The 68,341-nt window shown below is 45.9% G+C and overlaps 6 protein-coding genes across 9 annotated transcripts in view; all 6 read left to right on the forward strand.

Moving 5' to 3' along the window:
• The first annotated feature begins 2,010 nt into the window (after positions 1-2,010).
• ARHGDIB (Rho GDP dissociation inhibitor beta) lies at positions 2,011-10,900 on the forward strand. Of its 3 annotated transcripts, none has more exons than XM_042027030.1 (6): positions 2,011-2,392; positions 5,895-6,083; positions 6,673-6,756; positions 7,584-7,660; positions 9,129-9,192; positions 10,110-10,900. In XM_042027030.1, exons 2-6 carry the CDS (start codon positions 5,906-5,908, stop codon positions 10,307-10,309), a joined length of 603 nt encoding a protein of 200 aa, XP_041882964.1. In that variant the 5' UTR covers positions 2,011-2,392; positions 5,895-5,905; the 3' UTR covers positions 10,310-10,900. The 3 variants fall into 3 exon arrangements, with proteins under 3 accessions (XP_041882964.1, XP_041882972.1, XP_041882981.1); XM_042027038.1 differs by lacking the exon at positions 2,011-2,392 and adding an exon at positions 5,271-5,364; XM_042027047.1 differs by lacking the exon at positions 2,011-2,392 and adding an exon at positions 5,760-5,779.
• Positions 10,901-10,992: 92 nt separating this feature from the next.
• ERP27 (endoplasmic reticulum protein 27) lies at positions 10,993-29,752 on the forward strand. The gene is made up of 7 exons (XM_042027017.1): positions 10,993-11,718; positions 11,918-12,018; positions 14,769-14,906; positions 18,235-18,348; positions 21,328-21,453; positions 28,370-28,567; positions 29,237-29,752. Exons 1-7 carry the CDS (start codon positions 11,373-11,375, stop codon positions 29,279-29,281), a joined length of 1,068 nt encoding a protein of 355 aa, XP_041882951.1. The 5' UTR covers positions 10,993-11,372; the 3' UTR covers positions 29,282-29,752.
• Positions 29,753-46,091: 16,339 nt separating this feature from the next.
• On the forward strand, positions 46,092-52,336 carry LOC121664115 (matrix Gla protein). The gene is made up of 5 exons (XM_042027144.1): positions 46,092-46,201; positions 48,852-49,002; positions 49,789-49,824; positions 51,011-51,086; positions 51,961-52,336. The coding sequence occupies exons 2-5, from the start codon at positions 48,942-48,944 to the stop codon at positions 52,097-52,099; spliced, it is 312 nt and encodes a 103-aa protein (XP_041883078.1). The 5' UTR covers positions 46,092-46,201; positions 48,852-48,941; the 3' UTR covers positions 52,100-52,336.
• A 2,997-nt stretch (positions 52,337-55,333) lies between these two features.
• LOC121664123 (osteocalcin-like) lies at positions 55,334-60,749 on the forward strand. Its single transcript, XM_042027154.1, has 4 exons — positions 55,334-55,641; positions 56,142-56,177; positions 58,063-58,132; positions 59,330-60,749. Exons 1-4 carry the CDS (start codon positions 55,575-55,577, stop codon positions 59,457-59,459), a joined length of 303 nt encoding a protein of 100 aa, XP_041883088.1. The 5' UTR covers positions 55,334-55,574; the 3' UTR covers positions 59,460-60,749.
• Positions 60,750-62,643: 1,894 nt separating this feature from the next.
• Positions 62,644-66,274, forward strand: ART4 (ADP-ribosyltransferase 4 (inactive) (Dombrock blood group)). The gene is made up of 3 exons (XM_042027163.1): positions 62,644-63,146; positions 64,436-65,153; positions 66,027-66,274. The coding sequence occupies exons 1-3, from the start codon at positions 63,054-63,056 to the stop codon at positions 66,119-66,121; spliced, it is 906 nt and encodes a 301-aa protein (XP_041883097.1). The 5' UTR covers positions 62,644-63,053; the 3' UTR covers positions 66,122-66,274.
• The window catches only part of SMCO3 (single-pass membrane protein with coiled-coil domains 3), a 6,891-nt gene continuing 4,790 nt past the window's right edge, over positions 66,241-68,341 (forward strand). The window contains exon 1 of one of the 2 annotated variants that reach the window (XM_042027177.1): positions 66,241-66,291. The gene's annotated coding sequence lies outside the window, so the exon portion shown is untranslated. The remainder of the gene's footprint in view (positions 66,292-68,341) is intronic. The other variant, XM_042027205.1, reaches the window with a different exon arrangement.

A 68,341-nucleotide genomic window follows, 5' to 3' on the forward strand; every position in this document is an offset into this window, starting at 1 on the left:
CATCAGTTTGTCAGAGATTACATACTTGGTGGTAGAGATTTGCTTTCAGTGATGTTCTGCTCCATCATGGTTCAAATCTTTCCTTTCTTCCAGCAGAGCAGTGACCTGGTTCCCCAGCAGGATGTCGGATATTCTGACCCAAGGGATCATGCCTGGTTTCTAAGTTCCCATCTGCTTGGCATACTGTGATTCCAACATCTCCAGCTCCTTCTCACACTGCTTACCATAGGAACATGAAGCACAGAGCAATTACATGATGTCCCCGTGATTAATAATGACTAATTTCTAATCTAGGAGTAAAATCTGTTTCCCCTGCATGCTAGGCAGATGAACCCATGTAGGCCGAATGTGCATACATATGGTGGCACAGAGCTATAGATCCCTATACCTTTATGCATATTTGTGGATAGACTGATCTTAACTTATACTCACATGCGTTTAGAAACAGTGTGCAAATAGCTGCGCAAAGGCACACACAGTCTGATGTTTAACTAAAAAGAAACCCACAAAAGAGACCAAGCTAATCTCAACTATTCCTCAGCAAGAATGGTTGCAATAACACTAGCTCGAATTGCACTGTTCACAGTCGCTAAAGCCAAGGAAATTTCAAACCAAGCCATGAGTGAACAGTAACCTCAACCCACATGTCCTCCCAGCTAAACTGTGCTCTGATCTCTCCATATAAACTGGGAAACTGAAACCAAAGAGTTGGTGCAGACAGCAAAGAAACCAAGACAAGAAGCTGATGTACAAGACACAGGCTTCCTCAAAGCCTCCCATACTTAACACATCCAACTCTTCACAGCTTTCCCAGGCCAGGACTGCTTACGTAAGCAGTATGGGTTGCCATAAAGTGGCACTGTAGTTGAAAGAATTTGCTCTGTCCTTTCCTCATCCCTGTCCCACTAAGTCACTGGTGCTGGCATAAATATTTAGCCACATTTGTCCATTATGAACAAGTATGGGGAAACCTATCTGGGTTGAAAACTCACCAATATATACTTATGCATTTGCTTGCATATTTTTTTCCCTGCTACAATTTAAACTCATCTCAGTACTGTATTCAAGTCAAGTACCTTGTGCTGGCCCAAGGGGTGGGTTAGTATAGCAGTGAAAAAGAGGGGTAGAGAATAAAATAATTTTTCTTGATGGTGAAGGTAATTCATGGAAGCTTGAAATGTTTCTGAGGCTATAGCCCCTGATAAATGAGAATCCATTGCCAGACAGACATATGCTCTGTTATTCCCTTGAAATGCATGAGGTAAGAATCATTGTGCCACCCATAGCCTAAATGAAAGCAACATCTGGCTGGAAAAATCAGTCCCCCTCTTCTGAGATCTGCTCATCCCTGAAGAAGAGCCCTTTTCCTCAGCTGTCTACAAACTTTAAAAATTTGTGTACAACAAACATTTTTTTAATGGACATGTGGATCCGGGACAGTGAATGTGAGCCCATTGGCAATAGATAAGCTTTGCTTATTTTGCTTCTGTAAATGCATTAAGAGCAGTCTACCAGTCATTACAGGCCCAGACTGTTGTTTGCAAACCAATGATCTAATTTGTTGTGCACTGAGGACTACGTACATGAAGGATTTATGTGACTGATGAACTAAGTGGGCACTCCATGAGTGGCAAAGAAAGAGGAAATCTGCTGATATTTCAGAAAGTAAGCAGTGTAAAATCCTTCAGATCAATGAAACAACCCTGGGAAACGAGAGCTTTTTCTTCCGGAGGTAACTGATCTTTGAAACTGCTTGTGTGAGAACGGCTGGGAGTTGGGAACAATAAGCTGATTAAGTGCAGCAGGTTGCAGGAAAAATAAGGTTCATAATGACCTCCATTTGCAATACCCCTTATCTTCCCACGTACGCGGGAATACACAATCTGATCCTCCGCATATTTTAATCGGTATAAATCAGCGCCAGTTTTTGAAATCGACCTTAATTACACCAGAAAAATAAACAAAATAAAAGCCTGCGGAGAAAAACAAAGACATCACCCCCCTCGCTCCCAGGCACAGCAGCCCTCACCGAGAGCCCGAAGCCGCGCACGGCGAGTACTCCCGCGTCCCTGGCCGGGCTCAGCTTCGCAGACAAAGCCCTGTGCACCTCTGCGCAAAAAGAGCGCAGCGCGGCGCCGGGCGGGCGGCAGCGCAGACAAAGCGGGGCAGGCGGCGGAGCGCCGCAGCATGCGGGGCCGCGCAGGGCTTCCTCTGCGGGTGGGCTGCTGCTGCTGCCGCGGCTCCTTCTTTTTTTTTTTTTTTTTTTTCGCTGCGTGTGAGTGTTATTTTTTTTTTCCTCTCTTCACCAACTTCCTTCCTGCTCCAACTGCCAAAGCTCGAGGCTGAGCGCTGACAGCAGAGGAGGACCCCGGCCGCAGGCGCCGCGCAGCCGGTGAGTGCGCGGGGCGGGTGGGGGCAGCCGGGCAGGGACAGCGGAGCGGGCGCACCCCCGGCCCGCTCCCCGCTGGCGCCGCGCAACTTTGCGCCTTTGTTCCCGCGGGCTGGCGGCGCTGCCCAGTCTTGCCCGGGGAGACGGGCAGTGCCCTGCCTGCAGCCGAGGGGGAAGTCAGGCTCCGCGCTGCGACGGGGCGGAGGGGCAGGAGAAGGGAAGAGACCCGCGGTCCCGGGCTGGCGGCGGGTGTATCCGTGCGGCGTGGTACCCGGCTCTCCCCGGGCAATGGGCTACCCTTCTGTCCCCGCACCCCGGGGCTTGGGATGGGGAGGCCAGGGCTGGGGGCGCTGCTGAGTCCGGTGTGTTTCTCCCCCATCACGGAAAATTACTTCCTCCCTGCTAAACCCGCTTCCTGGAGATAAGCCCTCGGCCAGGGGTTGGTTTGGAGAAGTGATGAGCAGACGGAGGGCAAGTAAAATGCTGCCCCTCTGACACCCCTTTGTGTAACCCGTGGAGGCATGGGGGGGCGAGGAGGTGCCTACTCTCCACCTTGTCACTGCCCCCTCCTGCTGCAGGTGCGAGGGCAGCTGTCCACCCACGGCACAGGCAGAGCTCAGCTGCAAAACCCTCGCACCTCTCGCTAAGGCGTGATTCCTTCTTTGCCTCCTGCAGCCATCTCTCTCTAACAGGGGTCCCTAACCCTGCCCTTGCCCTCTGCCTGCTGTTTCAGGGGTGCTGCCAGGCCTCATAGGTGCATGTGATGCAGGACTGTGGGCTGTGGCTACAGGAACGCAAGAAAAATGTGGCAGGGCAAGACACAAGCCACACAGATTTCTCCTTGCCTAGAGCAATACAGGGTTAATTCTCTCATTTTAGTGAGGCTGTTGGTCTCGGTGGGGGGCTCTATATTGGCCCTTCGCCTGGGCAGTGGCACAGAAGCTCAGGAACCCGACAGCAGCATGGTATCTCTGGGGAAGCAGTGGTGCCTGAGCTCAGGAATGTGTCTCAGCTTGCAAAGGAGACCAGCTCCAAAGCTGGAGCAAGCAGGGGCAGGAGCCGCTGAGATGGGAGCTTTCCTCTTGGTCACCGCCTGCCTTGGAATTTGGCAGGAAGGCAATGTCAGGTCCACGGCTTGGGGAAAAATGCCAGAACTTGGTCTGATCGGTGCCATCCTGAGACGCCTGTGAGTCAGGGGTTGTTCATCCCAGACAGCCTGGCTGGTCCTGTTCCCTGCAGGCTCTTGCTGTTGGCACAGCAGGTTGTCTTTCCACCTTACAGGGAGGTTTTCGGAACCTAAAAGCATTCCCCCTCAAGTGAACCCCCCCCTTTGGGCTGGCAGGGACAGTTTCTGCGGCATGTGTGATGCAAAGGGCAGGGCTGAGGGATGAGGAGCAACCAGCTGGTCCAGTCCTCACTCTGCCTTTTCTGTGCTTGTGGACAGAGATGTCTCTTTCCATCTCCTGTGTCTGACCCTCTCCTGTGATAAACCACAAGAGGTGGACACAGGAGGATGGAGGCAGGCAGGCACCTCTGGTATGTGCTTGTATTGGTGGTAGATGCAGCCTGGTATTGTGAGAGAGCTTGGGACAGTGCTCAGACCTGCAGCTGGAGCCCAAGTGGAAGGCAAGACTTGGCAGTCGCTGTCATGGCTAATCACAGCCTCTTCCTGTGCCAAATGTGGCACTGAGGGGATTGTGAGGATTTCTAAGGTGACTGTGCTGGGGCCACAGAGTGGTGGGGCATGTGTAATTGTTGCTTTCAGGAGGGAGCTTTTGGTTTCCTTTCTCGTGAGGACAAGCTCAAGGGCCTGTCCTACAGGCCTTTCCTATGGTATTTGGGTACTTCACACTCCTAGAGCTGGGGCATGAACTGAGCCAGGGTTATTCAGCTGCTAGGACCTGCTTTTTTTCCTGCTTATTTGGATTGAAATTCCCTTTTATTTCCCAGTTGCCCACTCTGTACTAGTTCCTCACTCACCACAAAATTGCAAAGTCGTCTTGAGATGACCATTTCCAATTAGAATACCTGACTGAATCTTGTTGTTTGTAGCACGCCAATGTACCATTCGTTGATTATTTTTCTTCCCAGCACTGGAATTGCTCTGAGAAGTCTGCATACTACTCAGCGTTGCCTGATACCACTTGCTGATTCATCTTGAGCAATTGTTTTTTCTTTTTCTTTCTTTTTTTTTTTTTTTGTATTTCCTTTCTGTTTTAATGAATGAAAAAACTATCCCATTAGCTCCCGGTTTAACTTTTGGGACCAGGGGCAAATGTTAAGGCCACAGCTGCAGAGAAGGACAAATGATTTGTTTGGAAAATTGCAAATAAGCAAGCAAAAGGGGACTTTTTAGTAGGGACACTCTCAAAGAAGCATAAGAGGAAGTGAACTGAATAATCTGTGTAGCTTGACCAAATCCTCTTGCTGCCAAAGAACAAGGAATGGCTTGGCCATTTGTGGCAACTGCCACTGTACCAGGACACTGCTCTGTTTTTCAGCCTTCCTCTGAAGAGTAGGAAGGTGGCTGGGACCATGTGGCTGGCTCTGTGAGGCAGGCAGCTGACTAGAGGGGACCTGGTGCAGCACTGCTTACCTCTCCTGCCTGTCTCCTGTTCCCCCACCCCATGCTCTGGCTGCCCACTGGTTGATATTTCCCTGCTCTGGCTCCCATTTGGGTTGCCACCCAAGCAGTTTTGCTGCCCTTCTGCCGTTCAGCGGTGCATGTCCCAGCCGTGCTGACTGCGGCTCCCACTGTCCTGCCTCTCCACTCCCAGAAGCCCCACTGGAGCAGCACGGTTATGCGTGGCTGTTCTGTGGTCACCACCATGCTTCTTTCCTCAGTGGGAAGGAGTCCTGATCAGTGCCTGAAGTGAGCTGTTAGTGGGAGCACACGGAATGCCAGCAGATAGACTATCCTGCCCACTTCCTTGAGAACTTCAGCTGACGTGCTAATCTAAGGAAGTGGCTGTCAGGTATTCCATCTTTCTATGAAATGTGGCTTTTAACCCATTATGAGAGGGCGAATGAAACATCTGTCCTTGGCTTTATTCGTGTTTCTCTGTGCTCCAGTGTGTAGCAGTGGCTCTTTGTGCGAGATAGCAGGCAGCACTGAAGCCTTGTACAATGGCTTGTAATTGCAGGGTTGCTGGCCACAACTGTGCTGCAGAGTGGCTGTAAATCACTCTGGTTTCAGCCTCTGCTCCTGCACCTCCTCCCTGGGAGGGAAGAATGGTGTAGGTCTGCGTGTGCGCGTGGTGCCTGCAGGGAGAGAGGAGTGGGGGTAGAGGGGGATTGTGTTTGAGCCAGAATATCAGCACAGCAGTGTCGGGATTGCAGCCGATCACCGTCGCCATTTGCCTGTAGGAATCCTGCTGCCTTTGGCACTGGGTGGGTGCCTGCCTGTCAGGGGGACTGAGACACACTGTGCCTGGAGTGAGAGCCCCCAGGGACACTACCCCCATCCAGAGTAATCTCATTGACCGTCCCTTCCTCTGTTACCCAGACCAAGTCACCATGACTGAGAAGACCCAAGAACCTCATGTGGAGGATGATGATGATGAGCTGGATGGGAAACTCAATTACAAACCTCCTCCCCAGAAAACACTGCAGGAGCTGCAAGAGTTGGACAAAGATGATGAAAGCCTCGCTAAGTACAAGAAATCCCTGCTGGGAGATGGACCTGTGGTAGTAGGTAGGCTGGGGTACACTGATGGGGAGGGACTGGGGAGATGTACTGCGACGGAGTGCTGTGGGGATGAGGTAAGGTAGGTAGCTTCAAAGAAGAGGGATCTTGTTTGACCAGGGACATGCACTGCTTGTGCTGGAGGACTGGGGATGGGCAGGTGGAAAGATGGATGTAAAGTAAGCATGAAAGATGCTCTGAGTGCTAGGAGTTAGGAACATTACTGGGGAGTGCTGGCATCAGAAAAGGACTTGTGGTGGGAGATGTGTGCGTCTCGGAGGACTTTTGAGGGGTGAGGAACATGAAGGGATCAGCCTATGCTGAAAGGTGGTCTTGTTGCTCAGAATGATCTTAAGAAGAAAGTTTTCTGTAGCGGAAAGACCACCTCTAGGTATTGTGATGGAGGCCAGAGGGATCCATGTGGAAGGACTGGGTAGACGTGTGGTCCTATTGTGCTAATGAAGCCTGGCATTACTGGGTGTTTCATGAAATGCAGTTTCTGTGTAGGAAGGCATCCCTGTTTCTTCAGAGTAATTCCCCTCCGATTGCATTTAATTTTGTGAGCTGACAGCTTCCTCCTGACTTTTCCTACCTGCAGACCCAACAGCTCCCAATGTGGTGGTCACCCGACTCACTCTGGTATGTGACTCTGCTCCAGGACCGATCACTATGGACCTTACAGGTAGGCACAGGCTCTGCCCTTGATCACAAAGGGGAACAAGCAAAGGCCCTGGCATGCTCCAAGAGGGTTTGTCCTTGGGGTGCTAGAGTGGGTTTTAGAGGAACTCTGAAGGCATCTTAGCCTTGTTTCTTATTTTAAGGTATACACATATGAATACAAAAGGAGATGTAACAGAGAAAAATGTTAAGGGTCTTTTTCTTCATCTAGACTGCTCCAGGAGCTCCTGGCTTTCTCCTGCCATCTCTGCTTACTTCCTTTCAATGAGACTTCATGAGCACAGGGGATGTGCATGCATTTGGGTAACAGGCTGAATTGAAACTTCAGAATCAAGCAATACTGCAGTTCCGCTCCTGGGGACATGGGGAGAAAACCTTATATGGGCTTTTCTGCAGAGAGAGGAAGCTGGGCCTGGAGAGGCAGAGAAGCTTCCTGTTCACCCAAAACCACACAGAACCCTGCACGGCCCAGGCAGCCTTCCAAGCTGGGCAGGAGCTGTGAAACATGCTCCTTTCACCCAAGCCAGGGCTGGGCATGGATGGAGCATACACACACTCCTGCATATGCTCAACCAGTCTGTGCATAAACATCTTTATGTGTATGTGCCCAGACCTGTGTCTGTTTAGGCATTATCTTCTGTGGGCACAGATAGATGTGTACATCCAGGCATTTCTGTGTATTTTGTACAGATGTCTGTGTACTCCTTTTACAGGTGTCATCCTTCAAAGGGATGCTCACCTCTGACAGCAGCCCCACCCCCATCTTCCCCCTGTGCATGGTGTCTCCCCACTGTGACATCTCTAGCTGACAGCTTGATCCTCTCCTTGCAGGTGACCTCGAAGCACTCAAGAAAGAGACCTTCGTATTAAAGGAAGGTGTGGAATACAGAGTTAAGATCCACTTCAGAGTGAGTTATTTTCCTCCCAGTTGCTTCTTGTCAGTTACTGAGGCCAGTCAGTGGCAGTCTATCAGATAACTAGAGCCAGGCAGCATGCTTGCCCAAAAGCTGAGCACTTGTAAAGTTCCTCTGGCTTCAGGTGTTGTTCTACCCAACAAGGGATGAGGTATTTCCAGGAAATTACTTCTGCTTGCTCACCCCTTGGAGGAAGTTGACTTCTGTTTGCTCACACTGATAAACAGCAAGTGGTTTAAAAGCCAGATGGGTAGTTTTGGCTGAGTTGGGTTTTGCTTTTTAGCCACTGGAAAATCTTTACTTCACACTAAGTGGAAATGAACAGGGAGAAGAGAGAATGGCTATTCATGAAGTACTGATTCAATCAGTATTACTGGGCTTCATGTACACATAAAAAAGATGTAATATTGCAGCATTTGGCTGAAGATACCTGAATTCTTCAAGTTGTGATACAACCAAATGGGCTCATTTCTCCCTCACTCCCATGAACCTGTGGGTCAGCCATTTATTCTGTTTACAGCTGAAAATGAAGCTTGGCCATGCTGCAGTGTGGCATCCAGCACTGAACTGATGATCTCCACAAGTGCTTGCTTCAAAGCTGGGCTTGGAAGAGAAGGCAGGAAGGAAAGGAAGATAATTCTCCTGAGACAGATGAGGGAGGATGTTAATATTGTGGGTTCTGTAGGGCAGATTTCCCTTTTTCTCTGAGGCTTGCTGTCTCAGAGATGATTGTCCCCCAGTGCTCTCCCCAAGACACCAGCTCTCTTTTGTGCTGTGAAACATTTCCACCTGTATCTGCGCCCTGTTGACAGGAGATACCTGAAGCCAGACAGGTTTTTCTAACTCCCTCCCTCAGTTCCATGGCTGGTAAGGGCTCATACTGTGTGAATTCTACCCTGGGATGTAAGAGCATCTGTCCATCTTGTTTTCAGATTGAGTAGTGTACACTGCAGGAAGGCAGTGTATGCTGGAGGGGAGCAGCAGTGGAGACATCCAAGCTATCCATGGGAGATTTGAGAAAAGATTATGAAAACTGTCCCTCTGTCTTTTGAGAAGAGACTTGCCAGCTCCCCATGGAGGCTAGAGGGCAGCTGGAAGTGTTCAGCTGATCTTGCCTACCCATTTAGGCTGAAGGGATGACTAGTTACCCATGTATGGTTTTCAATATGAAAATTATTAAACAGGAACTCCCTGCTTCACTTTTCTTTGTCCTCATCAGCATGTCTTGAGAACCTGACTGATGTGCTCCAGTCAGCTTCAAAGTTGGGCAAAGGATGGGGAAGTGCAGGAGATGCACAGAGGCTGCTGTAGGTCTCCAGGTACCTGTGGAGAAATTGTTTTAGGGACTTGAGGCTCCCTGGTGTAGGGAGCCAAGATGGGTATGTCCCTAAGGAGGAGGAAAATCATCAGATACAGAACCAACACTCTCCTCTTAACACTTACTTCTGGTTACTTCTTGCAGGTAAACAGGGACATTGTGTCGGGACTGAAATATGTGCAGCACACCTACCGGACAGGGGTGAAGGGTAAGAGCCCTGCATGCCCTGCACCCCTCTGCTCCTACCTGTGTGATCCCTCTTCTCAAAGAAGTGTTCCTGCAGCTCTGGACTGGGACAGAGGCTCCCTTGGTCCCAAGTCCCACCCTGTGCTAGCATGCGGGAGGTGACTTCTCAGCAGAGTGCATAAGCCTGCTTCACCCAAGACAGCTATTTCTTGTTTTGTGCAAACTCAGTATGAGCCAGCTTTGGGATCTGTATGCTGCACCGCTGTCTGCAGCAAAGTCCACAGAGACTCTGCTTAGACAGTGCTTGCCAGGAATTGCCTCTCCATACAGAGCTCTTTTCCTCTTCTCCATCACCTGTGCAGTGGTTTAACTTGTGTGGAGCTTCCCACCCTCTGAAAGCTCTTCAGAAGCACTTGGTGAAATTCAGACCTGCTCTTTGAAGCTTCTCGTTGTGTGCAGGGCCCTGTATTTGCCCATGGGTTCTCCTCAGTGCTGCTCTGCTTGGACAAGGCAGAGGAAAGCCCCATTTTGCACACACACATCCCACAGGCATTTTCATGCAACCACCTCTAGGGCTTCAGCATCCTGTTCAGCACACATAACTGGTGTCTTTATACCAGGAAAGAGAAGTAGTGGGAAATCTACCTTGATTTTCTACCTTGAGCCATATGCTGGATGTACTCACACCCTTCTAGCAGCACATGCATGTGAGAGTGTATGGGCTGAGTTGCCTGTTCACCAGCCCATCCATCCATGTTATCCTTCTAGCCGTCCTTATGCTTCACTAACCCACTTTTTCCACTGATTCTGCTCTCCTTTGCTGACATGGACTGTCCCTTTCTCCCCCATCTCCTTTCTGCTCTTTTGCTCATGGCTTCCTCTCTCCCTTATCATTCCCCACCTAAGGGGCTTTATTCCCTGTGGATTGTTTTCTCCTAGTGGACAAAGCCACATTCATGGTTGGCAGCTACGGACCACGGCCAGAGGAGTACGAGTTCCTGACACCTATTGAAGAGGCTCCTAAGGGTATGCTGGCTCGAGGCACCTATCACAACAAATCCTTCTTCACAGATGATGACAAGCATGACCATCTCACCTGGGAGTGGAACCTGTCCATCAAGAAGGAATGGACAGAATGAGTTTACCCAGTTTGCCTTCCCCCTTCCCATCCCCTTGCCTCCTGCACCAGTCTCCAGGTGGGCCATGCCCACCACTGCTCCTTCCTGCCAGCATCACTGGCCACAGCCCTGGCAGCCCTTCCCGGAGGTGCTGGGGCTCTGTGCCAGCCTTGCTCGATGCCCAGCCCTGCAGGTGGCCTTTGCTGCTTCTTCTGATACACTGAAAATGACCCAACCGTTCTCACCACCGCCCCATCATGACACCATAACGGGTTAAATTGGGAAGCATCTCTCTCCCTCTGCCCCAGTACTTCCTTCTGTTGTCCCCATCTCTCCTGTACCAACTCGGGTCCCGGAAGTGCCTTTTCGAGGAAACAAGATCACCTGGCAGGGCGGACTGGTCCCTGGAAAATCCCAATCTTGAGTTACACTTGCCATATGCTCTGACTCATTGTAAATGGTTACTTACCTCCCGTGATGGTCTCCTGGTCTGTATCTGGTGCCCTACCCTGTTAAAATCCATCCTTGTGCAGGCAAAGCCAGTCAGGGGGAATGCAGCTAGATGCCGTAACAAGACTTCAGTGTCCAAGAATAAAACCAGTTTCTTTCTTCTTTTCTGCATGAGTGTCACATTCTTTTCTAGAGCATGTTTTTCAGTGATGTGTATGTGAAGAATGCATTATAGGAAGGCTTAAGAGCATATTTCAGCAGGGAAATAGCCCTCCTCCTTCAAAACATCAGCCTTACTCTGTAAGCAAATTATTTCAGAACTGTTTCCTTCAGGAATTTCATGAATCCTTTGAAGCTCAAAGTCTGGGCTGTGATGGGGATAGACTCCAGGGGTAGACAGCCCCCACCTCTCATCCCAGATGGCAGCTGAATGAGCCAGGGAGCTATAACATACCCTTCTGATGTTTTAACACCGTAGCAGCTGTTCCTCAGAGCTAATGGCAGACCTGCATGTCCCCGTGGCTAGCCTGCTGGCCAAGCACAGTGGAACATCAGCCTCTGGGATCCAGCACCTGGAGAGGGATGTTTTTAACCTAGCTGGGGTGCCTGGTCAGAAAGGTGCAGGGCAGCTGAGATGTCCAGTACTGTGGGTGAGGACACACCAAGGGCAGTGTTGGTGCAGCTCTCCAAGGCTGTTTCTGCACAGCAGGGAGGGGCTTTCTCCAGCCAGGCAGTTATCTCAGGAGCTGAAGGTTTTGGCCTGGGCCAGCTGCTCCCTTCCCACCACCTCAGGAGAGGTTGTGAGTCCTCACGGCAGCTGACGTGTCTCTTGCCAAGGAGAGGACCGGAGCAGGGTGGCATGGCGAGGAAAAGGCAAGCTGGTACCGTGGCCACATTTGTCTTCCCATTCCTCCTTGTTATCCTGCTTACCAGATGCTCCCGAGCGGGGTGTGCTGGAGGTGATGACTCTGCATCCCACAGTAAGTGAGCTTTCTTCCTGCTTCAGGGAAAGGCTGGGTCTGCTGCAGGGAGTCCTCCTTATCCAAGGTATGCTGCACAGACATTGTGTTGAGCTTGCAGGAGAGGTGTGTGGGTGAGGTGGGGATGCTTGTGTTGGGGGCATCCTCTTTGAGCTGCTCTGTGTGTACACTCTGCCCAACCCTGACCTTTGCTCTGCAGGCACAGCCAGCACCACAGAGAAACCTGTCCTGTTAAACAACATTGAAGATGCTGAAGCCTTCGTCAGCAGTGCAGAGGTGGCAGTCATTGGATTCTTCCAGGTGTGTTCACAGCACCTCCCCTCTGCCAGTCGTGAGCCCTATCCCACCCTGATGAGAGCATGAGGCTGGATGTGATGCAAACATCTGCCGAAGGCAGCTGTTGTCCCAAAAGGTGCTGAGGCTGTGACAGGCACGTGGAGGGATTAGGTGATGGGTCACAGAGAGAGTACAGGGAATTTGGTCTGGGAATGGAAAAGGAGATGGAGACAGAGAGGAAGATGAAAGAGACTCTAGGAGCCCTGGTGCAGGAGAAAGGGAAATGCTGCAGGGGAAGCAAAACAGAAATGTGCATGGTAGAGAAACAATGTTGGTGAGGGGTGAGTGGGAACATCAGTTATGTGCTGTAGTCAGCAAAGACAGTACGGCACTGCCTGTGTGATAGGGCTGAGGAAGCGAAGTCTCAGGGAGAAGTGATAGCACAGGTCTGCTGAAATCCAAGAGAGTTTGGGCTCAGGCTGCAGCCTCCTCGTAGGGAGGGTGTAGGCATGGGCTGTGTCTCACTGCTTTGTTCCCCAGAGTAGATATCCTTGAGATCTCTGTCTCTTTTTGTCTAAATTCCATTGAATTCAACGGTGAGTGACAGGTACAAGTCCCTTGGCCCCAAAATGGCATGAGTATTTTTCCTTGCACCTTTTTCCATGTTTTTTTGAGCTCCATTCTCCTCCCTGCTGCCCACACACTGCCTCATGTCAGAGAAGGCTTAAGACTTTCAAAAACACGTCCTTCTGCAAGCACCTTCCTCCTTCTGCCCTGTGCCTGGGGCTGGAGGGCAGTCTAGGGAGGGCATCATGCTCTTGGTACAGGGCAGTGGCGTCTCACAGCCCACCACAAAGTGAGGATCGATGGTGCTGCCTGTGCAGTGCAGGCAGCAACAAGTCTGGGAGTGAAGGAGGCTTATGCCCCAGGAGTTTTGTAAGCACTGATCACAGAGCACCAGCCGCCTCCACTTCGGTGCCTGCAGGCAATTGGAGCTCCTTGGGGGTTGCTCTTGCAGCGCTAAAGCTGTACAAACCAGCCAGGCAATCTGCACACGCAGAATGAAAGTGCTGAGACGCCTCCTTCCCCGAGGGTAGCTGGCAGAGCTATACCCAGAGCCTCTTCCTGAGCTGCAGCAGGCACATGGCTCCTTTTCTCTTGTGCCACAGTGATCTCCTGCTGCAGGATTTCATTCTTCAGAGCCAGACAGGAGGCTGCTGCCGTGCAGCCCCAGCTGCCAGGGCACGAGGCAGCAGCCAGAGACATGTCGGGCATTCAGTGCCTGAAGCATGGCAGGGCTGCGTTTGAATAAGATAAAGTAGATAAAGACGTATGTGTGCCATGAAGGCTTGGCTCTCTGCCTGAAAGTATATTCATCCAAATAAAGTCCATGTTCTCTGCTCACCATGAATTATTTCTCTGCTGCAGCCTTTCAATTCACTGCTGTACGCGGCTCAGCAAGCTTCCCGTATAATGAGCACGGCCTCCCTGACTGGGAACAGCATGCCGTGATGGAAACACAGCACACTGCTCCAGAAACCCCGTGTGTCTGTGAGAAAGGGCCACGCTTGGCCTGATTAAACCCCAGGTTTCTCAGGAATGCTCCAAAACTCAGTGAGATTGTTCCCATCCTAGGCTTTAGTGCTCTCACCAGAGCAATGTTGATGCACTGGCATTTCCAAAACGGGTCATGAGAGATGTTTTTCTTTGGAAAAAGAATTTTCTTTGAACAAAGAATTCTGTTTTCCATTCTCTCTGGGCTCACAAACAGCTGAGCTGACAGTTCAAACTAAAAAGAAAAACAAACCAATTTCCAAGCAGACGCTATGTCTATGTCCATTAAATAGAAGTATCAAAAATACATCACTGAAAAGTTGGGAATCAGAATAGCAAGGGAGGCTTTAATACAGGCAAAGGCTAGTAGTAGTTAATGCTCTCTCTGCAGGAAAGAGAATGGACCTCAAATTGCTGAGAAATTGCACATTTCTATCCTTTGATACACCTGAATTAGCTACTTTTTACAGGATGTAGCTAAGATATTCTTTTAAAAGGAGCCGGGGTACTGATAATGCAGGGTGTTCAAAATTGTAACCTCCTGGCTCTAGAATAAAGATTAGTTTAAAAATTGTGACGTTTATATATTTATTTTATATACACACACATATATACATAAACACACACGCCTGTGTGTGTGTGTGTGTGTTTAAACGTGCTAATCTATATTCTGGGTTTGTCCCCTTCTTTCTGAGAGCCCAAGGGCTCAGCACCATCCTGGCGTGCTCCCCCTGGGCATGTGGGTAAGCAGGGCAGGGTGCCCACCCTGCCATAACTGAGTGGCGACTGTGGCTCAGAAGCGGAGCGGTGCTTGTCGCCGGCAGCGGGCGGGTAGGGGTGTGTGTAGGGCGGGGTGTGTGGGGCGGGGTGTGTGTGGGGCGGGTAGGGGTGTGTGTAGGGCGGGGTGTGTGGGGCGGGGTGTGTGTGGGGCGGGTAGGGGTGTGTGTAGGGCGGGGTGTGTGTGAGGCGGGTAGGGGCGTGTGGGGCGGGGTGTGTGGGGCGGGGTGTGTGTGGGGCGGGGTGTGTGTGGGGCGGGTAGGGGTGTGTGGGTCCCGGAGCACCCCGCCCGCGCTGCCCCGGGCGGCCGGCAGGTGTCGCGCCCGCGCCGCCCACGGCCGGTGCCGGTGCCGGTGCCGGTGCCGGTGCCGGTGCCGGTGCCGGTGCGACCCTGGAGCCCCGCTCGGGCTCGGCCCTTCACCCGCTCTCCTCTGCCTCCGCAGGAGCCGCAGAGCCCCGAAGCGGAGCAGTTTCGCCTGGCGGCCGGACAGATCCCGGAGGTGCCCTTCGGCCTCAGCAGCAGCGCCGCCGTCCTGTCTCACTACGGCGCCTCGGCGAACACTGTCGCGCTGTTCCGCACGGTGCGTGGGCCCGCGGCGCGGCGTGGGGGGCATCACGAGCAGCTCCCTGCCCGGGAATACGCTGCCAGGCAAAAACCTGCATCTCCAGCATAAGCGTCTGGTTCCGGGTCCCCCAGCCCGCTGGTGTGGGTGGGAGAGGCTCTAGGACGAGTGCTTACAACGGTAAAAAGCGTAAAACTCATCTCTCCTTAGGGCAAGCCAAAAACAGGGTTGTCATTGGCAGTCAGGCTGCCTGCCCACCTCGAAGTACACCCCCCTTCCTGCCCCAAAGAGGGCTTTTGCTTTCCAGTTGCAGAGTGCCTGTCACCGAGACATGGAGCGTTAATTACACCTGGTAAGAGTCTCCTGTTCAGGTGTTTGCCCTGTGGATCTGGTTCAGCACCCAGTGCTCTGCAAGGAGCAATGCCTGTGTTTCTACATGACCTGCCCGGAGCCTGGCATTAGCTTGGATTGAGCTTCTGTGGTTTTGGAAAGGGTCCTGAGACACGTGAAAAGCATCTAGGTCCATGTTACCATGGATCAACACAGCAGGCTTGATATCAGAACTTGGCAAGTGTCACTTCAGGCAGGCAAAGCTGTCTCCTAGGGTACAAAACTTTTCCATCATGACAGAAAACAAATCCAGACTAGGTCTGTGCAGGTAAGAGATGCTGTGCCACCCTACACTTTGGTCTGCAGACTCATTTCCTAAATATCCTTTAGGCATTAGAAATCTTGCTTTGGAGTTTCTTAGGGATGGATGCTGTGCAAGATCAAATCTCTGTTGACTCCAGCTCTAAGTGCTGGTGCCTCAGTGTAGCTACATTTGCTGAAATTTAAGCGGATGATACTGGGGAGAACCATGTATTTGCTGCAAGAGTACCAAGAAAAGCTAAGAGCAAGTGTTTTACTAGTTACATCAATTTCCTCATGTTGCCCCTTCTCACACAAGCATGGCAGTTGAAAACTGCAGAGATAGGTGTGTCTGAAGAGGAAAGGGGCCCCAGACAGCACAAGATGTCCTAAAAACCACTGAAGTGTTGTGACACCAAACCTCTAAGTGCTCGAGGTGGGGAGAAATGTTCTGGGGAAACTAAATATGGCAGCTTGGCCAAGTTCTAGATCCAGGCTGTACAAAGATTGGATAAAGACAGTTTGTTCTCTTTTTTTCCCCCTCATCATTTCCTGCACCATGTTTACCACTAATATTATCCAAATAATTAAAAAAAGAATGATCTAAGAGTGAGCAATAAGTAGGCAGGTCCTTTTATTTAACCTTTTATTTGCTAGATGTTGCAATTTCAAGCAACACCCATTTCAATTTTGGTTCTTAGTCATTGTGGTTTTCTTCCAAAAATATTGAAAAGATCCTTTGTTTTTGAACTGTGGCAGATAGTGAGGATGACTGCACTGGGAGAGAGTTTGATAAAAGATAGTGTTTGGATTGTTGGAATTTGTATTATATTGAATATTCTTTGTTCGGAGTCCAGTTTTTGCAACTGAACTCTTGTTCAATAGGGAAGAAAACAGTCAAGAAAATAATACACCAGTCAGGTTCAAATGTGGTTGACAATTCACTTGTCTGATTGTCAGTTTTTCTTAAATTGCCAGACACATTATTTTTCCTTTTATCCTGTGCTGAATAATGTGTAGGAGTAAGGGGTCAGAGATAAAAAGGAATTTTAAAAGAATGGATACAGGAACTTGGAATCAAATACTCATTTGAAGGATACAAAGATGCGTCACCAGGATAGAAGTGAATCAGAGGCATAAATTAATTTTTTCTTTGCCTTTGCAGTGTATGAAACATATATAATGCTTAGAAGTTTAAACCATAATTACAGTAGTAGGAGGGACTGTGTCAACCGGTGAGACTTTTTTGTATATAGTGGAAAGACACTGATTTATTCTAGTAAGAATTCCTGATAGACCTAAAAAGAACATAATTAACAGATGCTAACAACCTAATTATATGGACTGATAAAGACATTTTGACTAGAGCTTCAATTATTAAATGCAGGCTATTTTCCAGCCTTATTTTCTTAAAAACGTAAATGTTGAGTGCAGATTCAAGATGTTATTATCCCCAAATGGAAATCAGATGTTTTCAGAGGCCCATGAAAGTCAAGAGAAGACTTTCTGTAGAGTCCAGGCTGCTTTAGATCGGTTCCCAAGGCCTATCTGATCTCACCTACCCAGGTGTTGCACTGTCCTCATCTTCTTTACTTAGGCAGAACTGCCCTTTCATGTTATGGAGGAGGAAAATCTGTGAGAGGAGTTGGGCCATACAGTCTGAAAAGCACCAGCTTGTGTTGTCAGACAGGGTGGGTGGCTGGTATCAAACACCTTGCCAATGACCACAGAACAGCAAAAATGACTTTAGATGTTTGCACACCACTGGAAAAACTAACACAAGCACTTTCAGAGGTTGTCCAGATGCAGAGAATAAAATCTGGGATGTGCATGTGAACCGCTCCTCAGCCCCAAGAACCTCATTCAACATGTGTATCAATGGCCTTCAAATCCCAAACTTCGATCCTACTTCATGTCAGAGACCACTGTTCCTGTGGCTTAACTCAGTCACATCCTGTGGTGGTACTGCACAGGAACTCTGCCCTTAAACTCTGGTGTGTTGCTATCATTCAATGGTTGCCTGCTTTTTTTCTATTTACCAGGTCATGAACATCTCAATAAAATCACATCACTTTGAGGGGATGAAGTGTGGGAAGATGTGTGGCAGGATGGATTTTCCTCTAAAGCTGAAATATGCTGGGCTTTATTTTTTTCTTTTTTTCTTTCTTTTTTTTCCCTGCTGTGCTGGAAGAAAAATCCTCCTTTTATTGGAGAGATTTCCTGCTTGCACAATGTTTCCAGGAATTCCATACCAGATGATGCCAATGTTTATTACTTGTAGAAGAAACAGAATAAGCAGATGAAGATTTTTAAAAGGGACATAAAGCCAATATTGATGTGAGGAGTTAGACTATTTAATGACCTCTCTGCACAATGCCTAGAATAGTTTGTCAGCTAATTCTCCCTGTCTCCAGTGCATTGAGAGCTGATAGTGTAGGGATGTCTGGAGTCCTAAGAGACTTCTGTTATACCATGAGTTTGCCTTGTCCATGGGAGGCTGGAGAATGCTGGGAGATTCTTATCTCAGGCTGGCCCCTGTAGGTTCTAGACCTCCAGAAGTGGTGATGGGAAGAGGTGGGGATTACATAGTGGGGGAGAGAGGGTGGTGGTGCCCCAGGGGGTGGGTATGTCTGTGAGGGAGTGCAACCAGTGCCTCTGGAGGAGGTGCTGAGATGAGAGGACAGCTGTCACTGTAGGTGTCTTTGCATGTCTTCAGGTAGACAATGACCGGAGGGATCTGGATATGAACAACAGAGATGTTGATGCCAAGAAGCTGACTCGTTTCGTTCGGATGAACGAGCTCCGCCTGGTGACTGAGTACAACCCTGTGGTAATTACCAGCTCCCTGCATTCCTCACCCTTGCACTTGGCCTCCTCCTCACGGTGTCCTCTGGCCCCAGTTTGCATACCCAGATGTGTGTGAGGGTTGGAGCAATGGTGTAGATGGGACTGAGGGAGCCACACAGCTCTTCGCTGCTTCTCCACGTGTGGACTGGAAGCAGATTTGCTGGGGCATGAGTGTGGTGGGAGAGGGAGTCATCACAATTTCTTTAGCTCTCTAGTAAATTTGGGGTGTTGAGGGGCAGAGAACTCCATTTCTTACTACTCTTGTGCACAGCTCTGCTTCCTCCCACGGATATTTGCCGTGTTGTGCCATGCCTGCAGAGCCAGCTCAGCCAGAACGCCCTCTCCTTGACAAACCTTGAGAAACATGGAAGCTCAGATGACCTGCTCTCAGAAGGCAGGCTTTTCTGCATCACTCAGACACTGGGCTTGATGTGAGCCAAGAAATTTGAACACATATTCAAGAGCAGCTTGGGAACTTCCCAAGCAAAATCTTTCCCATCCCTTCCATCCATTCCTCCAGAATTCATCAGCTCAACAACAACAATCGCCACCAAAACAAACAAACAAACAAACACTCAATCAACCAAACCACATACAAAATCAGGCTTAGAGTGCTTCCATGTTGGCCATCTTCATTGGCTCACCCATCTGACTGGCAGTGGCAGGGTCCCAGTGCTCCTCCCTGCTGTAGAGGTTGACCGAGGATTTAGGTTCCTCTGAAATCTCAGCAGTTCCCTGGGCTCATTGCTGTGAAGTCAGTGGGTCTTAGAAGCCCCAGTTGCTGCAAGGCTGAGACTTTATCATTGCTGATAGGGTATTCTGTGGCCTTCTGGATAGCTACAGCAGTGCTGACCAGGCTTAGCTTACATCAGAGAAGAATGACCCAACCTGTTTCAGAGCTAAACCTTATCAAGATAAACCCAAGGATCATCTAAGAGAACTGACACATTCAGTCAGTTCAGTCGCAGCCCACCAGTAGAGAGTATTTTGTTTTGAAATTTAACTTTTTTTTTCCACAATGAAATATGGTAGGAGGTTTTTTTTTTTCTGTAACAAAAAAGAAAAAAAAATTGTTTTTCATCTTCAAAAGGGAAAAATACATTTTGAAATCACAGAATATTTCTGGGGACTGCTCTATCCTGCCCCAGTGGCCTAACAGCCCTTTAAGAACATCCAAGTCACATCAGCAGGGATGTTCTTCTTATCTTTGTAATTTCCCAGACCTTCCCTATTCATCCTAAAGGGAGCCCCTATTGCATCCTTTTGCAATTCATGGGACCACGTCTTTCTTTATGCATTTCTGCTGATGCTTTGGGTTCTAATTGCATGGTGTTCTGTTTGGCACCCAGGCTGTCTGTCTCCCTGACTGAGAATTCCTCAGCTGTTCAGCTGGTCCCCTCTGCCCTGACTGTCAGTACAGATGTTGTTGCAGTTTTTTTCCAGACCCTCTGGAGCACTATCAAGGTGCTGCAATTAATAGTGCCTCCTGTAGTCCCTGGCCCAAAGCCCTCCCAGCTTCCCTAAGGTAGCTTGGTTTTTCATAAATATTTATTCCCAGTGCATATGCTGTTTGCATCCAAAAATGCTGCAGGTCAGCAGATAATGGGGTCACATGGCTCGCACCAAGTGCTGCCAAGAGTTTCTCTCCCCATTCTGGGGCCCTAACTGTTTCTCCCACATACTTTAGGAGTTTTTAGGCAATTTTTACCCTGTGGGCTTTTCAGGACAGTCAGATGTGGCCCAGCTGTGCTGATGAGCTCTGCTGATCGCTCTCACACAAGGTTGTGTGGACAGGCACACCTTTGCATGCAGCTGCTGGAGGAACTGCTGCTCCAGCCCTATCCGCTCTCACCCCATGCTTGTCATGGGGCTTGGTGCTGGCTGGCTTCACCCTCACCTTCAGCCTCATCCTCTCCTATGAGGTCTTCTAATGTTCTCCAGCTTAGCTTGCAACCCCTCTACTGTCGCCTGTCTCAGCTGCACACCATCAGAAAAGTGAAGGGATATAAAATATCTGATAAACATTAAGCTAACAGCAGAGTCCCGTCTGCCAAAAGCTGGATGCTCTGTTATGCCCCACCCTGGCCAGCATGCACTCCCTGACCCCTTCCTTGTTGCTCCTGGAGCATGTGGAAACTTTCTGGTCCCACTGACAGGGAGCTGCACAGTCTGTGCCTCTGTGGTTTTGGTGGCACGGGGGAGGCAGCAGGTCTGGCCCCACTACTGTTTAATTTGAGGGAGAGGCTGCAGGCCTGCAGGAAGCAGGCAGAAAGAGAAGTGAGATGACGAATGAGTGAGTTCATGGAGATGATGCCGTGGCTTCTTGGGCAGTGCCAGCCCTGTCTCCTCACAGAGGGCCAGTGTGTAGTGCCCTCTTGGCCCTTGCCCAGGGTCTTCTCTCACTGTGGGACTGCAGAGGTAATTTTAACCCTCAGCACCCAGGAGTGTGAAGGCCATCGGGTTGTTGAAGCTCTGGACTCATTCCCATCCTACACACAGTGTAACACTAAAGAAAGATAATAAGGACAACCTTTACACCACAAATCCTTCCCACTTACTTGCTCGCATTTCAGGCAGATGCTAGGCTTCAGCAATTTAGGACACCCTTATATTCAGTGTTTGCCGGCCTTGCTCTTCGCATCCTTGTTCTAGTTTTCAGCTTGCTGTATTCTGCCCTAGCCCTACTCCTCTTGCCTAGTCACTGTCTTGAGGCCAGTGAGGGACCTTTGTGGTCTTCAGACTCTTGTCTGGGGAATAAGCAAAGCCAGGAGGTTAAGTGCTTCTGCAAAGAGCCCAGACTGGATCTCCCCTGCTTTAAAAAACCCCATCCTGCTTGTGATGCTGATTTGCAAAGAAAGCACAGCTGAGCCATGTGGACTTATGTCCCTCTGACACTGCATCCAATGCAAATTGAATGTTCTCAATCACCTTGCCTGTGTGTGTTTCTCTCTGTGCTGGCCAGACCGCCATAGGTGTGATGCAGAGTTCACTCGAGTTTAACCTCCTCCTGATCACAGACAAGATGTCCCCAAAGCACCCTGAGCGAATGCGCAAGTTTCGGGCAGCGGCAGAGCTCTACAAGGGGAAGGTAAGCCCAAACAGAGAGAAAGATTTAGGGAGTTAGGACTGTCAGGACTGTTAGGGAGGAAGAAAGAACAGTGAATTCTGCCATGAATGGTGAGTGCATAATCTCCTCTGTGAATTATGAGAGCAAAGGTCAAGTAGCAGGAGAAGAGGATTATCTGGATAATTAAATGGAGGGGTTGGTTCTGTTCACCTTTTGCCAGTTTGCCGCCTCACGGGGAAAATATCCTCTGTATCCTGCTCCTCTGCTCTCTTGGTGAAACATCGTGTTTCTTTTAGTCCAGTCGTGTTCCCTTGCACTGGCAGATGACACACAGCTGCTGCACTTCAGTCTGGCAACAGTTGCGTTGCACTGATGTGATAGGTGAATTTGTATCTACAGCCTGAAGGATGCCAAGGAGCCTTATATAAGTGACCAGATAGCAAATAATGTCAGCACTTCTTAACCCGTAGACTTCTGGTTGGGTCCTGGGGAAATGGCTATTTTAAAGGAGCTGCAGATTAATTGCTTAGATTTTCTACACTAAGGTGATGAGATAGATGAGGTGTTTCAGAGAAATTTTGCTTGAATCCCATCCTTCTGTGAACAGAGCTCCCCAAATAGTAAATCATCCTATGTCTGCTTCTCTGCCAGCAGCTGGATTACAGTGGAATTTGTGTCCAAGCGACAGAAGCAAAGGAGGATTGGGAGCAACAGGAAGGCATTTATGGCAAGGGAGAACAGCAGATGGGAGGGGGCAGAATGTCATAGAAGTGGGGAAGGATAAGCTGAGAGGCATGAAGAGATCTTCCTCTGAGAAGTGTGGAGCTGGAAAGAGCTGTGATTTGATAACTAGAACATCTGCATGCACCTGGTTTTGGTATTGAAGGGACAGATTAGAAATCAAGTATACCCTCAGCTTCAAATTCAGGGACCACCTCAGAACCATGCACTTTCAAAAGTCTTGAGACTGCTTATGGCAGGACTACTTTGGACCTTTATGTCTTTCCTACCCATTGGCAAGAGCCTGGGCAGAAACTATGCATCAAAATCAAAAGGTCGCTTCAAAAGTGTTTTGCTTTGATGTATATGTAGTTATAAAAGAAAACTCATTTATCTGTAAAATTCCATTTATCTATTGTAAGATGTATGTTAAAGTGACACCAATTAAAACTGTTCTCCCTGAGAAGCAGAGTCTGATACAGGTCTCCACCTAGCAGCTGTCTCTTCTAACATGATGCTGTTTAGCATCAGTGTCCTTTGCTGATGCAGCTGCATCTAGTCTTCATGTGACTTGTCTAGATCTGAGAAAATGGCTATAATTTTCCTAGAAATACTTCACAAAACATTGGATAAATTGTTGTACTGAAGTTCAGACAATTTATGAATTCTTAGCAAGCCAAATTTAATTTTTTTTTATTTCTGCAGGCAAGTTTCCAACCAAATCAGTCTACAAGTTTGCCAGAGTAAAATATAAACATTAAGGATGTGGGGATTTGGCTAATTATTTCCACTTCACTGCTGTGGTACTTGAGAACACAGAGATGAAGTGACTTAGAGTCTAATAAGTTGTTTTTCCTGAAGGAGTGGCACTCTGAGGAATAAACTGTGTTTTAGAGTGCCCTCCTAGAAAGCAGCCAGAGAGTGCTAGGATCCCTCTCTTTGGCTTTTAGGTCTGGATAGTAAGGAGTAAGCAGAGTGATAAGCCCACTTAGGTTCGTCTCCATTTCTCTGTTGTATAGAAAGACCTGAATTAGTTTGGGTATCAGTGGCAGCCACTGCACGATACCATGAAAATCCCTGTTGGCTAATTTTGCTATGTGAATTTCTGTTAACTGAGGTTTGCTTCAAAATAAGTAAAGTATTGATTAGATTTTGCCTTTTAGTGGCTTGCAGATTGTCTGAGAATAAATGCAAGATTCTTGACCTGAATTTTATTCAGCATTACCAGTGAATAATTCCTGTCCTGTGGGATAGTGGTGAAAGGCTTTTTTGTGCTGACGGGTTAGTGCTGTCAGTGGTTTGAGCAAGGAATCATTGCTGTGCAGTGGAGAGGTGTTCAGGCTCCCTGTGAGCACGTACCACTGCATCCAGCACTGCTTTACAGTGACTGCGGAGTGTCAGAACAGAGTGGGGATACTTGGTGTATGTTGCAACATTTCTACAAGCCAGTGCAAAACACAGAGCCTTGAAAGGGTTCCCAAGCAGGAGAAGGGGTACCAATCCTATCACACACCTCTGCTGCACGCTGATGGAAGAGCAGTCCTTGTCGTTGTCATCACTAGTGGGAGGGAAAGGAGAAACTTGTTACTTGGATGGAGAAATGAAAAGGAGCTGCTGCTGCTGCTGAGCGACTGGCTCCAAAGAGTGAAGAAAACCATAGAATTGTGAAATAATTTAGCTTGTAAAACACCCCTAAGATGATTGAGTCCAACCGTTAATGGATCATGAGGAAGTGATTCACCTGCCAGTTTCTGGATTATGGTCCTTTCATCTCTGGTTTATGATATTTTCACTTCTGCCTGAGGGGTAGCTGAGATTTTCAGCTGGAGAGTCCATGAGGCAGTATGGTGAGGACAGTAATTTGAAAACAGCCTGAACTGCACCTGGAGCAGCAGTGACTGCCTGGAGGCACTCTAGATGTTTCTAGATTTTATTGTGGAACCTGAGCACTATAAGATGTTGGAAGGAAAAATACAAATGGTAGATGATGCTGAGCCAGCATAGGCTGACAACAATAAGAAGAAATATGGTAGTTTTCTAGCAGATTTTGAGAAACAATTGTGGGTGGATAATGGTAAACAGAGTTCAGAGCACTGCAGCTGCAAGAGTAAATCCACCAGCCTTCTTGGATCTTCAATAAAATATGTGCTTATTTGAGAAAGTACTGCCAAGAGTCCAGGCAAGGAATGGAAATGCACTGGAAAGGAAATGTCAGGGTTTGCATTGCTGAGCCAAACTAGCATAGTCATACTTAGTTTTCTTTCCACAGTATCAGAGTAGAACATGATAATTACAGCTGGTGTAACTCACGGGTGTTTGCAGAAGTCTCAGTAAGGTCATGCTGGAAATAACAAGAGCAACTTTTTTTGCATCTGACGTAACTGGTTTCCAATATCAAAATTATTTGGGTAGGGATGTTTGTAAACTCCCTTTAAATTTACATGTAGGTCCATTTAGAAATGCTTTCTAAGAAACTCTTGGTGTCCTTCAAGAGTTCTTCTATGGAAATTAAAAGTTAATGCCCTTTCTCTTGCAAATAGTCATTTGCACAATTTTAACTTTTCTTGTCAGACACTGATGGCTCCAGAACTGAAAGAGATAGTATTTAGAGATGCCTCTTTTAGCCATAAACAGAGGAGCCCATAAATATGGACTTTTAATGTCACTTAATAGATATCTGCAGTAGAGCTGTTTTTATAGCTGTCTTTTTTTTAATTCAGGACTGATTTTTTTTTGATGTAAGAAATTACTCAAACTTCAGCATTTGGTCTTTTAGCTTATACAGAACAATGAAGACTGCAGCTCTCTGAAGCTCAAACCTTGGATATAAGGCTTGACCACCCTTTCTGTTTGTTAGAGGAAAAACTAAGCAATGTCAAATTGGTTTCTATCATTGCAGTGCTATTTTCAATTAACTTTATTTCTTTGGGCAATAACATCATTCCATATCTCATTATCTACCAGGAACTTGATGTTCTAAAAGCACTGGGCTAGGAATCAAGTTGTCAAAATACCAAGACAACACCAGTATTCAAAATTTTCTGAAAGGCACCTTATTGCAGGTGACAGTGCACAGATAATATCATGTGTGAAGGGGAGATTTTGTGTCAGGAGTTCCTCATGCATGCAGGATATCCTTCACTGCCTGAAGCAGCACATCTGAACATAGGCAAGAAGATTGCTACAAAATGAAAAAAATTCATGGAAATAATTTCAGAATGAAAAAACCCCAACCAGCTATTGTACAAGATAGTATGAAACAGAAAGTGAACTTTCTGTTCGGTATGGAGCTAACTGATTTCTAGCAGTGACATGAGAGTTGCCATTATAAGTGGGATTTGTTTTGGTGAATTGCAGCTTTGGTAAGGATCTGAGTAAAGGTTTTAGGCTCTTCTCAGCACTGAAAGAGAAGGACAGGCATATGCTGCCTTCCCTTCTAAAATAGGTGGAATGAAGTTCCTGTTACTGTTTATTGTAGAGGTTACATAGATGACTGGCTGAGACAAGACTGGGATCTGAACGGCAGAAGTTAGGCAGTGTGAATCCTGCCTCATGGTCAATATAGTTTTCCATGGTTACTGCATTCATTCTTTATGATTGGAGCTGACTGGGAATCTCAGAACAAAATAAATTCCTCATGAGAAAATGCCAGTTGCATGAGATGGCATCCATCATGGAAATGTGCCAACTGAGAAACTTTCTTGGTTTTCAGCTGCTGTGGAGATCAGGCTTCCAGTGCTTGTGGCTTCTGGGCCAACACATCCTACATTCTGCCCCACAGGTGTGACCTTGAGGCCACACAGGCCTTGGCAGGACTCCTGCAGCACAACCAGCACAGGATGCATGTCGAGCCCTTCTGCTGAAGGAGGTTCCATCCCATGTCACAGCACTTCCCAGGAAGGCATCATCCTGATAGGCATTAAGGTGTCTTCTTTTGAGCTACAGTGACCAAATGCAATTGCTCTCTTTCCTGTATTTTTTGAATATAGGTGGAAATGGAAACTTTGCTGTATTTTGGCATGCTCTAACTCTGTGAGCCAAACGGGAGTCATTAGAGAGATCCAAGTCAGTAACTCTGAATGATGATGATATCTCAGCCTTTCTAGCTGAGGGGCCAGTTTGTGTGTTTCTGTTTGTTCTTGTGAGGAAGAAGGCATTTGGAGTTCTAAACCCCAACCTTTTTACTCCTTTTACTCTTTTATTCTTACTCTATTCTTTGTGTTCATGGATAAAATACATACACCTTTTTAGTTTTGGTGGTTTTAACAAAGTCTGGAAGCTTGATGAAGTGAAGAATGTTGACTAACATTTATTCCTATCACCATTTTAAAATGCTATTCATCTGTTTTAAATGTAGTGGAGATTTTATATAAAAAGTGACACAACTTAACAATACTTTAAAAAAAAATCATGACTACTTCTTTAACATTTGATTAAAAAAACACTGCTGTCTAGTGAATCTCTATAAGAGATGAACTGGTGAAAATGTACATTTCCTGTACTGACACTCTGAAAGTGCTTCCCTCCAACTCTGGCCTCTGTTTCCAGCTTGCTAGTTGGAAGGCAAGCCCTAAAGCATTAAATATTGCTGTTCCATCTTAAAGCCTCTTAGATCAAGTCCCTAAACCTGTTAACCTTAATCTCGTGACCCTTCTCTAGCTTGATGTTTTATCCTGCAAAAAGATGAATTAAGCACTCTGGGACAATTACCCCACAACCTGTCTGCTCACTAGCTTTTTGCTCTTGGGGCACAGTTGACTTTTGGAAGAGAAATTACAAATGGTAAATACCATATATCCAGTGAAAATGCCATTCCTGTTTCTGTATTTCACTATATAACTGAAGTTAAACCTTACAGCAGCCTAACTATCCTCCTTCCCATAGGCTGTTGCCTAGTAAAGTTTCCAGATATATTTGTTTTTTTATAGAACATAACTTTAATAAGTAAAGAATTTAGGATTGATTAAGTTTATTTTTAGAGAAGAAAACAAGTTTGGAACTAACTTGAGTGTTCTTCATTGAAAAGAAAGAAAAACATGAGTCACAGCCTGGGAACTGGGCACATAATCTTCACATTATAGTGCTTCTTTTTTTTAAATTCTTCCTGTGCAAGTGAAGCCATAGCCTTGTCCATATGTACACTGAATATGCTAGGCCCAGTAGATTGCACAGGGTAAAAAGAAGATAAAATGACACATGCTGGCTGGATGTTTATTTCAATGACTTGGATCTCATCTATTGAGGGATTCTATTTAATCAGGTCACTGAGTAAATTATTTAATTGCTGTGTTAATTTTCTTTTATGAATTTTATACATGATGTTTGTACTTAATATTAATGTATAAATCAACAAAAATTTTTAGAAGTAGCTATATATTTTATTGATAATCTTTCAGATTCCAGAATTTAAAATTCATACCTATTCCTACTGCACCTTTAAGATCTAAATTGAAACTTAGCTCTTAAAAATAAAATCATAGAGTTTGTCACCAAAGTCTGTCTTCTGATCATCCCAGCAGAATCCTAATCCTTGGTTTGATCTTGCTCTCCAAGAGTTTTCGGAAGCACAGAGAACTGTAGGTCATTCTCATCCTGGCTTATTCCTTGTTGAGCTTCTCTCCCCAGGTCTTAACAAGGTTCCACCGAGCTGGGCTGTGTGGACACTGGTGCCTTGCCAACAACTTCTGTTTCCCAAATCATTGTGTCTTCATTTGTGCTCACTGCAGCTCACTTAAATATGTCCTTTGGTTTTGGTACTCTCATGTCCTTATCCTTGCAGGCTCCTGATGCCCTGTACTTCATTCCCACACTCTTGCAATTGAGTTTGATTCTTCCCACATCAAAACCCCTTTTTACTCTGGGTCTTGCATGGATGTGAGCATCTCATCCAAATAACATTCAAATAAAGGATTCAGCTTCTTTGACATTTGCTGTTAAGATAAAAGACATGTTATACTGTAGATGTATTTTTAAAGAAGGTGAAAGAAGACATTTTGTTTGGTAGTGTAAGTCTGGACTTGATAAAATACAGACAAATGTGCTTCATGGAGCTGCTAGATAGTGGCCAAGGAAAGTGGTGTCCTAACAGAGTATGGATGGTTTTCTCAAACTCTTTATAAAAATATCACTGTAAATCTTCATATTATCACTCTTTGGTGATCTGTTCTCTCTCTCAGCTTCTGTTTTTCTCACAGCTCCTTTCCTATTTCCACCACAGATTCTCTTTGTCCTGTTAGACACCAATTTGAAGAGCAATGAACGAGTAGTGTCATACTTCCAGCTGAAGAAGTCCCAGCTGCCAGCTCTGGCTGTATTCCACACACCAGATGATAAGCATGACGTGTTGACTCTGGATGAAATCTCCATTGAGCGTGTACAGGACTTCTGTAATCGTTTCCTTCAAAGACTGCAAAAGGTAATGGGGGGTCCTGATGCTGTTGTTTACCAGGCTCTTGAAGAAGGTGACTTCAGTTCCTTGAACTCCTCCCCATCCCTGTCACTTCCTCTTTCATGTACATTTGCACCTGAATATCAGAAAAACATTAGATTTAGGGCAGAGCAGAGATGGATGTCTTTGCAGAGCCTCTGTCTTCATTGACCTCTACCTTCTAGTCTACAGCAAGAACTCACTGGTCTCTGCAGCTGTCTGAAGGTCTCTGTGAAGCATCTATCTTTTGGGGACAGCAGCTAGGGAGAAAAAGTGAAGGGTGCTTTTGGATGCTGAGAATGGAGGTGGTGGATGGCAGTGTATGAGAGCAGGTCAGAGAGACAGTGGCATGGATAGGAATTGAATCTATCAGGAAGAGTACAAACCAGAGTGTACAGATAAGGCCTTAGGACTCTACCAGAGGTCTCTGCTGGGAGAGGGACAATTAAATATCCATGTTCATTCAGTGTTAAGGGTTCTCTCTCTGTCAAAATTCATCCTCCTGTAGCACAGAGGCTTTGTGTTGTGTGATGGAAATGAGATAGGGCAGTGGCATAGACAGCAGAGGGAGGCATTTGAGTTATTTTGTTTTCTTTATCTCTATGCGGACAAGCCAAGTAATGTCAAAACTGATTTCATGCCTCTAATGTGTTTTAGAAAGAAGACAAATCTGAGGAGAAGCCCCTCAATGAAGAACTCTGATTCTTTCTCAGCCAAGAGGATGACTGTAGCCAGAGTCATCTGCTTCTGGTGTATGAGGAGTTCACCCTGCCCTACAGCTCAGCAATTCCTGAGCCAAGTCAGTCATGGATTCCCATCGTCATTCTATGTACATTTATGCCTTCTGTCCTCTCCAGGAATATCTTCTCTCTTATCTCTTCTCATTTGTTGGCTCCAGAACTCTTTTTTCAGTACTCCAGGACCTCTGGTATTGCCCTACAGTGTGTCCTTCCATGCCACTCTGTTGGAACAAAAGGTGACATAGTGAAATGGCAATATCAGAGGTAAAGCTAGTAGTTCCCAGGAATCTGTTTCCCTCATTCTTTTGGTTTTTGGTGCCATGCTGGGATCCACTGTCAGCCTTTCCTGATACTACGAACAGATTTGTTGCTTCATGTCACATGAAATTCTCCATTTATTTTACTAAATAAAGCAGTAAGTGAATAGCCTGAATTTTTATGCAAATATGTTATTTCCCACTCCCCTTTTCTTTCATTTAAGGACAAAGTCTCTGTATTTATAAGTAAGTAAGCTCAAAAAATCTCCTTTCTCTGAGTTTAACCAATGCAATGCCTAACCAGTCAGGTTGATTGCTAAGAATCATTCCCTATGGAAATGGACCCATCATCAATAGATATTTCCACCAGGATAGAAGATATCTGTGAAGCTTTGGGATCAGAACAGCGTGAGGTAAGCAGGTCTGAGATGGTGCAGCAAAAATGAATGAGCCTTGGATGTTGTAGTCAGTGAGCTTACCCAGAAGATGCAGTTGTTGGTCAGAGCAAGTCATGCTCTCACCATCCATGGGGCCAGGGAAGAGAACTGTCTGCATCAGATGATCTCTTGAATGAGTGTGTGTACAGAGGTAAAGTATAAAAATGTATGCCTGACTTCTGCTGGATGCTCTTGTGGCTTTTGTGCATTGAAAAAGGACTACAGAAGTACAGGATAGATGCTAAGAGCTGAAGGCTGAGCCCCAGAGGGAGGAGAAGGGTCTAAGGTGCCAGAATACCTTGCTGCTTTTGCCCCGGGTATGGGCAGAGATTGTAGCACTGGACTGGAAGACTGAATGAAGCAGCGTTGGTGTTGATCTGTGTGAAGGTGTGAGCACAGGGATCAGCCCCTCTGAAGTACTGGGGAGCCAGAGGGTCCCATCCTAGACCCTGTCACACTACAGCTTTGAGGATAAGAGATGGCTCACCTTACACTGGCCCAGAACCAAGGCAGAGCAAACTCACACCTGCCTTCCAGGATCCTCATGTCAGTGGTGTGTGTGGTTTTGAATTCCTGGTTTATGCCAGTCCCAGAATGTGCAGGGCTGTATCTCCTGCCAAGACCGCTGCTCACTTTCCCTCAGCTGGAAAACTTCTCCTTTTTATGGCTATAGCTTGCTCCTACCTAGGAAGGGTTTATTCCTTTCTCTGCAGTATGGAAGAGAGGGAAGGTCTTCTGGGGAGACCTCTGTGAATAGTCTTTGCATTGTAGGTGTTTCCAGTGTCATGCACATCTGTGGTCCAGACCACAGTGTGGAGGCACTGACCTGCTGCACGAGTGTCTGAAGTCTGTCTTGGCCAGCTGCAGGAACCGGGCACAGCGACGTGACTCTTCCTCAGGGCTGCAGGGAAACAAAATAGGACATGAATGAATCTCTGGTTCTGCAAACAAGCCTGGGAGTAAAAGCAGTGTCCTCAGTGACTGTGTTTGCTGTGCACACAGCTAATTATAGGTATAGCTTTTCAGGAGCTTCCTTATGTACACTGGGGAGTTTAATTCCCTCTGCACCTTACAGAGCTCTGCATCTTACCAACAAACTTGGGAGCCACAAGCAAGAAACAGGAAAGGCCTCCTCCTCCAGTGGTTCTGCAGTACTTTGCAGGACTTAGAGAGCACAGACAGCCCGGGGGTGCTGCACACAGGATGCCCTGTGCACAGATCCGGTGGAGGTGGAGTCAGGGGGTCTGCCTTAATCCCTGTGCTCAAAGGCTTCTGCAATGCAGCTTTGGTGGGCTTAGCCACTGCCATAGGGCATTTGAGGTAGAAACCAGAGGCAGAATCACGTGCATGGGTCAATCTCTTGTTTGTTTTATTCTTGGGTTTTGTGCCTCGTTGTGTCATCTCTGGTCTGAACTTGTGATGTACGTGGCCCAGATGTTTTGAGCTGTCTGGGGAGGCTGGTTTGGTTTTCAAAGGGAGGAAGTGCTAGATGCAAATGGATAGAGGGCAGGATGAAGGGGTTCCCTTTCACCTCAGCATTGTGGGCATATTGTGGTATGAGAACCCCTGCTCTGCAGCAGCATCTGAACTCAAAGGACATTCAAAATATCTATGATGAAAGCTCAATTTGCCTAACAGGAAAGTGAGGCTGCAGAGGCATGTCAGAGCTGCTGTCTTTAGCCCAGGGAACAGGGAATTCGGTCGTGTGATGGAAGATGCAATTTCATATCCATCTTTGGTGAGAAAGGATTTGAATATCCCCAGAAGCAGAATGTTACACAGACCTGGAGGTTCAGCAAGGGGACTAACATTTTTTTATTTCATTCCCCTGAACCATTGTGTGTGACATTAAACAACAAAGTATTGCTTAGAGGTGAACTAGTCCCCATCTGCTGCAGGTTGAACCAAGACTTTGCATATGAAAATCTGTGCCTCAGCTTTGTCACTTCAGTCCCACTGCACGTAGAGTTATGAATCAGGCTGTGAGGGGCTGCTGAGCTGCAGAGAGTCTGGCTGCAGAAGGACTGAACAACCTTTGCACCTACCCTGAAGAAGAAGAGCAGGCACGGGTTTCTGCATGTGAGTCTGCTTTGTCAGCATTGCTCCTGCTCTTGGCATTGGCTGGGAGGTGCTGAGAGGCCTCTGACTGCCAGCATGAAGGGAAGAGACATCTCCCAGGCCATGCAGCCCTGGTGCCTTATGCATGCAGAGATCAACCACCAGCACAGCAAGGCAGGGCTGAAACTTCTTCCTTTCTGCTAGGGATCCTGCCAATTTTGAAGAAAAATTTTTAAAATCTCTCAGATATTTCCCAGAATAGCTGTCACAGGATGAACTTCATGGTGCCTAAGTCAGATCCCATCTCATGCACAGTCCAGCACTGAGCTGCGCCTGAGATAGTGATGATTAGAGCAACATAGGGTAGGAACCATTGTTCTCCTTATCATAAATGGAGGGAGGGCATGGCTGGCTGACACCTCTGTTCACAGAATCACAGAATGGGTCTGGTGGAAGGCACCACAGTGAGTCATCTGGTCCAAGCTCCCTGCTCAAGCAGGGTCATCCCAGAGCACATGGCACAGGATCGTGTCCAGATGGTTCTTGAGTATCTCCAGTGAGGGAGACTCCACAGACTCTCTGGGAAATCTGCTCATTCACCCGCACTGTAAAGAAATTCTTCCTTATATTCAGATAAAATTCCCTGTGCATCAGTTTCTGCCCATTGTCTCTTGTCCTGTTGCTTGGCACCACTGAGAGGAGCCTGGATCCATCCTCTTGGCACACCCCCTTCAGATACTTACAGACAATGATGAGGTCCTCTTTCAGTCTTCTCAAGGCTGAACAGACCCAGCTGCCTCAGCCTTTCCTCATAAGTGAAGTGTTCCAGTCCCCTCATCATCTTTGTTGTCCTCTGCTGGACTTGCTCCAGGAACTCCATGTCTCTCTTGTGCTGAGGGGCCAAGGGGAGTTCATCTGGAAGGAAGCTGAACCAATAAATCTGGGCAGAAATATTAGAAACAAACTCTCTCTTGCTGGTGGACAGATCACAGGACTGAGTCACTCTTAGTCACCTCCACACAGGATGGCTTCCTCTCAGTACCACAAATGGCAGCCCATGGGCTGGCAAAGAGGTAGGGACAGTTGACACAGGAGGAGGAAATATTGTCTGAAGGATACAGCTGGGACAGTGGTTTGCAGGACCGTGAAAGAGGGGGGGAAGGAAGAACCAAAAGCTGTTTGGAGAGGAGGCGAGGACTTGCCCAAGGAGTGATGTGGCCAGCAACAGGTAGGAGTCAGTGAGGGAAGGTGGATACCACCGAGAACTGATAATGGCGGAGAAGAAAACACAGAAGTGCTTTTTCTAAGGCTGTGAATCAAATACCTCTTTGACACATCTTGGCCTAGTCACTAAGGAAACTTCAGAGGACATTTTCAGTGGAAAAACCTGCAAAACCACAAGATGCACATTGAATAAGAGAGTACTTGTTCTCTCATTTGAGTTTCTCCCTTCTCTGCTAAAGTACCTGCAAATCCAGGCAGGTGGGCAGGCTAGCTGCGTGATCTCTAACGCGGCACTTTTCTCCAGATTAGAGGAAAGGCCCGTGGATACCTGCATTCCTGCCTGCACCAGGCCTCCGCATATGGCAGCTATGTATCACAGCCCTCTGTATCACAGCTGCAAACGGCGCTGTGTCCTCCTCCCCACACGCTCACCAGGGCTCAAGGCGTTGAATCCGCCGTGGATGACAACAGCCCCCGGAGAGCCCCATATCCTGTCCACACACAGGTTGAAATGCCAGCCCCATCCAGTTTCCAGTCTAAACACATGGGCTGTGGGAGCACTCCACATTTCTCCCTATCCCTGTGTTATGAGTGTTCTATATTCTTCATGTCTCCCACCTTCCTCTCTTCCTAGGTCAGAGCCCACATTTCATCATCTTGTTAGGGACTTAGTGTGATTCTGTGCCACCCATGTCATGTGTTTTGTATGTCTACATCACCGACATCATTTCTTGCCTTTTATCTAGTAGATGAGGCACAGGTGGTATTGCTATCTGTAACTTTCTCAGTCTGGCCTAGTACACCACATCATTACTTCCATAGGTGCCAGAAGACACAGCATGGGTGCAGGCCAGTTCTGGTTCCTTTATCTGCGTGGGCAACTGCAGACAAATGTCAAGTCCTTGGGTGTTCTAGTCAGTTATCAGAAGAGCAGGATGGGAACTTGCAGTTTTCCTGGTTTTTTGTTCTGTTGCTGTTAATCACTGGAAGGAATAGAATAATCACCTCAAGAAAAAAGGTTCATCTGTTTTCTTCTCCACTGAATTATAGATGGCTGTATGCCCGAAAGATTGTGTTTTAAAATACAGATGTGATATTGTCAATATAAATCTGTTGTGCTCAGAGTATTCTTTGGCATTTTGTAATTCAGTGTGGGTGTTGATCCTGGAGGTATCATGACTTCCCATTGCAATCAGGACTTTATTTTCCTTGGCCAATTTTTTCTGGTTTTTGGCTGAGAAACAGAAGAGACAGACAGTAACTTACCCCAGACTGTTGATGAAGCCTGTAGGCAGAGCTGGAGACAGAGCCCAGACCTTCTGCATCCAGATCTCCTGAATGCAAGCCATATGGCCACACTTTCTCTTCACCTTCCCTCTCCCTGTGACTCCCAATGGCTCTTTTCTTAAGTTGAAGTGGCAGTCTTTCACCAGGAGTAGAAGGCTGTCTTGTTTGGTTGCTTGCTTGGCACAGCTGAAGCTGAACAGATCTGGATCGTTGTTTTCCCTCCATTTCTCACTCCTTCCCAGTGAGACCTTTCCTCCTGGACAAGCTGCTTCATTCTTTTGGGGTCTGATGGTGAATGTACTTCCTTTCCACACGACTTTCTCCAAGTAGTTGCTGTGCTTTCTTGGATCCCTGGGCATCCTGGGTTTCAGACCCCATCTTGTAGCAACATTTTCAGGTTTTTCGCTCTGGTGAGATTCTAGCAGTAGAGAAAATATTATGTTAAGCAGATATTAAGAAGATATATTTGTGTAGTAAATATTTTAATATTATTTTAAATAATAGGAAAATATTTAAATATTATTTAAAATATTTAGTAAAGTATTTTAAATATTTAATTACAAAGATATTAAGAAGGTATATTTGCATAATCAAGAAGTATAAGTGGCAGGTGAGAAGAAAATGTGAATGAGTCCTTGCTTGGTACATTTTAGTTGTGGCAAGACAGCAGCAGAAAGGAAGGTATTGTTAAAGCGAAAGGCAGTTTCTCATGCTACAGCTGAGGTAGTAATGCTTGTATCAAATGATCAACTGTCTTTAAATGTTCATCAATCTTCTTTTCCCAAACCTGTTCTGTCATCCAGGGGTCTGGATGCTGCCATGGTTAATGGGTCTTTCATGTGCTTCTGTCTTGCAGGTCTCTAGCATGGAAACAGCACATCTTTGGTGTCTCTGCTGTGACTGGATCACTCACCACCACAGAGACACAAACCACTCTGGAACGATGCACTGCTCCCACAGAGGAGCAGGCAGAAGTAGGGCGACCTAAGAATCACCCAGTTAAGGTTGTTCTCAGTATCCCAAACCAGGGTCTCTTCTTTCTGCCTTGCTATCTGCAAGCAGCACAGAGACTTGAGAGAACAAGGTACTCCACATGTTCCCTCTCAGTCTCCAGCCTAGTGCCGGCTCTAACTGCACCCTCCTCCTCCCTGCTGGCTCCCTGTCGCTGCGTGAGTGATGGATCCTCTGACCCTGGAATGATTTTATTTCTCTTTTTGCCCATACCCAAGCTCTGGAGGGAGGTCTGCCTCAAGCACAACACTGCTGCTCCCAGGGAAAAGTGCCTGCCTTATTGCATGTGCCCCAGGCATTCCCTTTTAAAAACAACAAATATCCTAGGCAAAAGGAGAACAGAGAGAACCCACCAGGCACCCTCTGTCAGAGTGGTGATGAAGAAAGACTTAAGCAACACAAGCAAATGGATTAGCACTTTGCCTGGGGGCCCTGTTCGAAGGTTTCTGTTTGGTCTTGGAGTCCTGAGACTGGTATTTCAGTGGAGTCCTTCTTGGCAAGTCTGGCTTTGTGATCTAGGACAATAAACTCCTTCTTTTAACAATAAAGATAACTGCATTCGGGACATTTCAAACTTAAGAAACTGCTTTACCAGCATTTTACAAAATAGGCTGGGATTCTTTCTTTGGCTGTTCCTACAGAAATGAGGTGGTCTGTGTGTCTGCTTGTCCTGTCCCCGCTTTCAAATGATCAGATGTACCTGACAGTAGGGCAGTGGTCTCTAAGGTATTATGGTGCTACTGGTTTTGTGAGACTATGTGTTGGGCAGATGGGGAAAGTCCCAAAACTTCCTCATTAGCTTTTCATGCCAGGGGTACTGTAGTCCTGCTCATAACATGCCCTCACACCCTTGCTGGGACCCTCAAGCCCTCCAGGACAAGCTGCTTGGGAGCTGCTCCTTGCTCCTTGCCCATTGCCTTGAATGGTACCGATGTTCTCCGACTCACTTCAGTGCCACCTTCTTGGAAATTCATGCAGGGTTGTTTACTTCAGTTTGGGCTGGGTTTATCTGAATGTCTGTCCTTATGCTGGGAATCCATCAGGCATGCAAATCCTAAGCTCCTGAAGTAGTTGGCTTCTATTTCTAGCTGTGACATCAGCCAAAGGCTTGGCACTGCTTTATTTACGTTTAATATATTTAATCTGTCTCCATGAATTTCTTTGCAACAAACGGGTGTGTCAGGGATGGGCAACATGTGTGGGAGAGCACTCTGTTTCTGGACAGTACTATCCTCCTCTGCTTCTCCCCAAGATCACCACCCACTTAGAGAAATCCCAGGGAGCCCATTCCCCAGATCACTGACAAAACCAGCAAAAGCTCCCACTAAAAACAAGGAGGAGGGGACTGGGAAGAAAGGCAAAGTTATCTGCCCTAAAATGCTGCCAGATGGAGAGTGGAGACACCGGGGTCCTGAGCTTGGACCCAGGGTACAGAGACCTCCATTTGCTTCTTCATTGGTTGTGGAGCTGCTATTGGCATCTACTTTGTTCTGTCACTTGGGCTTGGTTGTGCATGTTCCCCCTGCTCCTCTCCCCAGCAGCTGGGACCCCTCTGTGTGAAGCTTCCCTTTCTGTGGCACCCTCCTGCAGACTCTTCTCCAGGGCCAAACAGGGCCTGGAGCAGGTGGGAGGTGGTAGTGCTGTATCTGTTGCAAAGGGGACAGGGAGTCCCTGGAGTACAGGGTGGGGCTGGTGCTATAGTGTGTCCCACTGGCCAAGTGGAGCAAACATAGAGAGGATTGGAAGTAGAGTGGCATGGGGGGAGCTGAGGCTGGCTGTGGGCTGTTTTATGACTGCTGTTGCTCAACCCTATGGCTGAAGCATGGTGGGCAGGTGCAGAGTGAGAAGCCTGACCTCTCTCCTCCCCAGGGCTGCTGTTCCTGTGTTATGCTGTGCTTCCTGCAGCGTTGGAAACCCAGTCCTGGAGCCAGCACAAGTCATAGACTCAACTTCACATGAACACCAGCAGCCCTACACAGAGAAAAGGGCTGGAGGTACACCCTGGATGTCCCTCTGCCTTTTGATTCAGTTTCTGGACAGCAAGGCAGATTAGGTAGAAGAAATGCATGCTGAGGGGACACACAGGCATGCAGCTATTGTGAGAGAAGCTGGGGTGCTTGAGTGAGTAATGGCAGGGGGCACAGGGGACTTGCAGTGTGACAGGTGAGGCAGGCCCCCTCATGGGTCAGGTCATGGGCACATCTGTTCTGGAGGCTGGGTGGATGAGCTGGTCCCCGTGGCTGGAATTAGCATTCCTGCCATGCTCAGAACTACTGATCTGGATGTTCACCTAGTTTTGTATTTGCTGTAAACACAAGGCACTGCTGGGGCTGATCTTCCTTCCACCCTGGGAATGCAGTTTGCCCTAGCCTGAGGAGCAGTCCTGTTGCTGCTTGCAGCCCTCAGTGTCTTGCTTACATCTTCTTTCCCTCCCATATCTGGGAGACCTTGATACATTGATTCAGACGTAGCTGGAATTCAGCTATTTAACTGGAATCCATGTCTTCTGCTACCTGTTCTGGCCCACAAGTATACGTCGTTACTTGATTCCTGTTTAGCAACGTAATTTCCTAAGAAAATCACAGCCTGCTGAAATCCAGGGCAGTTTGATCACATATGTATGAGTTAGCTTATGGCAGTCATACCAACATGATGGCTGTCAAGAAAGTCCCTGTGCACTTTTCCCTCATCTCCTGAGACAATTTTCTCCACTGCAACTGTTGGACATCAGCTTGGGTGGGGGGCATTTCACATTACCACAGGAATAGTTGCAGAAGTGCAGAAGAAATACTTCTTGGGGCCCAGTAACTTTTCAGGGAGCTCGCACAATTCAGCAGAATGAAGGACAACCACCAGGCAGGCAGGGATAGGCAGGAAGCAGCTTCAGCAGCAAGACATCAGGAACCTTTTTCTCAGGAGCAGCTTAAGGTAATCTTTGTGCCTCGGTGCTAAGTGTTACATGGAGAAGGCAGAAACCTGATCTGAGATTTCAGGTGCTTGCTGTCAGGCAGGAGAGAAGGAGCTGTAGCCAAGCTCTCAGCTGCCATGCCATCCTTGCAGATCTCTCTTCAGTGGCGGTACAGAGCTCCTCAGAGCACTCCTGCTGCTGTTTTACTGATGATGTCCCTTTCTCGAAGTGCAAAGCCAGTGTGATAAATTATTTTCTTCTGTTCTTACTTACTCAAGATCTCCCCAGATAAGGTAATGACAGAGATTTCTGTTCAGCAATCCAGTGCCTGCAATAGTGGATAGGGGTCAGCAACAGATCATTGTTAGAGTGATAGCACAGAGAGCCCAGAGAGATCAGATAATGCAGAAGAGCTCCAGGGGCTGGAAAAGAGTGAACTTGGGACACCTGCATATCATCTGTCATCACCAAGCCCCGGGCTTGGGAAGGCCAGGCAGTGATAACAGGGCCCTTGGCTGAGGGAGGTGCTCCTGCCAGGCAGGCCTCTTCTCCTATGGAGGGGTGAGGACAGGCACATAACCACACATCTCTCCCTTCTGGGGCTTGTACAGCACTTAGCACAAACAGGATCTTAATCCTAATGAGGTCCCTGGGAGATTTTAATGAAATGACCGTCTGACTGCAGTCCTTACTGTTCATTTCAGGTATGCACTCAGGTCTCAAAATAGACAAGGGTCTTTTTAGGAGCTAGTGAGTATATCTCACTTATTGTGTAGTATTGCTATTCTATTTACTGGATCCTCCAGCAGGTTCACTGGTTCCTCCTCCAGTTTACTAGTGAAATAGTCATCAAGAAAGACAGGCACCTACCTCGAAGAAGAAGTGACAGACAGATGCTTGGCCAAGTAACACAGGGGAAGCTGTGTTCTACAGATGTGTACAGATGTTTGGTATATAGTATTTGCACAGCAGAGATTCGCATTCAGTGTCTGCTGTATGAAAATGTATGGTATTAAACAACATTGTCACTAATGTTAGGCTTAGCCAACCAGCAAGGTTGTAACTACTTGTGTACCCAATATGTGACTCATGCAGTGTATTTTCTTGATAAATGTACAGTAACATTTTCCAGTGAAGCCATGGCTGTAGGTGGGAAAAGAAGTGAAAAGAAATCCCAAATAATACAATCCAGTTGGTGCCAGGAAGTACTGTAAGCAGATCCTATTACTGGAACAGAGTGGAAAAAAACATTGGTTAAAGCACAGGAAGGATGAAAGTGTCTTTGTTGGCAAAAGTCTTTAAAGAAAGATTCTACTGTGAAAAACAGTAAAATGTAACTTCTATGACTGATACATGTTGTAAGTCATACGTGTGTTCTTATGGGATTTTTGACACTTGTAGCGAGTCTTAAAATGACATCCTTTACCATGTAGGTAGACAAAAAAGGGCAGATAACTTCAGCTGAGAAGACCCCAAGCAGCTTTGTCTGAGCAAATGAGAGGGAATGATGAATCCAAAACTGTCAACTCATGCCTGCAGCACTGGCTAAAAAGGTTCATGAGACAAAATGAGACAAAGAGCTCTGAAAGAAACATATTACCAAGCAGACAACTGCCCAAGATGCAGAACGACTTCAGATGGGTTTGAATAAAGAGTTTTCCATACTGAGGACATCATAAGAAGTCTTTATACTGCCTTCTGATACTTCATTTTTCAGTGATTATTTTTGCAATATTGAAGTAACAGAGGGCAATGTGAGACACTATAGAAAGGAAAGGTTATTTTATTTCAAACCACACTGATTTCACTCACTCAGACTAACACTCTCATAACCACATATTCATAGGCACCAGTAGGCATTTGTTCATACTATTCAGTTTTCTTGCAATCACGTAGAAGATTCAATTCATGGGCTCTGGAGCTCTCATTATGTCTCCTGTGTTTCTCTTAGTTTGGCCACCATATGCTCATTTTAGATGCACCTTTTGCATCCTGCAGAAATTGGCAGTAACTGTTGTCTTTTGTGCCTCCACCTTTTCCCACCTCTGAGTGTCATTAGAACTCATCTGCCTTTGTCTCCTCATATAAGTATCTTAGAGCTCAATCTTGTTCTTTATCTTAGCACCATCATCTCCAGAGATCTTATTTTTTTTTCTTTCATTAAGTCTTAGGTGTACTCTGTCCCTTGTTTTAGGAGTTACCTGGTTTTAAACTGTGATTTATTTTTTTCCCCCAGTCTGGATATCCAGAGGATCTGTGTCAACATGCTGGGATCTTAATGATCTGCTAATCCAGCTGCCATCAGTATATGCTGTTCTTGTAGCCATTCTTATGCCTTTCTTCGCAGTGCTTCCACACACAGACCTCTTCTTTGTTCTCAATTTATGTTATTTTATTGTTTCTTTTATAATTTAAAGAAAATTGGGACCATTAATGACAAAGACACGTCTGGCAGAGTGGTGGCTTTTGGAGTGCAGTGCCATTTTACGAAGAAGGAAAAACTGATCTAAAAGATCTGATTTATCACAGAAACATAGAATATACTGAGTCAGAGGGAACCTATCAGGATCATCGAGTCCAACTCATGGCCCTGAGCAGAAAACCCTAGGCATCACACCATAAGCCTGAGAACATTGTCTAAACACTTCTTGAATTCCTTTTATCTTTCCTTCTCCTTTTAAAATTCTTTCCTGCTTTATGAGAACAGAAAATTTCTTGATAAAAATAATCGGTTGTCAAGTTTAATACAAATAAACAATAAATATGTATCCAAAGAGCATATAAGCAGTGTGAAATTAGTTACCAAGAAAGGTCATCAAGTCAGATGATTTGACTAGCATGTGATGTTAGGAACATTAATATAATTTGTAGTTATGCACAAGAAGATAAGAGTAATCAGATTTCATAACTCAATAAATAAGGATGTCTTTGTTCTTGCCACAGACAGCATTTCACAATTAGCTGGCTATTGTGTATTTCCCTCCACTCCCTAGCATTCCTTTGTACTCTATCTGATATTAACAAGAGAGGCCAAGACCAGGGGCTTGATGTGCCACAGAAAAAGTTATTTATTTACTGAAGACAACATTTATGATCCTTTAGATACTGAACTGAGATAGAACAAAGAAACATGTATAATACTACAGGGATGCTTGTAAATACTTCAGTGGCCTCCTGCACTCAAGACAGACAGAACATAAATGTTTCAGTCCAACCTTGGCTTCACAAGGGCTGGCAGATTTGGGATCTAAGATGCTATCTAAGTGTGTTGTTAAAGAAAAAAGAAGCATTATTGTTATTTTTTTATTTACCAGATGGATGAGAAGAGTGAAACCACAGCTGCTTTCTTATCTCCTTCCAGGTCTGTACAGGAAATAAGGCGGGTAAATCTCATCTGATCCCAAAGAATGAATCAGGTCAGGACATTTTTGTGTTCATGTGGTGAAGCAAGGGGGATGGATGTGGAAAAGAAGAGAGATTTCTGTTCCCTTCTCCCATGAGAGTGCAACCCAGAAGCATGCTCTCTTTATATAGACAAAATTTGAACATTTTCTTGCTCAGTTTTTCATAGGATTCTTGAAGTACAAGCAATGCAAGTTTCTTATATGCATTATTTAGTCTCTACACAAGAGCCTCTGCCAATTTTTTCAACATCCAAATAATATTAATATTATCCTGTCTCTTCCTTCCTTCCCAGACTGAAAGAGAAATATGCTGATCAGTATATGTAGACATGTGTGGGTGGGGGTGAAGCCAAAGGAAGCAACAGAGTTAGCTCTTAGCCCTGAAATGTTTTCGTTGCTTTATTCAGTGAACTGAATAACCTTGGTCTGACTTCTGTGAAATTTTAGTCTTCTCAGCTCATGAACCTCCTATTACCAGCCGAACACAGCTGTTCTGGGAAGTCCTGACCAAACAGAGATAGTTAGTCTTTGAGGTAACTAAGTGATATCCCATGGAGTGTGCTGAGTATTGGAATTGAAGGCTTGAGCCAGGCTCACTTTTTTCCAACAAGCAGAACTGGAGAGGAGTGGGCTCCCATTAGGCTGTGCTGCTGGCTCCAAATGCTCCTGTATTCATAGCCAGACTGTGGTTTTTCTAGGACACTAGGCTTTGTTTTGAAGTTTGATGGATTACAAGTAGTAATTTTGAGTATCACAGCTGCACAGAGATTGTGTCTGGACACTAATCTCTGAATTTCAGTAGATTAAACATTTGCCACCACCAACATAATACAGTGGCTAAAAATTCCCCAGTTTACCAACCAACCAACCAACCGGCCAACCAACCCCCAGAGCTCACCAACTGTAAACTTCTCTTTATGGTCGTGATTAATGTGCAGACAGGCCCAAATTCTGTAAGTCGCTGCAAGTGGAAGAAGAATTATCCTCTCGCCCTCTGAATTTGTTCAAGTAGGAAGGATCTGGGCCTTTTTATGATGTTTATTTTCAGTCCTGCTCCTTAGCCTTGGGATACTGAGCAACCATTTGTCCAAGAATCCAGAGAGACATCCTTCAGGTTAGACATGCAGGTGTACTCCACATCCATGGGCAGGAGAAAGTTGCTGGAATTTATTACGTAAGATGGAAAAGGAAGCTTCTAAAGTGCCCAAAATGTTGGAGGAAGCATGAAAGAAAATAGCTGTGAGATGGTGTGGGAGCCTTCCCCACCCACAGAAAATTGACATTGTCTGTGAGCTTCAGATGGTGGTTTTTACAACAGTCCTAGGACTACACATGGATGCACATTGTTAGAACCAATATGTACTTTCACACTAAAAACTTTTATTTTTGCAGGAAGTTGTAACGCTGGGGGCAAAATTTTTCTTAGGGGAAAGGTCAAGACAGATTTCAAAGATGTGTTTAAATATTTTTGAGGAAAAAAACCCCACTTATTTGTTATGAAATTACTCTTTTTTCCCCATTCCATCATGGAAATGGATATTAGTCATTTCAGTTATTTTGAAAAAAATTGTTTGATGGATTTGAAACTAGATTATCCTGTTTATGTGCTCCCCTTCTCTTTCAATCTTTGGAAATTTTTAAATCTAGTTTTGAAATGGTTTTTTTCCCAGGTTGAACTAGAAGTTGAACTAGTTTTAGTTTTAATTTTGCGTAGCTGAGTGAGTTTGCTGCCAGAGCTAACACGTTGAGATATGTATATCAAGTTCTTTAAATGTCTGAAATGTGTTTTGTTTATTTTTATTTCATAGTCTTTTGACTGGCTTCTGTGTTTAAAAAACATCTCCCTTTCTAAAGCTTAGTGTCAGCATGCTAGTTTTCAGCACGATTTATTCCATGAGGTTGTTGACTTTAATTATATTGTGGACACTCAAACACTCTTACTTAGTAGCTCAATTATTCTTGCTTCTTGGATCAGTTCCTAGGTATTACTTAGGACGAAATGGAAAAGTAAAAATAAAGTCTTGTTTTCTCATGTGCTGTAGAACTAGTTGTTCTAAAAAGCACTTGTTTATCATGTTGAGAAATCTCTTTGTAAGCCATGGACCATGTGGTGGTTGACTAACTTACATCCTGAAACACAGGAGCAAGCTTGAAAAGGACTGTCCCGATTGGTGAGTCCAGTTACTCTGGGCGACCTGGGTTTGGAAACCCTGCTCTGTTGCAGTACTGATAGGGTTTATTCCCCTACTGGAGTGCTCAGCTACTCTGCTGAAGCCTTTCTAGAATGAGCTGGGCACTCAGTGAGGGAGACATAACTGCGGATCATGGCTTTAAAGACACAGAGGCTGGAAATGGGACTTCTCCTAATCATGAGAGATGTGGACTGTGAAACAGCCCCTGGCGGGTACTGGAAGCAAAACCTAACTGCTAGTCCATTGTCCTGCTGGAAAAGCCTTGAATTCAGTGCAGGGATGGAGGGGCTCTGCAACTATGCAGAATGTTGCAGAATGCAACATTCCCACAAGCTATGGTGAAAAGGTCTGTCCTTTTGGGTGTGAGTGCAAATCACATTGTCTTTTTAGTCCTCATCTATAGCACTTCCTGCCAGAATTATTATTCCATGAACATGAGCAATCTGGGCCATACAGAGGAATCCTGCTGAGGTCTCCCTGGTAACTTACCCAGTTGCACTGACAGGTGCCCATCTCTGCTGGCACATTCTCAGTAGACATCTTAGAATCATCATCTTTATGACTGTTGGCTCATAGTTCTTCTTTTTGTTCCCCATTTACTTCTAGCTTATGAGCTTTTAATTTACAGCAGGATTCTTACTGCTGATCCTGATGGCAGACCTTGCATTTGCCCTATTGCATATTATCCTGTTTCTGTTAATAAAGCTTTAAAGGTCATCCTTTTCCTCCTGTATGGGCTCTCAGATCTCCTTTTCACTGCTGTTGTTTTCTTGCTTTGTGTTATTGACAAAATTCCTCAACAAGTATTCCTTTTTAGAGCCAGTTATTAACAGAAGTAAAGTAAAACTTGTTGCAAGAGAAAGTCAATTGGCAATCTCTCATCATTTCTCCTTTCCACTGCTTAAGTTTTTGCCCCATTTGTCTGTTTCCCTACCATCTTTGCTGTTTTGGTTTTAATACCCATTTTCTCCTACTTAACTAAGAGTTTGCCAGATGGTACTGAGGCCAATGATTTTTCAGTATCTAGGCAGATGAGGGTGACCAGGTCATCAGAGCCCTGATTTCTTTCAGTGTTCAGCATGTCATAGGGCTGCAAACTTAGATGACCCTGAAGGGTGGCAGACAAGGGCAAGAAATGACCTCCTGTTTGCACTGCTTTTCAGAGGTGGTTCCTGATGCCTTGAGGCACAGGCCCTATGCCTTGAGGACAGCTCAAGATTGCTGTTCTCAGGCTCCAAGGACCAACAGCTGCTTGTACGAGGACACAAGTAACACACTACCTCACTGCCACAGATAAGTCTGAACTTTCCCCAAACTCAAAGAGCACTGTAGGAGCTAAAGATAAAACCCTTGGACAGGAGATGCTCACTGTTCCCTGTCTGAACAGTGGTGGTTCTTCATCTCCATGGATCTGCCATCATTTTGGGCCAGAAGCCCAAAGCACAGTTCAGCAAGCATGTGTCCTGGGCTGCCCAGCACTGCTGTGGGTCTGGTGTGAACAGAGGGTGCACCTCAGGGATTTGGGTTTGTGTAAGCCAACTCTTTGCCTCATAGGGTATGTGACTTTTGGGGGTTTTGGAGCTGACACCTTTGTTGTGTGAGTTTTCTGTCTGATATTAGCCTGCCATTAAGAGGAGGGATCAGTTGTAAAAGCAGTATGAAATGAGATGGGAGAAGGGTCCTGTTCCCTGAGGAAGAACAAGTGCCCTGGCTAGCAGTGTAGCTTGAGATAGAGCCCAGCCAGAAAAGGAGGGGGTGAAAGAGGGGGGGTCTTGCAACAAAGAGGGAGACTGGAGCTTGTTCTCATATTTCTGTCCAGTCACTGCACCCAGGCACAGAAAGGCAACCTGGCTGTGGCTGTGTCCCCACTAGTCCCTGGTGTGTGCTCTGTCTCTCTCCCTTTTGGCTCAGTTCTTTGATGTTGCTGGCTTGCTGGCTGTGGGCAGAAGGTGGTTCTGATGGTATCCTGGGGGTGGGAGAGGGGAGGAGTCACTGATCGATGCTAATAAATAAAAGGTCCCTCTTCTTCCGTCCAGGGTCCGAGACGCCAGGAGAGCTGCCCCCTGAGACAAGAGCCGCAGACTGGCAGGGAAGCGACAGCTTAGTGAGTATGCAGGGACTGCCTTGCTTTTCCTGGACAGCTGCTTGTTATTATTGCCTTGCTGGTGCTTCACCGCTGTAAAATGTTAGGAGTGCTTGCTACAACATGTATAACATTGTGATTTTCCACTCCAGCAGCAGACACATCAGGGCTGCTTTTCTGATGCCCCCTTTATTTGTTGGACCGCAGAGATTTCCCTGGCATTTGCAGAAGATTGGTCTTAGCTCCTTTCTGTATTTCTAACCAGTGGATGCTGCTAGAAAGCAGAGGGTTTGGGCTCACTGTGCTGCATGGTATGTTACCCCCAGGGCAGCCCATTGTTGTTGAGTAGGGGAGTAAAGTATGGAGTGCAGGGGGAGTAGAAAAGAGTACTTTTGCTAGAGGAAGCATTCCCCGAAAGAGGTTTGTTGTTACAGGGCTGTGTCACTGGCATGTTCATTCATTCCTTGAAAAATGTATTGCCTCTGTGGTTAAAAATGAAACATTTGGGTTAAAGTGGTGTTTGTGGCTGTTCTGTGGTTGATGGCAGGGTATGCTCCAGGCATTCTGGGATCAGAGTCATCTGAAATGGGAGCAGAGTCGTCCAGGGAGCAGAAAGTTCTGCCCTGAGGGAAGACAAATAAAGAGGGTTTGGCCGGAAAGCATGTTGGAGTTTCCCACTGGGCAGCCTCACTTTCATTCCAAAGTACACCCAGCATCTTCCTCTCTGTGCCCCACTGTTTTCCCACAGTTGCTGGTCTGTCCTCCAACCTCTCCCTCAAGTTTTTCTTTCTTAGCAGCTCCTGTACAAGACATTTGGGAAACCTATAAAATCCACATTCAACACGAAGTCCAAAACTATGAGTTCTAAGAAATTAAAAGGATCCCAGAGCAGAGAATTTCCTTAAAGAGACTGGAGTGGCAGGGCACAGAGGGGCAGCAGCAAAGTCTCAGTTCCCCTCTGACCTTGTGTCTATAGCAAACCTACAGCTTTTTCCCAAGTTTTCCTCCTCATTTCAGGCTAAGCACTAAGCAGGCAAGAAGTGGATGTGTATGGGGGGGTGTTGATGGTGCAGGACTGAGCTGCTCTCCACAGTGGATGGGATAATGGGGAAGAAGAGCAATTCTTTCTCTTTGGTCTGAAGTTGAAGTCCCTACTCAGCTTTTCTCCCTGAGACAGGAGGCTTCAGGAAAGGGTCATGAGTTCGGCATTGAAAGGGTAAGTTGCAAAGCCCAGAGTGATCTTTTTCCACTGAATTTCACTCCTCACTGGTGAAGTGTTAGGCTCTGGCTATCTGTCCCTGTAGTTCTTGGCTGTGTTACCTTCAATGTGGCTTCATGGTTTGGCCTCTGAAGGTGACAGCAGCGACAACAGCATATTGGTTTGGGGAGAATGGTCTGCACCCAGAGTGCATTCACTTCACACCCTGTCAGTGAGAAATCCTGATACTGCATATACACATGGACAAAACGTGCAGTAATCACAGCTTGGATCAGACATAAGAATGGTTCCTGTGCCCTAGGTTCATCCCCAGGCAGCATGTGGTGTCCCAAGCCCATCACTGCCATTGTGGGAGGGGCTGGCAGGCAGTGGGAACCCACCCTGCCGTGCTACCTTGCCTCTAGCACACTCCTTCCTTTTCACCCAGCAGGGGTAGCCATCTCTGTAACTCCTCCTTCTTTCTTACACTGCTTTCTACTGTTCCAAGAGTTGGAGAGTGGAACACCCAATGTTTTGGATGTCTCTGCTGTCCATTATATTGGACCCAGTCAAACTCTTTTAGATGTTAAAAGGCAAGGTAATTCTCCCTGAGACTGCTGGCCTTGGAGGTTTGTCCCAGGTGAAAAGCCTTTCGTTGACATGTGACTTCGGTGCCCAGTGAGGCAAGGACTGCTAGTGCTACACCAGAGAGACATCAGTCCTGAGGGAAATGGTTACCTCTGACTTCACCAAGATGTTGTCCTTTGGGCTGCAAGAGGAATCTAGGGTCAGCACCACAATGAGAGGCTTCAAAGCTAGAGTTCTGGGTGCTGCTGTCATCTCAATGCAAAAATCATGATCCCACCAGCAGAAGGGATTCTTTCAGGTTGCTGCTTGTCACTCCTGAAGCAAAAAAATAGGAGATGAGAAGGGGCAGCAGGGTTGTATTTCTCCTCTGATAGCTGGCAGGCTATCATTGCAGCAAAGGCCAGCTGGGGAGAGGGGGACTGAGTGGGACAGGAATGTCTGAAGCCTCATTTTCCATGTCTCCATCGGCAAAGCTGACAGGACAGTTTGGGCTGGTTGTATCCAGACAGAGTATGATGAGATCAAAGAGAGCAGATCAGAGGAAAATTCAGAAAAACAAACATTTATATTTGGGATCAACACACACCTCTGCCTTTGGGTCCCTGGCAGCCCATGAAATTCCTTCCACTTGCATAGGCCAGCTTTTCTGAGTGTGGAGTGCTAGTGACATGTTTGCCTCTGGATTATGTCCCCCAGCACTGAACTGTGAGAGGAAGGGGGCATGCCCCTTCCTTCCCAAAACCCAATTCAGTCTGCTAATAGAGGTTGTTTTGTAACAGCTCCAAGAAGAATGTGTACCAGCTAGCTGTCACCTTGCCAAGGCTCTTTCATGGGCTCCCTCCTAGCTCTGTTTTCATAATAAACATTCCACTGCTAATTTTGCAGTCAGCCCAGGATCTCCAGCTACCCTCAGTGGGAAGAGAGTAAAACACAGTGAGGAAGACGGAGTGAGAGATTCCTTCCTGCACTGGCACAATGCGCACTCTCATCGTCCTTACGCTCCTGGCTGTCTTGGTGATGGCTGCCACTTGCTATGGTAGGTGACATTTATTGCTGGGTAGAATGAAAACTTCGCAGACATTTATGGGTCTGTTCAGATGTTTGTTGCTTAACTTTGTGTCTTCTTTCCCCTTAACTTGATCTCTTGCCTGTTTTCCTGCCTTTGTGCTAGATCCTCCTAGCCCTTATCCAGAGCTGTTATCTTCAGCCATTGGGATTCACAGTCCAGGATGCTTCAACCCCTTCATCTCTGTTCCAGCTCACCTCACCTCACAGACTGCTCCTCTTTTTGTGCCTTTGTTGTCTGGACTATGATAAGAGTGCTAATTCTTAATTATTCCTTGCTAATTGGAAGATTTCCCTTTTTCCTTTTGTAATATCATCCCCTTTTTCCTGTGAGGCACACAGTTCCATATTGGTGGCATTAGGATGCTGCTTCATGCAAGGGTCAAGTGCATTTCACTGTGCTAATCCATTCCCTAAGAGCACATGCAAGCTTTGAAGGTAAGTAGGTATCATATCCACTGTAGTGTCAGGAACAGAAGGTGAAGAACTATACTAGAGAATCAGGCTGGATGACCAAGCATGAGTCTGGAAATACTGGCTAAAACACCAGGTAGCTCTGTATTAAATTCCTGAGCAATTTAAACTCCTCATATAAATTCTAGGTCACACCACTGATTCCTTTGTCTTCCTTTTAAACATATGCCTTGAAACCTGGCTTCTCTGATTTCCATGTGTGTTCTAGCTATCTGTTGTGTAGGAAAGACTGAATCCCATCAATACAGCATCATACTACATGTTTCATTCTTTCTTTCCACAGAGTCCCGTGAGAGCATGGAGTCCGATGAGTATCTCTGTAAGAGACTGCTTTACTATTTTATTGAATTTGAAGAGTGCTACAGACATGTCCAAGATCATTTCCTCGTACTCCTACTGTAGGGATTAAATAGGTAGAGCCACCCAGCCCAAGGAAATTGACTTCACTGGGTGATGGAGTTTCAGGATGAAAAGGGAGAGAGCTAAAAGAAAGAAAACTTCACATGTTTCAGCACAAGCTCATACACCATTTTGCATAGAATATAATGAGAATTGCAAAACAAAATTTGAGAACAGTGCTCAGGTCTCTGTTACACATACTAAAACCAGGTTAACTGACACTAGAAAAGGACACTGCTCAAAAAACTCTGGGATGAGCATAGAAAGAGGTACTGTAGAAGCCACTTACACAATTATTCTCCCCGAAGAACAAGGAGAGCCTTACTCTAAGCACCTTGGAAGCAGGCAGGGTGTGTGAGTAGAAGGGATCCTTTGGCTGGAAGAGGGAGAAAAAGTGTCACAGGAAAAGCATGAAAAGGGTGGAAAGTCTTGTATTGGAACAAGCAATATCCTGGAGAGGTTAGAGAACAGATGAATCAAAACTTAAAAGAAATTAGGACATCTGGAAGAAGAATTTCACAAAGCAGAGAGTCAGCAACACAAAGGCACATGTGGGAGCCAATATCAATGACATCCACAGACTCCTGAACTCTGCAACGGGACTGTGATGTTTCTCAAAAAGGTCAGAAGGGGCTTTCAGGCCCCTCAGTCCAAAACTGCCACAAAGACTTCTCAATCACTGTCTAACCTTGGAGGCAGAGAGACTTACTCAGGCCTTTTCTGTGTGTAATTTCACAATTCTTGTAGTTCTTCTGAGCGTGCAGCTTGTAGTTCTTCATGGTCTGTGCAGCTTGGTGCCTACCTCTTCTGGGCCAAGCTCCACTCACTCAGAGGGGCTGTGGCAGCAAAATCACAGTAGCATTCCCCTGGGTGATTTGAGTAACAGCAGAACAAGAGCAGCATGTGCACTTCTGTACAGGCTGCACCAGCCACTGAGAGAGCCTGAGCATGAACCAGCGGGGGGGGCAGGAGGGGATATTGAAAGGTCCTGGATTTCACTGTACATGGGAGGGCAGACAAGGAGGCTGTTATAAAGGAGGACGATAGCTTTTGTTGAAATCTGGCATTGAAAAAGTGCCATTCTGAATAACCCCTTGCCTTCTCAGATCCCTTCCTCAACAGGCGAAGGGCCAGTGACTTCATACAGGCTGACACGAGACTAAGAGCCGTCACTCAGGAGAGGTATGTCATGGCCTCAGGACACTGAGGTCGAGAGTGGGAACAGGTTCCTCCTTGCCAAGCACAGGCTGGTACTAGGGGTGGCAGCCAGGGTGACTTGTGAGAAGCCTCAGCCCCTCTCTCAATGTGAGGTACCATTTAAGTCCCCAATCCCAGGAAAAGCAAGAATTCAGATAACAGAGAGTGGGTCCTTTGATTTGAGGACATGTCATATGCTGAGAAGACTGATGAATTGTTCTGAAGGAAGTACCAACAGAAGGAGAGAGAATGAGTGTGGGATGGTCCACAAGAAAGCTCAGTTTGAGATCTTATTCTAGTCCTCAAATCTCATGCAGAACTTGCATGACCTTTTCTAAATCAAAGGGTCATCTGAGGGCCTCATTGCTTCATTTATAAAACAGAGATATAACAAATTTCATGCCTTATTCAAGGCTCGTGAAAATAAAGACTGAAGCACAGAAATAGCAAGGCATAAGGCAAACCTTCTCCTCAGAACCAGGTGACCCCTTTGCAGAATATTTCAGGTCTTTGTCCCGTGTGTGTTTGGGAAAGAGCAGAAGAGCTGAAGAGAGCAGGCTGGGGGAGGCTGCAACGGGAGGACCCTTCCTCAAGTTCAGGCAGGAGCCATTCCCCTCTCCCCACCACCTTACTTAGCCCCAAAATAAAAGGTTGCCTGAGGAGGCAAAACATTCCTGCTGTAGTCATGTCACTCCCTGGGTGTGGTTAACACAGAAGCTGGCGCTCTAAGAACTTTGTCGCTGGATGATGGGCTCTGGTGGTGGATCCTTATCTCAGTGGGAAGTTTCTGGACAGGAAAGGGCTGTAGGTGGATATTTAAGATGACAGCACTTACCCCTCTTCTCTCCTACCTTTACAGGATCAGGGAGCGTAGTAAGGCACACCAGGAGCATCAGAGGGAGCTCTGCGAGGACTACTACCCTTGTGAAATGTACGCTTTTCGCCACGGCTACCCGGCTGCTTACAAGCACTATTTTGGAAGGAGGAGGACTAAGTAAAGGATGACCCGTCCCCACCCTGGGGCCTGGAGTCCAGGGTATCCTCCCCAAAAATGCAATGGCTCTGAAAAATACTCAGTTGCTTGTGTCCCTGTATGTTATCCTGCCTGCTGCTTCTCTCCCATGTAGCCATGGATTCCTGCACTGTGTTAATTAGCTCTGAGCTGATGTAGCAGAGATCACAGAGAGGTCAGGATGTGGGTGTTTACTACAAAATAAATTGCTGGTTTGATACTATCTTCTCATGAGTCACAGTACTTTGGAAGGGGGTATGCAATTTTCCATGAAGAAACTGAATTTTTTTATCACAGATTCTGGTGCAGATTATGGGAGAAAAAGTTATTACCTTGCAAGCATATGGTTCGGGAAGAATCTATAATGGTTTTGTTCCAGGTTCTACTAGTGGCTTCTTTCAGAGGTCACTGGCCAATTTCAACTCCCAGTCTTAAGACATCTAAAAATGGTGGGATGTTCAGAATGCAGATGCACTTTTTGAAAATCAAATCTTTCCTCAGCTGGGGAAACTAAATCCAGAAGGCACCTATTTAATCTTAAAACAAAATTAGGGTGAGAGTTGGTGAAAGAAAATCCTGTAAATTGCCTCTTGTTTATCCAGCTACCATCAGGTCCTGATGCTAGGTGCTCCTTTAGAAAGGAGTGTGTGGTCCGGACTTAACTTGTATTTCCTTTTGCAATCCCCTTTCGAAACCTTTCCACTTGAAACTACTCTGGTAGCACTTGAAAGCTGCAGAAACCAAAGCTGGAGAGGGGCTCCTGGTGGTAAATAAACAGATAAAGCAATCCAATGCTTGGGGTCAGGCCCAACTTTGTTCACATAGAACAATTTCATTTTACTGTTCTCAAATCATTTGAAGCCAAGATGTGGCTTGACCCTGTGCACAGGTTACTGAGCACCTCCCAGTCCTCTGAGGAGTGAGCATGGCTGCATTCTGGTTGTCACCATCACCAGGGCCTGTCCCCAGGCCAGAAGGCACCAGTGCTGACATGTCCAAGAATTCAATGCTGCTCTGGGCTTAACAGCAGCCACAGGAGCTGGGACACTCCTTGGTGCAATTTGTGTAGGAGACATAACATCCAGCTAAGCTCGACACAGGTGGTTTCGACATTCACCTCTCCAGGCTTACACAGGCACCTGCAAATTACAGAAGTGGGAAAGATTCATGGCATGCAATCAAAGTCTATGATGTATGAAGTATCAAATTGTTGACTAATCTGTGAAATTAAGCCTGGAGCCAAAATTACCTGGCCCATTAGAAACATGCATCTTCTTCCAAAGGGTGCTTCAAGGCTTTGCCAGCTTTGAAACTGAATTTTGGAAAGAAATGTGATTTATTTATTGAAAACACTTCTGATAGGAAACTCTACCCTGACAGTTGCTAAAGTTTTGTCCAGGGGAGAGAAATGATTTTAAGGAAAAAACCTGTATGGATTAGGTATATTCACACACTTGTTCTCTGTATTCTCAAGTAGGTAAATCTTGTGATCACCAACCAGAGCAAGCTCACATATGCTAGAATCAACAAGTCAGCAGTGTCTGGGTTTGACTTGACACTGTCACACCACCAAAACAGAAGGCACAAGGTCTAGTGCTGTCTGGGTCTGTGTCCAGAAATATCTAGTGATCCCAATCCCCAGTTAACCAGGATAAATAATGAATAATACCAGAGATTTCTGTGGGATTTCATTAGTGGGAGCAACAACCAAACAGATTTAAGAGACTACATGCTGGTTAGAAAGCTTGGGAAAAGATGGGAGGATAAATAAAGCCGTTTTCATTACTAGAATTGTATATTTATATATTTATATTATTTCAAGTATTCATCTGGAAGCATAACTTTCCTAGAATACTTATTATTTTTAGATGTTTGTTTACTTTTATACTGTTGCTCTTTTGCTGGAATAATATGTATACAAAACCTTTTGCTGGATATCATTAGTATATATATTCAGCTTTCCTGGACTGTAGAAAAGTTAACAGGGACAAAAGTTGGGGTTTATTTTAATCCTCTAAGCTAAATTCTCTAAGATAAAAGACAGTGTTTCTAAGAATTGGCAAAGTCCCTAATGGCTCTGATTTTCCTTGGGAGCCTCCTAAACTTTACTTCTGTAACCTTTGGACATGTCTGCCTTTGCACATGGGTCTGAGGAGGACTGGATATGAGGTGGAGGAAGATTATATTTCCACTACCAGAAAGAAGAAGCACATATGATTTAAAAAAACCCCAAACTTGCCAAACTTGGCCACATGGTCTGTTCAGCCTGGAGCAGACCTCATTGCAGTGTACAATATCCTCCTAAGGGGCAGTGGAGGGGCAGCACCGATCTCTGCTCTCTGGTGACCAGTGACAGCACCAAGGGAACAGCTGGAACTGTATCAGGGGAGGTTTAGGTTGAATATCAGGAAAAGGTTTTTCACCCAGAGGGTGTCTGGGCACTGGAACAGGATCCCCAGGGCAGTGGTCGCAGCACCAGCTGGACAGAGCTCAGGGAGCATTTGGGCAATGCTCTCAGGCACAGGGTGTGGCTCTTGAGGTGCCCTGTGCAGGGCCAGGAGTTGGACTTGATGATCCTTGTGGGTCCCTTCCCACTCAGCTTATTCTGTGATTCTGTGGCTCCTATGCTGTTTGTGGGATGTGGCTTTGTTAACTTGGATAGGGGGTTTGGGGATTGTGGGGTTATTGATACACAGCCCATGCAAGGCTCTTGTAGTACCAAGTAACTTTAGACACTCGGATCCTGAAGAATAAAACACTTTTGGAGTCTAAATTTTTATTTGACTTTTAGACAAGAGAAGCCAAAATAAAGCTTCTAAATTATGAAGATTTCCAGGAGGAAAATACAAAGATCTTACCTCAAACTAACTTTCAAAGTTCCTAAAAGTATAAAAATCTCATCTCTCCAAAGTGATTTGGGTGAAACTGTGAAACTGTCTGAAAAACTACTGTTTTTCCTATGCAAACTGATTTACAGGTTTCCTTACCCTCAGGGTAATGGTTGAAGGTGGGGTGGAGGAAAAGGTCACCATTGGGTTCAGTCTCATTTGACAGACTCCACATGAGACAGCCCCATCACATGAAAAGAGCTGCTCTACTTCAGGGTGTGCTGGTCTCTCCCCTGGCTTTCCAGCATGACTGAATGACTTTCAAGTCTGTAAGAAAAATGATTTTAAAATCTGGTTGTTTTTCTTCAACAGCCCCATTCAAAACCTCAGATAAAATCTTCTGGAAATGCCCTGGGTCATGAGATGGATGCCAAAATGACAGCCAGGTCCCGGCATCTCCTGGCCAAAAGACGGGCTTTGTTTTGGAGCACAGATACAGGAACACAAGCCAGATTACTCACCTCTCCAAGAAATCACAGGCTATAAACCGCTGCCCAAAAGCAAGCTCCGGAGAACTTCAGTAGCCTCCAGGAAAGCTCTGAGGTTAGGGGGACTAGCGCAGCCAAAGAAGACATGAGGAGTCTGCTGGCACTGCTGATCGTGACTCTGGCCCTGGCAGCACTCTGCTGTTGTGAGAAAGGTAAGGGGACATCTTCCCAGGAAGGCTCTAGAGCACTGCTGAACCCTGCAGCTTGCTGCCAGCCTCCCTCCAGTCTGGGAGAGACACAGAGCTTTGGGGGGAGGAGATGCACCACCAGTCATTGCACAACTTCAGATCTCTGTTGGAGAGAGAGTCACAGGTGAGAGAGGGCTTGGGAACAGAGACCCCCATCTTTTGCTGGGCATTTTCTTCTGCTGGTCAACACCCACTCACCCCCACCTCAGTTGCATATTGAATTGCAGCAGAGAATTTGAACATTTTAATATGCTTAAGAATTAAACTGGTTTATAATTTAGTCTCTCTCTAAATGGTGGGTGTTAATAAAACCGTTTTGGTAGAAACAGACCTTCTGTGTAAGTGGGGGGAGCTGGATCTGGTGGATCAAGTCAGTGGTGGGATTCAGTTACAGAGGAAGATGACTCACAACCATAGAACGACTCACAACCGGACTCCTTTCTGTCTGTCTGTCTCTCTTCCAGATTCCAAAGAACCCTCAGGATCTCCCAGTGCTGACAGTGAGTATATCATTCTGACTGATGCTCAGCTCCATTCTCCTGCATCTGCCTTCTTTCTTCCCTTTGATAGGTTCAAGGGCTGAACAAGACCTATGCTGAGTCCCTCTCTTTTTGCTCTTCCCTTTTTGCTCCCTAAGTTTGCAGTCCCTGTGGTGCAGGAGCATGTGCAGCAAACAGAGCCCTTCTTGTGTGAGCAGGTGACACGAGGGCAGTCAGTGTCCCTGCACCTGCAAGGCTAGCATTGCTCCGGGTGTGCTGGTGCCACAGCCTGCATCTCCAAAACCCTCGAGTAGTGCCCTGGAAAGACATGGGTGATGCAGGTTGCTAGCAGCTGGATGCATCTGCCTTCTGTGAAACAGGGTTGTGTTGGTGGAGCAACACGGCCAGCCTCCCTGCTCTGACCTGGCTTCAGAGACCTGCCCAGAGTGACTGCTGCATCCCCAGGTGTTAAGAGAGCTGCCCACATCAATGGGTTGTGACATCCCTGCCAAACCCTGCAACATGGAAAGCCTGAAAGAAAGGGGCTGCCTTGGCTGCTCCTGAGGGCTGCAGTTCCTCTTGTCAGGTCACCTGAGATGTGGGGATTTGCACACCTTGGGTTGTTCACAGCTTTTGCAGCAAGCTGATCCTGGCAGAAATCTGTATGGAAAATCCTTTTTGTTCTCTCCTGTCTCTCCTTTCTCCCACTTTAAAGGATAACATTGGTGCTGAGAATCATGAAAGCTAGTATTTTTCCAGTGAGCCAATACAAACACAGATTGGGAAAGAGAAAAAAAAAGATGTAAAGACTATTCAGGGAAAGGTGGTAGTTTCTGACAACTCATTAACTGGAAGTTTCTGTGTAGTCAGTATTTTGATCCAGAATAAACCTCAGTTTGCTAGAGAGGAGATAGGAGATACAGCTCACTTCCAAAGAGAAATGCAGCCAAACATTCCATGATAATGAGGGAAGGAACAAACCCCACCATCTCCCCACAGGCAGAGGTCTTAGAACCTTCTTTTCCCCCAGAGACAGCAGCAGCTTGCCAGTTTCCACGCTGAAGTGTGTATTGGTGTGCAGCTGCCTGTGTTGCTGCTGTGCTGGCACCTGTGCACACCTCTGCTGTTGTGAGACCATCCCAAGGAGCGAGGCTGTGCTGTGCTGAGCCCTGGCTCGGGCTGGGGAGAGAAGTGGCTCTACCTGGTGTTTGTGGGGTGCTTCAGAGTACCACAGTGTTTGCACAACCACAAATCAAGGGAGCACAGAAGCAACTGTGCAGGCACAATGTGCTAGTGGAGAGCAGGGGCAAATGCTGTCATGGCTGAAAGACCTCTCGTATTCTCCAGGTCCTGAGTACTGGGATCTTTGCACATCCTGGGTATATTTCTCACTGGGTGATGTTTACTGTAGCTATTTTATACTCTTCCCCTTTCACAGAATTCTGTACATGTGAGCACTGGCATTTCTGTGTGCTGCCTGTTGCTCATAGCTCATTGGAGGTGTTTTAAGGTCTTCTGGTCGGTATCCCACATCACTCTCAGTCTGAGTCAAGATATAGAAAGGAAGCCAAGACTCTAAAATTAAGTAGGCCAGGGAGAGAGGGTGCCAATCTCCTAATTTTCTTCTTATTCATATTTTATGCCTTCTGCACATTTGCTGCAGACTCAGATTATGCTGTGTGATAAGGAAATTGAGTTTATGACAGAAAAAGCCCTTGGTTCATGGAGATGTGAAGTGGGAAGGGAGCATTGAGTGGACAGTGGGATGGGGAGAGATAAACAGACCATCAGCATGGTTTGTGGCAGTCATGTGCTTGTGAAGAGAGTAGATTTTGATATTCAGAGGTTAGACTAGTCTCTGTGCTTCAGCGCTGCATCTCCAACATGCTGTGTTCTCTCCTGGCAGGCATCAAGATTAAGAAAGAAGTTGCCAATGCCTTTGTGAAGAGGAATAAAAGATCCAGCCCATATGAATGGTAACAACTCAGAAGCTGGGCTGAGAGCTGGACTCAGGACTTGTTCTGAAGAGGGGGTGGGAAGGCAGTAGGGCATGACAAGGCATTATTTTCCTGTACAGCTATGTCATTACCTTCATGTACTGAAGGAAAAAGGCTGTAGGAGACAGTGATGGAAAAATGGTTCTGTTTTCATTAAAACCCTTTTGAAGTCTCATAGCTGAACTCTAGTATTCCTCCCAGGGGGAAAGACAGCACTAACTGTGGGCAAGCCATGGGCACAGCAGGATACAAGTTAGAAGCTGCTCCAACCTACAGGGTCATCAGAACCAATTTCCAGGATAATGAGAATCACAGAGCCTTGGTCATTGCCTCTGGTTCCCCACAAATGAAGCACAGCTTTGTTGCGGGATAAGATTGGCTGTTCTTTCTGAAACTTAGAACATACATTCACATGTGCAGAAAGCAGACACAAAGACTGGGAGAAATCCTAGCTATTTGAGAAATTTGAGATAATGCAAGAATGTTCTTCACGTATTTCCTGGAAGAGGTTGTTAAGCTACTCTTTCCAATACAGAAATAAAGTAAAAATTCATGAGATACTGGTGGGATTCCTGCGGTGGTGTGTGTAGTCTTCAGGAAAGATTAACAAAACCTAGAAGAGGAGCTGAGAAGGACATCCAAAGTGTACAGCTGAGACTAAAAAAATTGGGCTTTCTTAGCCTGGCAAAAAAGAAAAGAAAAAGAAGTTACATGGGGATAGTGTTCCTATCTACAACAGAAGTGAGGATAATTAGCGAAAAGTGTTTAAGCTAAAGAAAAAGAATGGCTAGTGGGAAGGTGAGTAGAAATTGGGCAAAAATAAAGGTAAGCAGGAAATAATAAAATAAATATATAATAAAATAGATAACAACAAAAAAATAATCCTGGGTAGTTGGGGAACGAGATTGAAGACAAAAAACCCCCAAATACTTACAGCTTCTGTGGTATCCTTTGCTGAGAAAACCTCAAGAGTAATCTATTTAACTTGGGTTCAATACCATATTTCCCAGCATTGACCAAGTAGCCTATCCCTGTGTAAGTAGATGTTAACTCAGTATGACCAGTCCTCTGTTGGGTCACACTGGAGAATCACTTCTTTCATGTCAGTGTCAGGTGAGGGAGCTGTCTCCAACTGCATTGGCTGAATCTGCAGAATTGCATCTCTGTCTATTCCAGGTACTTTGAGAGTTACAGAAGACCGATGGAGCAGATGCATGAGCGCTGTGAAAACTATCCCCCCTGTGACTATCTCTCTGACCAAATAGGATTTGCCTTGGCCTACAACCGCTTCTTTGGGAGATACTGAGGATGGGAAGGTCTCTTCACTTGTTTGGCTTGGAACATTCCGAATCCCACAGGAGAAAGAAGGCTGTGGCTGGGAAGGAGGGAAGGAAAGCATCTAGACTGGCATCTTCTGCCATTGTCTCCCTAATCAGCTGGAACACCAAGGCAGGAATTACCCCTCTTGTTGAGCTTCCATTAACTTTCTTCCTTTCATCAATAAAGTCTCTCTTCAGACATCTTTTGTGGTATTTTGAGCTTCACCAGAAGACTCTTAACTTCCTTCCACCTGAATCCCCAGCACAGAATAGGCGAAAAATGGTGATTAGTTTCAAAAAAAACACTGCATGCCTTAGAAACACCATTATATCTCTTATCCTCTTCTGCAAAATGCAGGAGGATTATGGAAGAAGAATGTCACGATGTGTGTAAATGTGATGGATCTGATCCTGGGATGCTCACTGGGAAGAAGGAAGAACACCTGTCTCCTGTTCCAATTAGTGGGAAAGTTCAGTATTTTCATGTAGTATGATCACATTAAATACACATCACAGTAGGATCGTTTTGTAAAGATAGAAGCGTGCGAATACTCTTGCATAGACAGCAATCAAGTTCTGGTATGCTGTTCTGATTATTCTGTCACAAAATTTGCCTGTATAGCAACAACAAATAAATCCCAAAAGGTGCATTTAAGGAGTCCTTCTAGATGAGCTCTTGCTTTTGTGTGCTGCTTTTAGTGACTGTAAAAAATGACTTTGAATTCTCTTGGTTATTTGGGATTTTTTTACAATCAGTTTCTGGTGAAACTGAAAATGCCCATCAGAACAAAAAAAATAACCTCTTCTCCTCCACTGCCTTTGCATTTATCCTTGAAACTAGAAGTGTCTTAACAGCTTAAAAAGAAGAAGAAGAAGAAGAAACGAAAGTTATAAACATTATGAAAAAAACAAAATGAAAATTGCTTCAAGGATGGATTGAAGTTGGGGCAGTGTTTTGTTTATTCAAGACAACTTGTAGCTAAATATATATATACACAAAGTATGTGTATTTTTATGTACACATATTGTCTTCCCTCTGCACTACTTCATTCTGTCCTCTGGTATTAATATTATACCTTAGCAACTTTCTGCATAACCTTCCTTAATATACTCTGTCAGCTTTCCTTCCCTGAGAGGCGGATGGCAGATCACACTTCCAAGGACAAGGACTGCTGATGCTCAGGGAACTGACAGAGACCAAATCTCTCTGGTTACATGTAAGGTAGTGCAACCATCCTCAGCTGCTAATTCTAATAAATACTGCTTAAGTAAAGCAAGTTGGTGTGCTGCTTCTTTCTGTTCCTCTGTACAACTTTTACCTGTGGTAAAAGAGATGTCTGAAAGACACAGTCTGCTTTTGTGATCCCTGAGGAGCAGGAACCCAGTGCATGAGGCTTCTTTCACCCCTCAAATGCCCCATCTTGAATCCAAAATGACGACATTGAAATTTAGGTCATAGTTCCAGCACTCTGTGACACTGAGGGAGAGGAGGGCCAGGCTTTAGCTGACCCACCATCTACCCAGATCAGCGTTTCTCTGAAAAGCCTTGTCCTGAAGTAAGGACGCAGGATAAGTCCGCAGAGATGGCTGCCAGTGTGAGCCTTGTTTGGCAAGCTGCTATGACTTGCACTGGCTATGCTGATCCTGGCCAAGGAGAAGACACTTTGTAAATATCTCTGTATGTCTTGGTCAAGCACTTGTGACTGGTTCCTCTATTGACATAAACTAATGGGCCTTCACTGCTCACAGTAAAACTCTCCTCTGAACACCATCTAGTAAAAATTAACAGAGTGCTTTATTGAAAAGAGTGAAATTTTTTCTTGGAAAAATACTAGAGATTAGTGGAATCCTAATATCTACTGTACTAATAAAATAGGGATTTTGTTGTTGTGTATGGTCTTGTTAACACAAAAACGTTCTTGTGTATATTTGCCTTTTTTGGTTGGTTTTATATTTTTCTCTCCCTTTCAGTAAATATTTTTTTCAGGCAAGTTGCGCCTGGAGGCCTCCATTATGTCATCTGCTCTGTGTCATCAGATCTCTTCATGGGCTGAAGTCATTGCGACCTTTGGGTATCTGAGCGCTCAGATCACGTTACAGATTTACTGCTGAAATGGAGGAATTCCATTTTTGCTTGGTTAATGAATCTCTAAGCACCGCCACAAATCCTCTGCTGCCATCTTACGGCCGTTGTGTTTATTGTAGTTATAATACTCTGCGTTGCTCCTGAAGCGTTCGAAAACGCAAATTCAGTGGCCTTTCTTCCTGGTTCCCTTCATACTAAACATTCACTAACAGGTCAGAGATGAAAACCAGGGACATAATTTGCAAACTGATTATACGCAGCTGAATTGACATTTTAGTGGGGGTGTTTATCATGACTGCCAAGCTCCCACGGGAGCCTGTCTCAGTTTAGGTCTGTTTTATCTCTACACAAACAGACATGGAGAAGCCTCTGAATAAATTCGTGAGCCCTCCTGTGGACTCACTTCTAGCAGTCAAGCAACCACTTTCTGAAATACAGCCCAAGATAACAGAGAAATTCCAGGAAGGAGAAGTAGGTAGTCTGCATCCATCACTTTCTCTTGCATCTCATGGCATCATCCCATGTCACCAGGGGCTGCAGATACTGTCAGCAGCAGCAACTGCTTTGAAAGCAGCCCAGTATGTCACCTCCCACCTATCTCAGCAATATTTTGCAAATGCTCTGTCCACAGAATCCAAGCAGCTTCACAAACATCTCTTATCTCAGGGAATCACTCCATGTCTGGGGGTGCCTCCCTCACCCAGCCTATCACCATCAGGCCATGGAAAATGGGCTTCACTTTTCTGTAGTCAGAACCAAAGCCTTGACAGCTCTTGGCTCTTTTTCCATACAGAAGAATTACCAGAGGTCATGGGGCTCCACAGGTGAGTAACTCGCTGCCAGTATTTGGAAGGGTGCCTGGAAAGCAGCTGCTAGAGAAAGCTTTGTCTCAGTACAGAATCTGCAATTACACACTCGTTTTGCCTGTGCCCAATGTAAACAGTCCAACAAGGTGCCACTCTGCAGTGGTGTAAGAGTAGGACTGGCAGCACATGAGTAGAAACCAGAGGGTGATAAGGACGGTCAGGTTATCTCTACTTCCAGACGGGATCCCAACCTACCCTGCACTTCTGTGTTGGCTTTATCAGAGTCAACTTCTTTAAAAGGGCTTTTTAAACTCTTAAGCAGGGAGTAGTCACCCTGACACATCACTCCTCAAGAGAAGTGCCTTAGACTTCTCCAAGCCACAGTTTTCTTCCTTTTTGCAAGAACAACACGAAATACCTTGGAATTAAAGGAACTATCAAGGTGACAGACACTCACTCCAGCTGTAGTTGGTGCAACCAGACATTTCCTGATGGATTTCAGGCACACTTCTACCAGTAAATTGTCTGCTTGGATTGATTAATGACTTCTGAATTGCAGTGAGAATTTGGCAAATGATCTTTGGTTGAAGAACAGCCACCAAAACCTGAATGCAAATTACAAACTGCAGAACTTTCCAGTTCAAAGAAAAACAGAAGGAAGAACATGTAAATTGCCTTTCCTTGAAAAAATGTTCTTTACAGTGTCTTGGGTGAACTCTAGGAAGCTGGTGCCACTGGGCAGCCTCCTGTTGCTGATCTTCTCACAAATACTGGTAAAAGAGGTAAATATTGCTCTTTATTTGAAATAGTGAAATTGCTTATAGCCCAGAAATATTTTTTTTTTCCCATTTGAAACAGGTTCTTTAAGGAGCTTTGGGTTCAACTTTACTTTTCTGCTTTCAGTTCCTCAGTTCCATTTCTCACCTGTCCTAATTTGTTTTAACTACTTGGTTGGAATTTTCCTCTTGTTTGCATCCGGATGGTTTCCTAGAGTATGTTTGTGGGTAGATCTCATGGAATCTTTCCTCTCCTTTTCCAGCCTGTCTCAGCTGAGGCTCTGACAAAATCAATGTGCTGTTGGACGGGACAGTGATAATATTGCTCTACTTCTTGTGACTGCCTTTTAGCTTTTCCTTAAAGCAATTATGACATCATGGATAAATAAACTGAATCCCTGTGTGGTTTATGGGCCAGTATAACTTCAGAGGCTAAGAAAGGTGCCAATTTGATTATGTGTCCAGGATGAATATTTGAGATTAAAGTAAATATCTATCTACTTTGTAGAATTCAACTGATTACAGTACTTGACTAGTCTACTAGGTGATCATAAAGCAAAAAGAACAATGCCATAACTCACACAATTTCTTAGATCTGATTACATGAGGTTTTTATTAATTAGAAATGCTAGAAACACAATTAGCATGTTGTTTCATAGGCAGAATACATTAGGGGTTATTTTCCTATTATAGCACCCAGCTGTGTAAATCCTTACTCATGTGTTTAATGTTTATTTACATGACGAGTCCAGCTGGTCTCACTGGGACAGTGAACGAACAATAGTTTTGGCACACTGCTGCTATATTGTTCTTTACTGAACACCTTCCCCTGGAGCCAAAACATGTCCAAAAGGTTTGTAAGAACAGGGAGAAGAAGTTCACCTGTGATAGTTCAGGCTACACTGCCTCTAGTACATGGTTTTGCTTATTCTTTCCCTCTTCAAAACCACTTAACAGTACTAAGCTGAATATTGAAATAAATGGACCATGGGTCTGTCCTGCAGGCTCAATACCATCACACTCTGAAGGACCAATTCTCCCAGAGATTTTAATGTAGCAGATCCACATCAAATAAGAACTCTGGCATCCTGACTAGTATTTGCCTGTGGTTGGTGTATAGACAGTAACCTGAGGTTGCTCAGGAAGGTCTTGCTAAAGATTAGCTACCAGCCTTGCTTGCTCTGCCAGTAATGACAAAGAGGCAAGAAAAGGGTAGAGGAAAACTTGGCTTGCATCCACAGAAATACACAAGACATTCACACTTCTGGTGCTAATCTTCATTTGCTTTTACATAGGCTATGTCCCACACCCGGATGGATATGGCTCTGCATGCCTTTGATGACCAGTATCTGGGGTGCAGAGAGGAGATGATGGAAGAACTGGAGCAAGGAGACTATTTTCAAAAGGAAATAGCTGCTAACAAGGACTATTTGAGTCTCTGGAAGAAGGCTCGGGAGGCTTTGCTAAAGAGCCCTGTAGGTCTCCTGAGGGAGATGCGTGAGAGCCATGCCATCGTCCTCATGGCTTACACCATGAACTCTTCCCTGCACTCGCAGCTGAACTGGGCTACATCTACAGCAGGAATCTCTCCAGAGCACTACAGACACAAGTTCCATTTTAAATATTTTCACTTCTACCTAACAACTGCTATCCAGATAATGAAGGAATGGCAGAGCAGCATGGGGGAACCTAAGTGCTACCAGGTGCACAGGGGTGTAAAAGACTTACATATCGAGGCCGAGGTGGGCAGCAGGGTGCGATTTGGCCGTTTCACTTCTACCTCCCTCCTCAGGAATGAAGCCCAGAAGTTTGGGAATGAAACTTTGTTCACAGTGACCACTTGCCTGGGATCAGCTATGCAAGGCTTTTCTTACCACACATCTGAGAAAGAAGTCCTCATTCCCCCTTATGAGATATTTCTTGTCAAAAGCTTCTTTCAGACCCAGCAGGGTAACCGGCTGCATCTGCATTCTGTGGGGAACTACAGCAAATACCAGTGCCAGCTGGTGGAAGGTATTGTATACAGCCTCTCACGAAAGGAGGGGGTGCAGGACAGTCTGGTCTCGACTGCCCCAAGCAGCCCCACCAGCTGCACCTGCACGGGGCCACATTCAAGGCCAAACCTGTACCTTGCCTGCCATGTTCGACTATGAGAACCACACCCAGGTTTTACCTGTTTGCTGTGAAACCTGGGACAATCCCACAGCTCATTAAAGATGAATCCACCTGTAACACAGCAGGTCTCAAGGTTCTTTGCAGCCCCCATTTATCCCATGTGCCATTGCAAGGATGTTGTAGGACTCGAGCCTTTGGGTCTCCAGCGTTTTTATTGCAAGAGTGGGTGAGACTTGCTTGAACCAAGTAATCTGTGCTGGTGTCTTGCAATGCTGCTACACTTCAAGCCTCAGGACTGTTCTAGGCTTTGGTCCACTACTAGTCTGGCAAGCTACTACTTCTACATTTATCTCTGGCAAGCTGAGTTAAGTGTAAACAAAGCTACTGTCACTTTATCAGTGACCTTTCTCCTGAGACAGAAGGCAGAAAAGGTATCCTTTGACAAAGGACACACTGAGTTTCCTGTTTATAGAGAGAACTCTATGCTGGAATACCTCATGGGGTCTGTTTCACATCCCTGCCTTTCTGTGAGTCTACCACCAGTCCAGGACTCTTGCTTTTGTCTCTTTGTACAGTAGAACAAAGTAGTGTGTCAATGCAATCTTTGAGCTCAAAGCAATCATTTAGGAGTGAGAGTTTGTGCCTTCACAGTCAAAGTAATAGATAGAGTTGAGGAAATGGCTTTTGTGGGCAAAGGTTGTGTTAGCAAATGCAAAAAGCATTAAGCAGTGAAAAGAGGTCTAAATGACTGCTCTCTTGACTTTCTTTCAGCTTCAAGAAGCAAGAACAGTGGTTATACTGCACTCTCCTCTGCCATTCTTCCTAGTGTGCTTGGAGTTTCCCTGTGCTTGGCCAACAATCTCTGATTCTCTGGCTGCATCCAGATATGTGCCCTTGAATAGTACACAAGAAGTCTCTGGAGTTCCTGCTGCTATGGAAGGTTCAATCTTCCCTTTGCTTTCAGCTGCAACTCTCCAGCAAAGACTGGAACATTCAGCCTGGTTCATCAAAACAGACGTTCCCTGGACCCATTCAGGTAAGAGGAAACTTATCTATGGCCTTTCTGAGGACTAGATCAGGGATAACCTTCACTGTAGATAGCTTTTCCCTTAGGCATTCAGGAAAGACACACAGGGACTCTGGACTCCTTACAGATATCTTAATACCTTTATTTTAAGTGAGAAAGACTCTGTGGGATGCAGAAGGCACCATGGCAGTAAAGCCAAGTGGGTAACTGGGCAGCTGTGCATATCTCCTTTGAGCGCAGGATTCGGAGTCGGATTATTGCGTTGGTTGAAAAGACAGAGAAGTACATTAAGCCGTGCAGATTCTGGCAGACCCTGAACAGCCTTTCTTTGCCACTCTTAAAACCAAGATGGACTAGCACTTCTGGAGTAGTGTCTGACTCTGAAAAGCAAACAGAGGAAATCCAGAAGGCGTTATTACAGGGAAATTACAGGGGAATAAAGGTGGACATATTTTTGGCTAGATTGTTACATTTCTGAAATCAATCATACAAATTGCCAACCCATTCTTGCCAACCTGACCCATTCTTGCCAACCTGACCCATTCTTCCCCAAGACACTAGTTAGAAGAAAACACAGAAAAAGTTATTGACAGCCTTTTCTGAAGTTTTACCAAGCAGGCCAGCAAAATATCGTGCCAGCAACTGCAAGTATTGTTACGCTGGTGGCTGCAGGAAGTATGACTTCAACCTGAAAACTTCAAAGTAAGGAAAGTGCTGTAAATTAATTATTCTTATGTTTCAATGTTTTTTGGTAAATTCATGTGAGTCCTAGAAAACAACTGCTTTACATCATCCTTAGAACTATAATCCTTCAGTTTGTATATACTGGTGGGTATACACAGAATTAAACTCTCATTTTTGGGACGGGGGAATAGACACAGCAAAGTCAAATGCATGACATCTACATTCAAGGGACAAAGCAATTGAAGACTGAGTAATGCAATGTTTTGTCAGGCTACAGTTCCCTGAAAAGTGATCTATGTCAGTCAGTTCATACAGACTAGATGGTGACAGCATCCCTTGATAGGTGGAAGCACAAAAACATTCTCCTTGCTTGGGTGCCCATCATGATACCATTTTGACTGCTAAGAAAGTTATGTCCTTCTGCTTGCACCGATGGGTTCTCCCAAGGCCAACTAGAGATACAGTCCTGGGATAGCATGGGGCTCAGAGACTGCTCCTGATGTTGCCTTTAATTGTGCCAGAGCCCTATAAAGCCAGACTGATTGCAGCAGACAGGTTCCATCAGTTATTGCTGCGGTTAGATGTCTGCAGCTAGAAGCGTTCAAGCACTTGCAACTTCCTGTTCCACTGTATACTTCTAAAGACTTTTTTTTCAGAACTCAGTTCAACCAGCTGCCTTTCCCTCCATTCCTTTCCCTAAGCAAAAGGGGTCTGAAATTAAGTGAAATGCAAAAATTGATTTTAGCCTTCACTGCTGTTCAGAGCTGAGTCTGGGCCTCCACACCACTTCTTCTACTCTCATGGCATCAGAGACCTGGCAAATTGCAGCAATGAAGGATGACAGACACTCCAGATCAAGTCTTTTCCTCAAACTTAATAGGCTTGAAACAATAGCTATTAATCTTCCCAAAAGACCCAAAGTGAAGCAGGAACAAAACCTCCTGCATATTGTTCAAAGTATTTTCTGTCATGTTCCAAATGATGGGGGCTCTAGAAGAAAAGAATTTGCATCCACTGCAAACACCGAAGACCTGAAATCAGTTTCCGGAATGTGACACACAGGCAGTTGCCAGCCTGATCAATTAAATTTGGTTCAATATGGAAGAAGTATTTCAGGACTACATGGCATTCTTAGTGGAAAACACTCAGGAGTCAAAACTAACTGACAATTCCAGAAATACAGCAGTTATATCATTTAGTGTTCTCTTTCAGCTTATGTTCTCATGCCCACAGCTCCGACAACAAGAGAGTTTGGCACTCTGATTGTATTAATTGGGAGTGAATACAGCAGCTCAGCTTTCAGGTGAAAAGAAGTTAGCAATTGCAGAGTACTCATTTTATGCTTCATCTTATATTTTCATCTGAGAACTCAACC

Source organism: Corvus kubaryi, unplaced genomic scaffold (assembly GCF_017639235.1).
Source record: "Corvus kubaryi isolate FWS band 111438036 unplaced genomic scaffold, C.kubaryi_AGA036_p1.0 129, whole genome shotgun sequence".
NCBI classification, from domain to species: domain Eukaryota; kingdom Metazoa; phylum Chordata; class Aves; order Passeriformes; family Corvidae; genus Corvus; species Corvus kubaryi.

Excerpts from the sequence above, each read along its gene's own strand:
- ERP27 (XM_042027017.1), top strand. The coding sequence starts at position 11,373 with ATGTCCAGTACTGTGGGTGAGGACACACCAAGGGCAGTGTTGGTGCAG. Across the intron at positions 11,719-11,917 it reads TGATGACTCTGCATCCCACA|GCACAGCCAGCACCACAGAG; the intron begins GTAAGTGAGCTT and ends TTTGCTCTGCAG. Across the intron at positions 18,349-21,327 it reads TGACTGAGTACAACCCTGTG|ACCGCCATAGGTGTGATGCA; the intron begins GTAATTACCAGC and ends TGTGCTGGCCAG.
- LOC121664115 (XM_042027144.1), top strand. The coding sequence starts at position 48,942 with ATGCGCACTCTCATCGTCCTTACGCTCCTGGCTGTCTTGGTGATGGCT. Across the intron at positions 49,003-49,788 it reads GATGGCTGCCACTTGCTATG|AGTCCCGTGAGAGCATGGAG; the intron begins GTAGGTGACATT and ends TTCTTTCCACAG. Across the intron at positions 51,087-51,960 it reads AGAGCCGTCACTCAGGAGAG|GATCAGGGAGCGTAGTAAGG; the intron begins GTATGTCATGGC and ends CTACCTTTACAG.
- ART4 (XM_042027163.1), top strand. The coding sequence starts at position 63,054 with ATGTTCTTTACAGTGTCTTGGGTGAACTCTAGGAAGCTGGTGCCACTG. Across the intron at positions 63,147-64,435 it reads CACAAATACTGGTAAAAGAG|GCTATGTCCCACACCCGGAT; the intron begins GTAAATATTGCT and ends GCTTTTACATAG. Across the intron at positions 65,154-66,026 it reads CCAGTGCCAGCTGGTGGAAG|CTTCAAGAAGCAAGAACAGT; the intron begins GTATTGTATACA and ends ACTTTCTTTCAG.
- ARHGDIB (XM_042027030.1), top strand. The coding sequence starts at position 5,906 with ATGACTGAGAAGACCCAAGAACCTCATGTGGAGGATGATGATGATGAG. Across the intron at positions 7,661-9,128 it reads GAGTTAAGATCCACTTCAGA|GTAAACAGGGACATTGTGTC; the intron begins GTGAGTTATTTT and ends TACTTCTTGCAG. Across the intron at positions 9,193-10,109 it reads CTACCGGACAGGGGTGAAGG|TGGACAAAGCCACATTCATG; the intron begins GTAAGAGCCCTG and ends GTTTTCTCCTAG.
- LOC121664123 (XM_042027154.1), top strand. The coding sequence starts at position 55,575 with ATGAGGAGTCTGCTGGCACTGCTGATCGTGACTCTGGCCCTGGCAGCA. Across the intron at positions 55,642-56,141 it reads ACTCTGCTGTTGTGAGAAAG|ATTCCAAAGAACCCTCAGGA; the intron begins GTAAGGGGACAT and ends TCTCTCTTCCAG. Across the intron at positions 58,133-59,329 it reads AGATCCAGCCCATATGAATG|GTACTTTGAGAGTTACAGAA; the intron begins GTAACAACTCAG and ends TGTCTATTCCAG.